This window comes from Protomyctophum parallelum (genome assembly GCF_964188405.1).
Source record: "Protomyctophum parallelum genome assembly, chromosome: 15".
Lineage (NCBI taxonomy): Eukaryota > Metazoa > Chordata > Actinopteri > Myctophiformes > Myctophidae > Protomyctophum > Protomyctophum parallelum.
The window spans coordinates 15,105,350-15,177,438 of NC_139710.1; the positions used below are offsets into that span (position 1 = coordinate 15,105,350).

At 39.5% G+C, this 72,089-nt stretch overlaps 2 protein-coding genes across 3 annotated transcripts; both read right to left on the reverse strand.

Moving 5' to 3' along the window:
• Positions 1 to 23,378: 23,378 nt before the first annotated feature.
• LOC310871588 (zinc phosphodiesterase ELAC protein 1-like) lies at positions 23,379 to 28,157 on the reverse strand. 2 transcript variants are annotated; one of them, XM_083783198.1, is made up of 5 exons: positions 27,931 to 28,157; positions 27,621 to 27,827; positions 27,182 to 27,240; positions 25,453 to 25,663; positions 23,379 to 25,062 (listed from the first exon to the last, which is right to left on the reverse strand). In XM_083783198.1, the coding sequence occupies exons 1-5, from the start codon at positions 28,085 to 28,087 to the stop codon at positions 24,584 to 24,586; spliced, it is 1,113 nt and encodes a 370-aa protein (XP_083639324.1). In that variant the 5' UTR covers positions 28,088 to 28,157; the 3' UTR covers positions 23,379 to 24,583. The 2 variants fall into 2 exon arrangements, with proteins under 2 accessions (XP_083639324.1, XP_083639323.1); XM_083783197.1 differs by having other exon boundaries at positions 27,919 to 28,157.
• Positions 28,158 to 30,152: 1,995 nt separating this feature from the next.
• mier3b (mesoderm induction early response 1, family member 3 b) lies at positions 30,153 to 51,307 on the reverse strand. Its single transcript, XM_083783792.1, has 13 exons — positions 51,300 to 51,307; positions 50,468 to 50,492; positions 50,017 to 50,162; positions 49,497 to 49,619; positions 46,207 to 46,330; positions 45,949 to 46,022; positions 45,374 to 45,446; positions 40,306 to 40,454; positions 39,904 to 39,985; positions 36,884 to 36,978; positions 36,654 to 36,781; positions 35,086 to 35,240; positions 30,153 to 33,149 (listed from the first exon to the last, which is right to left on the reverse strand). Exons 3-13 carry the CDS (start codon positions 50,113 to 50,115, stop codon positions 32,674 to 32,676), a joined length of 1,578 nt encoding a protein of 525 aa, XP_083639918.1. The 5' UTR covers positions 50,116 to 50,162; positions 50,468 to 50,492; positions 51,300 to 51,307; the 3' UTR covers positions 30,153 to 32,673.
• Positions 51,308 to 72,089: the final 20,782 nt, after the last annotated feature.

Here is a 72,089-nt window from a genome sequence, read left to right on the forward strand (position 1 = left end):
TTTTTTAATTTTGAAAAAAATAAATAACCTTGTTTTTCATCATTTTTGAACATGGGCTATAGCCATATCGTACGGCATACTATAGCACGCCGTTTTTTCATCATTTTTGAGGATTGAAAAAAATGAAAAAAAAAAAAAACATGGGTTATAGCCATCGTTTTTTGAAATTTTGAAAAAAAAAATAACCTCGTTTTTCATCATTTTTTAACATGGGCTATATAGCCCATACCGTATGGCATACTATAGCACGCCGTTTTTCATCATTTTTGAGGATTTGAAAAAAATGAAAAAAAAAAAAAAACATGGGTTATAGCCCATCGTTTTTGAAATTTTGAAAAAAAAATAACCTCATTTTTCATCATTTTTGAACATGGGCTATATAGCCCATACCGTATGGCATACTATAGCACGCCGTTTTTCATCATTTTTGAGGATTTGAAAAAAATGAAAAAAAAAAAAAACATGGGTTATAGCCCATCGTTTTTTGAATTTTGAAAAAAAAATAACCTCATTTTTCATCATTTTTGAACATGGGCTATATAGCCCATACCGTATGGCATACTATAGCAAGCCGTTTTTCATCATTTTGAGGATTTGAAAAAAATGAAAAAAAAAAAAAAACATGGGTTATAGCCCATCGTTTTTAGAAATTTTGAAAAAAAAAATAACCTCGTTTTCATCATTTTTGAACATGGGGCTATAGCCCATATCCCCATATCGTACGGCATACTATAGCACGCCGTTTTTCATCATTTTTGAGGATTTAAAAAAAATGAAAAAAAAAAAAAAACATGGGTTATAGCCCATCGTTTTTTGAAATTTTGGAAAAAAAAATAACCTCGTTTTTCATCATTTTTGAACATGGGCTATAGCCCATATCGTACAGCGTACTATAGCACACCGTTTTTCATCATTTTTGAGGATTTGAAAAAAAAAAAAAAAAAAAAAACATGGGTTATAGCCCATCGTTTTTTGAAATTTTGAAAAAAAAATTTTACCTTGTTTTTCATCATTTTTGAACATGGGCTATAGACCATGCTGTACGGCATACTATAGCAAGCCGTTTTTCATCATTTTTGAGGATTTGAAAAAAAAAAAAAAAAAAAAACATGGGTTATAGCCCATCGTTTTTTGAAATTTTGAAAAAAAAAATAACCTTGTTTTTCATCATTTTTGAACATGGGCTATAGACCATGCTGTACGGCATACTATAGCAAGCCGTTTTTCATCATTTTTGAGGATTTGAAAAAAAAAAAAAAAAAAAAAAACGATGGGCTATAACCCATCGTTTTTTTTTCCATTTTTTTCCAATCCTCAAAAATGATGAAAAACGGCGTGCTATAGTATGCCGTACAGTATGGGCTATTATACGAGCGTCTAAAAATGGGATAAAAATGTCTAAAAATAGACGTCTAAAACACGTCTAAAAATAGACGTGTTTTAGACGTCTATTTTTAGACGTTTTTTCTCCCATTTTTGACCATGGGCTATAGCCCATACCGTACGGCATACTATAGCACGCCGTTTATCATCATTTTTGAGGATTTGAAAAAAAAAACAAAAAAAAACATGGGTTATAGCCCATCGTTTTTTTTAATTTTGAAAAAAATAAATAACCTTGTTTTTCATCATTTTTGAACATGGGCTATAGCCCATATCGTACGGCATACTATAGCACGCCGTTTTTCATCATTTTTGAGGATTTGAAAAAAATGGAAAAAAAAAACGATGGGTTATAGGCCATCGTTTTTTGAAATTTTGAAAAAAAAAATAACCTCGTTTTTCATCATTTTTGAACATGGGCTATATAGCCCATACCGTATGGCATACTATAGCACGCCGTTTTTCATCATTTTTGAGGATTTGAAAAAAATGAAAAAAAAAAAAAAACATGGGTTATAGCCCATCGTTTTTTGAAATTTTGAAAAAAAAAATAACCTTGTTTTTCATCATTTTTGAACATGGGCTATAGCCCATACGGTACGGCGTACTATAGCACGCCGTTTTTCATCATTTTTGAGGATTTGAAAAAAAAAAAAAAAAAAATACATGGGTTATAGCCCATCGTTTTTTGAAATTTTGAAAAAAAAAAATAACCTTGTTTTTCATCATTTTTGAACACATGGGCTATAGACCATGCTGTACGGCATACTATAGCAAGCCGTTTTTCATCATTTTTAAAGATTTGAAAAAAAAAAAAAAAAAAAAAAACGATGGGCTATAACCCATCGTTTTTTTTTTTCCATTTTTTCCAAATCCTCAAAAATGATGAAAAACGGCGTGCTATAGTATGCCGTACAGTATGGGCTATTAGACGAGCGTCTAAAAATGGGATAAAAATGTCTAAAAATAGACGTCTAAAACACGTCTAAAAATAGACGTGTTTTAGACGTCTATTTTTAGACGTTTTTTATCCCATTTTTGACCATGGGCTATAGCCCATACCGTACGGCATACTATAGCACGCCGTTTTTCATCATTTTTGAGGATTTGAAAAAAAAAAAAAAAAAAAAACATGGGTTATAGCCCATCGTTTTTTTTTATTTTGAAAAAAAAAAATAACCTTGTTTTTCATCATTTTTGAACATGGGCTATAGCCCATATCGTACGGCATACTATAGCACGCCGTTTTTCATCATTTTTGAGGATTTGAAAAAAAAAACAAAAAAAAACATGGGTTATAGCCCATCGTTTTTTGAAATTTTGAAAAAAAAAAATAACCTTGTTTTTCATCATTTTTGAACATGGGCTATAGACCATGCTGTACGGCATACTATAGCAAGCCGTTTTTCATCATTTTTGAGGATTTGAAAAAAAAAAAAAAAAAAAAAAACGATGGGCTATAACCCATCGTTTTTTTTTTCCATTTTTTTCAAATCCTCAAAAATGATGAAAAACGGCGTGCTATAGTATGCCGTACAGTATGGGCTATTATACGAGCGTCTAAAAATGGGATAAAAATGTCTAAAAATAGACGTCTAAAACACGTCTAAAAATAGACGTGTTTTAGACGTCTATTTTTAGACGTTTTTTCTCCCATTTTTGACCATGGGCTATAGCCCATACCGTACGGCATACTATAGCACGCCGTTTATCATCATTTTTGAGGATTTGAAAAAAAAAACAAAAAAAAAACATGGGTTATAGCCCATCGTTTTTTTTAATTTTGAAAAAAATAAATAACCTTGTTTTTCATCATTTTTGAACATGGGCTATAGCCCATATCGTACGGCATACTATAGCACGCCGTTTTTCATCATTTTTGAGGATTTGAAAAAAATGGGAAAAAAAAACGATGGGTTATAGCCCATCGTTTTTTGAAATTTTGAAAAAAAAAATAACCTCGTTTTTCATCATTTTTGAACATGGGCTATATAGCCCATACCGTATGGCATACTATAGCACGCCGTTTTTCATCATTTTTGAGGATTTGAAAAAAATGAAAAAAAAAAAAAAACATGGGTTATAGCCCATCGTTTTTTGAAATTTTGAAAAAAAAAATAACCTTGTTTTTCATCATTTTTGAACATGGGCTATAGCCCATACGGTACGGCGTACTATAGCACGCCGTTTTTCATCATTTTTGAGGATTTGAAAAAAAAATAAAAAAAAATACATGGGTTATAGCCCATCGTTTTTTGAAATTTTGAAAAAAAAAAATAACCTTGTTTTTCATCATTTTTGAACATGGGCTATAGACCATGCTGTACGGCATACTATAGCAAGCCGTTTTTCATCATTTTTGAGGATTTGAAAAAAAAAAAAAAAAAAAAAAACGATGGGCTATAACCCATCGTTTTTTTTTTCCATTTTTTCCAAATCCTCAAAAATGATGAAAAACGGCGTGCTATAGTATGCCGTACAGTATGGGCTATTAGACGAGCGTCTAAAAATGGGATAAAAATGTCTAAAAATAGACGTCTAAAACACGTCTAAAAATAGACGTGTTTTAGACGTCTATTTTTAGACGTTTTTTATCCCATTTTTGACCATGGGCTATAGCCCATACCGTACGGCATACTATAGCACGCCGTTTTTCATCATTTTTGAGGATTTGAAAAAAAAAAACAAAAAAAAACATGGGTTATAGCCCATCGTTTTTTTTTATTTTGAAAAAAAAAAATAACCTTGTTTTTCATCATTTTTGAACATGGGCTATAGCCCATATCGTACGGCATACTATAGCACGCCGTTTTTCATCATTTTTGAGGATTTGAAAAAAATGAAAAAAAAAAAAAAACATGGGTTATAGCCCATCGTTTTTTGAAATTTTGGAAAAAAAAATAACCTCGTTTTTCATCATTTTTGAACATGGGCTATAGCCCATATCGTACGGCATACTATAGCACGCCGTTTTTCATCATTTTTGAGGATTTGAAAAAAAGGAAAAAAAAAAAAAAACATGGGTTATAGCCCATCGTTTTTTGAAATTTTGGAAAAAAAATAACCTCGTTTTTCATCATTTTTGAACATGGGCTATAGCCCATATCGTACAGCATACTATAGCACACCGTTTTTCATCATTTTTGAGGATTTAAAAAAAAAAAAAAAAAAAAAACATGGGTTATAGCCCATCGTTTTTTGAAATTTTGAAAAAAAAAAAATAACCTTGTTTTTCATCATTTTTGAACATGGGCTATAGACCATGCTGTACGGCATACTATAGCAAGCCGTTTTTCATCATTTTTGAGGATTAAAAAAAAAAAAAAAAAAAAAACATGGGTTATAGCCCATCGTTTTTTGAAATTTTGAAAAAATAAATAACCTTGTTTTTCATCATTTTTGAACATGGGCTATAGACCATGCTGTACGGCATACTATAGCAAGCCGTTTTTCATCATTTTTGAGGATTTGAAAAAAAACAAAAAAAAAAAAAACGATGGGCTATAACCCATCGTTTTTTTTTCCATTTTTTTCAAATCCTCAAAAATGATGAAAAACGGCGTGCTATAGTATGCCGTACAGTATGGGCTATTATACGAGCGTCTAAAAATGGGATAAAAATGTCTAAAAATAGACGTCTAAAACACGTCTAAAAATAGACGTGTTTTAGACGTCTATTTTTAGACGTTTTTTCTCCCATTTTTGACCATGGGCTATAGCCCATACCGTACGGCATACTATAGCACGCCGTTTATCATCATTTTTGAGGATTTGAAAAAAAAAACAAAAAAAAAACATGGGTTATAGCCCATCGTTTTTTTTAATTTTGAAAAAAAAAATAACCTTGTTTTTCATCATTTTTGAACATGGGCTATAGCCCATATCGTACGGCATACTATAGCACGCCGTTTTTCATCATTTTTGAGGATTTGAAAAAAATGAAAAAAAAAAAAAAACATGGGTTATAGCCCATCGTTTTTTGAAATTTTGAAAAAAAAAATAACCTCGTTTTTCATCATTTTTGAACATGGGCTATATAGCCCATACCGTATGGCATACTATAGCACGCCGTTTTTCATCATTTTTGAGGATTTGAAAAAAATGAAAAAAAAAAAAAAAAACATGGGTTATAGCCCATCGTTTTTTGAAATTTTGAAAAAAAAAATAACCTCGTTTTTCATCATTTTTGAACATGGGCTATAGACCATGCTGTACGGCATACTATAGCAAGCAGTTTTTCATCATTTTTGAGGATTTGAAAAAAAAAAAAAAACGATGGGCTATAACCCATCGTTTTTTTTTTCCATTTTTTCCAAATCCTCAAAAATGATGAAAAACGGCGTGCTATAGTATGCCGTACAGTATGGGCTATTAGACGAGCGTCTAAAAATGGGATAAAAATGTCTAAAAATAGACGTCTAAAACACGTCTAAAAATAGACGTGTTTTAGACGTCTATTTTTAGACGTTTTTTATCCCATTTTTGACCATGGGCTATAGCCCATACCGTACGGCATACTATAGCACGCCGTTTTTCATCATTTTTGAGGATTTGAAAAAAAAAAAAAAAAAAAAACATGGGTTATAGCCCATCGTTTTTTTTAATTTTGAAAAAAAAAAATAACCTTGTTTTTCATCATTTTTGAACATGGGCTATAGCCCATATCGTACGGCATACTATAGCACGCCGTTTTTCATCATTTTTGAGGATTTGAAAAAAATGAAAAAAAAAAAAAAACATGGGTTATAGCCCATCGTTTTTTGAAATTTTGGAAAAAAAAATAACCTCGTTTTTCATCATTTTTGAACATGGGCTATAGCCCATATCGTACAGCATACTATAGCACACCGTTTTTCATCATTTTTGAGGATTTGAAAAAAAAACAAAAAAAAAAAACATGGGTTATAGCCCATCGTTTTTTGAAATTTTGAAAAAAAAGAATAACCTTGTTTTTCATCATTTTTGAACATGGGCTATAGACCATGCTGTACGGCATACTATAGCAAGCCGTTTTTCATCATTTTTGAGGATTTGAAAAAAAAAAAAAAAAAAAAAACATGGGTTATAGCCCATCGTTTTTTGAAATTTTGAAAAAAAAAAAATAACCTTGTTTTTCATCATTTTTGAACATGGGCTATAGACCATGCTGTACGGCATACTATAGCAAGCCGTTTTTCATCATTTTTGAGGATTAAAAAAAAAAAAAAAAAAAAAACATGGGTTATAGCCCATCGTTTTTTGAAATTTTGAAAAAATAAATAACCTTGTTTTTCATCATTTTTGAACATGGGCTATAGACCATGCTGTACGGCATACTATAGCAAGCCGTTTTTCATCATTTTTGAGGATTTGAAAAAAAACAAAAAAAAAAAAAACGATGGGCTATAACCCATCGTTTTTTTTTCCATTTTTTTCAAATCCTCAAAAATGATGAAAAACGGCGTGCTATAGTATGCCGTACAGTATGGGCTATTATACGAGCGTCTAAAAATGGGATAAAAATGTCTAAAAATAGACGTCTAAAACACGTCTAAAAATAGACGTGTTTTAGACGTCTATTTTTAGACGTTTTTTCTCCCATTTTTGACCATGGGCTATAGCCCATACCGTACGGCATACTATAGCACGCCGTTTATCATCATTTTTGAGGATTTGAAAAAAAAAACAAAAAAAAAACATGGGTTATAGCCCATCGTTTTTTTTAATTTTGAAAAAAAAAATAACCTTGTTTTTCATCATTTTTGAACATGGGCTATAGCCCATATCGTACGGCATACTATAGCACGCCGTTTTTCATCATTTTTGAGGATTTGAAAAAAATGAAAAAAAAAAAAAAACATGGGTTATAGCCCATCGTTTTTTGAAATTTTGAAAAAAAAAATAACCTCGTTTTTCATCATTTTTGAACATGGGCTATATAGCCCATACCGTATGGCATACTATAGCACGCCGTTTTTCATCATTTTTGAGGATTTGAAAAAAATGAAAAAAAAAAAAAAAAACATGGGTTATAGCCCATCGTTTTTTGAAATTTTGAAAAAAAAAATAACCTCGTTTTTCATCATTTTTGAACATGGGCTATAGACCATGCTGTACGGCATACTATAGCAAGCAGTTTTTCATCATTTTTGAGGATTTGAAAAAAAAAAAAAAACGATGGGCTATAACCCATCGTTTTTTTTTTCCATTTTTTCCAAATCCTCAAAAATGATGAAAAACGGCGTGCTATAGTATGCCGTACAGTATGGGCTATTAGACGAGCGTCTAAAAATGGGATAAAAATGTCTAAAAATAGACGTCTAAAACACGTCTAAAAATAGACGTGTTTTAGACGTCTATTTTTAGACGTTTTTTATCCCATTTTTGACCATGGGCTATAGCCCATACCGTACGGCATACTATAGCACGCCGTTTTTCATCATTTTTGAGGATTTGAAAAAAAAAAACAAAAAAAAACATGGGTTATAGCCCATCGTTTTTTTTAATTTTGAAAAAAAAAAATAACCTTGTTTTTCATCATTTTTGAACATGGGCTATAGCCCATATCGTACGGCATACTATAGCACGCCGTTTTTCATCATTTTTGAGGATTTGAAAAAAATGAAAAAAAAAAAAAAACATGGGTTATAGCCCATCGTTTTTTGAAATTTTGGAAAAAAAAATAACCTCGTTTTTCATCATTTTTGAACATGGGCTATAGCCCATATCGTACAGCATACTATAGCACACCGTTTTTCATCATTTTTGAGGATTTGAAAAAAAAAACAAAAAAAAAAAACATGGGTTATAGCCCATCGTTTTTTGAAATTTTGAAAAAAAAGAATAACCTTGTTTTTCATCATTTTTGAACATGGGCTATAGACCATGCTGTACGGCATACTATAGCAAGCCGTTTTTCATCATTTTTGAGGATTTGAAAAAAAAAAAAAAAAAAAAACATGGGTTATAGCCCATCGTTTTTTGAAATTTTGAAAAAATAAATAACCTTGTTTTTCATCATTTTTGAACATGGGCTATAGACCATGCTGTACGGCATACTATAGCAAGCCGTTTTTCATCATTTTTGAGGATTTAAAAAAAAAAAAAAAAAAAAAAACGATGGGCTATAACCCATCGTTTTTTTTTTTCCATTTTTTTCAAATCCTCAAAAATGATGAAAAACGGCGTGCTATAGTATGCCGTACAGTATGGGCTATTATACGAGCGTCTAAAAATGGGATAAAAATGTCTAAAAATAGACGTCTAAAACATGTCTAAAAATAGACGTGTTTTAGACGTCTATTTTTAGACGTTTTTTCTCCCATTTTTGACCATGGGCTATAGCCCATACCGTACGGCATACTATAGCACGCCGTTTATCATCATTTTTGAGGATTTGAAAAAAAAAACAAAAAAAAAACATGGGTTATAGCCCATCGTTTTTTTAAATTTTGAAAAAAAAAATAACCTTGTTTTTCATCATTTTTGAACATGGGCTATAGCCCATATCGTACGGCATACTATAGCACGCCGTTTTTCATCATTTTTGAGGATTTGAAAAAAAAAAAAAAAAAAAAAAACATGGGTTATAGCCCATCGTTTTTTGAAATTTTGAAAAAAAAAATAACCTCGTTTTTCATCATTTTTGAACATGGGCTATATAGCCCATACCGTATGGCATACTATAGCACGCCGTTTTTCATCATTTTTGAGGATTTGAAAAAAATGAAAAAAAAAAAAAAAACATGGGTTATAGCCCATCGTTTTTTGAAATTTTGAAAAAAAATATAACCTCGTTTTTCATCATTTTTGAACATGGGCTATAGCCCATATCGTACGGCATACTATAGCACGCCGTTTTTCATCATTTTTGAGGATTTGAAAAAAATGAAAAAAAAAAAAAAAACATGTGTTATAGCCCATCGTTTTTTGAAATTTTGGAAAAAAAATAACCTCGTTTTTCATCATTTTTGAACATGGGCTATAGCCCATATCGTACAGCATACTATAGCACACCGTTTTTCATCATTTTTGAGGATTTGAAAAAAAAAAACAAAAAAAAACATGGGTTATAGCCCATCGTTTTTTGAAAAAAAAAAAATAATAAATAACCTTGTTTTTCATCATTTTTGAACATGGGCTATAGACCATGCTGTACGGCATACTATAGCAAGCCGTTTTTCATCATTTTTGAGGATTTGAAAAAAAAAAAAAAAAAAAAAAACGATGGGCTATAACCCATCGTTTTTTTTTTCCATTTTTTTCAAATCCTCAAAAATGATGAAAAACGGCGTGCTATAGTATGCCGTACAGTATGGGCTATTAGACGAGCGTCTAAAAATGGGATAAAAATGTCTAAAAATAGACGTCTAAAACACGTCTAAAAATAGACGTGTTTTAGACGTCTATTTTTAGACGTTTTTTATCCCATTTTTGACCATGGGCTATAGCCCATACCGTACGGCATACTATAGCACGCCGTTTTTCATCATTTTTGAGGATTTGAAAAAAAAACAAAAAAAAAAAACATGGGTTATAGCCCATCGTTTTTTTAAATTTTGAAAAAAAAAAATAACCTTGTTTTTCATCATTTTTGAACATGGGCTATAGCCCATATCGTACGGCATACTATAGCACGCCGTTTTTCATCATTTTTGAGGATTTGAAAAAAATGAAAAAAAAAAAAAAACATGGGTTATAGCCCATCGTTTTTTGAAATTTTGGAAAAAAAAATAACCTCGTTTTTCATCATTTTTGAACATGGGCTATAGCCCATATCGTACAGCATACTATAGCACACCGTTTTTCATCATTTTTGAGGATTTGAAAAAAAAAAAAAAAAAAAAAACATGGGTTATAGCCCATCGTTTTTTGAAATTTTGAAAAAAAAAAATAACCTTGTTTTTCATCATTTTTGAACATGGGCTATAGACCATGCTGTACGGCATACTATAGCAAGCCGTTTTTCATAATTTTTGAGGATTTGAAAAAAAAAAAAACGATGGGCTATAACCCATCGTTTTTTTTTTCCATTTTTTTCAAATCCTCAAAAATGATGAAAAACGGCGTGCTATAGTATGCCGTACAGTATGGGCTATTAGACGAGCGTCTAAAAATGGGATAAAAATGTCTAAAAATAGACGTCTAAAACACGTCTAAAAATAGACGTGTTTTAGACGTCTATTTTTAGACGTTTTTTATCCCATTTTTGACCATGGGCTATAGCCCATACCGTACGGCATACTATAGCACGCCGTTTTTCATCATTTTTGAGGATTTGAAAAAAAAAAAGAAAAAAAAAAACATGGGTTATAGCCCATCGTTCTTTTAAATTTTGAAAAAAAAAAATAACCTTGTTTTTCATCATTTTTGAACATGGGCTATAGCCCATATCGTACGGCATACTATAGCACGCCGTTTTTCATCATTTTTGAGGATTTGAAAAAAATGAAAAAAAAAAAAAACATGGGTTATAGCCCATCGTTTTTTTAAATTTTGAAAAAAAAAATAACCTCGTTTTTCATCATTTTTGAACATGGGCTATAGCCCATATCGTACGGCATACTATAGCACGCCGTTTTTCATCATTTTTGAGGATTTGAAAAAAATGAAAAAAAAAAAAAAACATGGGCTATAACCCATCGTTTTTTTTTTCCATTTTTTTCAAATCCTCAAAAATGATGAAAAACGGCGTGCTATAGTATGCCGTACAGTATGGGCTATTAGACGAGCGTCTAAAAATGGGATAAAAATGTCTAAAAATAGACGTCTAAAACACGTCTAAAAATAGACGTGTTTTAGACGTCTATTTTTAGACGTTTTTTATCCCATTTTTGACCATGGGCTATAGCCCATACCGTACGGCATACTATAGCACGCCGTTTTTCATCATTTTTGAGGATTAAAAAAAAAAAAAAAAAAAAAAAACATGGGTTATAGCCCATCGTTTTTTTAAATTTTGAAAAAAAAAATAACCTTGTTTTTCATCATTTTTGAACATGGGCTATAGCCCATATCGTACGGCATACTATAGCACGCCGTTTTTCATCATTTTTGAGGATTTGAAAAAAATGAAAAAAAAAAAAAAACATGGGTTATAGCCCATCGTTTTTTGAAATTTTGGAAAAAAAAATAACCTCGTTTTTCATCATTTTTGAACATGGGCTATAGCCCATATCGTACGGCATACTATAGCACGCCGTTTTTCATCATTTTTGAGGATTTGAAAAAAAAAAAAAAAAAAAAAAAACATGGGTTATAGCCCATCGTTTTTTGAAATTTTGAAAAAAAAAAATAACCTTGTTTTTCATCATTTTTGAACATGGGCTATAGACCATGCTGTACGGCATACTATAGCAAGCCGTTTTTCATAATTTTTGAGGATTTGAAAAAAAAAAAAACGATGGGCTATAACCCATCGTTTTTTTTTTCCATTTTTTTCAAATCCTCAAAAATGATGAAAAACGGCGTGCTATAGTATGCCGTACAGTATGGGCTATTAGACGAGCGTCTAAAAATGGGATAAAAATGTCTAAAAATAGACGTCTAAAACACGTCTAAAAATAGACGTGTTTTAGACGTCTATTTTTAGACGTTTTTTATCCCATTTTTGACCATGGGCTATAGCCCATACCGTACGGCATACTATAGCACGCCGTTTTTCATCATTTTTGAGGATTTGAAAAAAAAAAAGAAAAAAAAAAACATGGGTTATAGCCCATCGTTCTTTTAAATTTTGAAAAAAAAAAATAACCTTGTTTTTCATCATTTTTGAACATGGGCTATAGCCCATATCGTACGGCATACTATAGCACGCCGTTTTTCATCATTTTTGAGGATTTGAAAAAAATGAAAAAAAAAAAAAACATGGGTTATAGCCCATCGTTTTTTTAAATTTTGAAAAAAAAAATAACCTCGTTTTTCATCATTTTTGAACATGGGCTATAGCCCATATCGTACGGCATACTATAGCACGCCGTTTTTCATCATTTTTGAGGATTTGAAAAAAATGAAAAAAAAAAAAAAACATGGGCTATAACCCATCGTTTTTTTTTTCCATTTTTTTCAAATCCTCAAAAATGATGAAAAACGGCGTGCTATAGTATGCCGTACAGTATGGGCTATTAGACGAGCGTCTAAAAATGGGATAAAAATGTCTAAAAATAGACGTCTAAAACACGTCTAAAAATAGACGTGTTTTAGACGTCTATTTTTAGACGTTTTTTATCCCATTTTTGACCATGGGCTATAGCCCATACCGTACGGCATACTATAGCACGCCGTTTTTCATCATTTTTGAGGATTAAAAAAAAAAAAAAAAAAAAAAAACATGGGTTATAGCCCATCGTTTTTTTTAATTTTGAAAAAAAAAATAACCTTGTTTTTCATCATTTTTGAACATGGGCTATAGCCCATATCGTACGGCATACTATAGCACGCCGTTTTTCATCATTTTTGAGGATTTGAAAAAAATGAAAAAAAAAAAAAAACATGGGTTATAGCCCATCGTTTTTTGAAATTTTGGAAAAAAAAATAACCTCGTTTTTCATCATTTTTGAACATGGGCTATAGCCCATATCGTACGGCATACTATAGCACGCCGTTTTTCATCATTTTTGAGGATTTGAAAAAAAAAAAAAAAAAAAAAAACATGGGTTATAGCCCATCGTTTTTTGAAATTTTGAAAAAAAAAATAACCTCGTTTTTCATCATTTTTGAACATGGGCTATAGCCCATACGGTACGGCATACTATAGCACGCCGTTTTTCATCATTTTTGAGGATTTGAAAAAAATGAAAAAAAAAAAAAACATGGGTTATAGCCCATCGTTTTTTGAAATTTTGAAAAAAAAAAAAATAATCGTTTTTCATCATTTTTGAACATGGGCTATAGACCATGCTGTACGGCATACTATAGCAAGCCGTTTTTCATCATTTTTGAGGATTTGAAAAAAAAACAAAAAAAAACAAAACATGGGTTATAGCCCATCGTTTTTTGATTTTTTTTATTGTATAGCAGTGGCTCACAGCCTCAGCCTGATGACCTCAAAAGTCTCATATCTCCCCTGAGCCATAGGCAGTTGCTTTGGCTTAGTGGTTAAGATGTTGTCCTTCAGTGCAGGTGACCTGTGTTCGATTCCTGGGTGTTACACTCTGATGAACGTGATTCTATGTTCAACTCTTGATTCTTTCAACTTTACTATCTGAAGGCTAACATACAAAAGATCGCTTCAACAGTACAAAGAGGCAGATGTTACTGAGTGATGGTGTAGTAGGGGTTATTCCGCACAGAGAGTTCATTTTCAAATCCCACTCTTCCTAAAGTTTAATGCTAGTTATTGAGCTTCATTTACTGCTATTCTAGCAGTGGCTCACAGCCTCAGCCTGATTACCTCAAAACTCTAATTGTCGTAGTGGTTAAGATGTTGGCTTTCCACGTGGGAGACCAGGGTTCGATTCCCGGCTGTTACACTATCATATAAAAGAAGACCTCAACAGCGCTAAGAAACATCTGATTAATATGATTCTGTGTTATTTAAACTTTACTAACTGAAGGCTAACGAACAAAAGATCACTTCAAAATGACCAGGAGACTTTGCCTGAGAGTGTCTGACTGATGGTGCAATGGTCTAATCATCAGGCTTTCAGTACAGACATTCCATGTTCAAGTCCTGTTCCTCCTACAGCTCAATGCTGCAGTAATTTGAACTTTTCAAGGCTTGAATGAAAAAAAAAAACTCAAAAGCACCAGGAGACATCTGCTGAATGCCCAAAGGTGCCTTGGCGTAATGGTGTGGAGCGCTTGACCCGTTGCCTCTGCTACAGGCAGTTGGCAGGTTCAAGTCCCATGTCATGACATCAAGGTGCTGGAGGACCATCGGGAGAGGGTGCTCTCTCCCCCTGTTTCCTGAGATGTAACGGTTGGGGCTTATGTCTGAAAGAACCCTGTCCAGCTAACCTTTTACCATGAAAATGTCCAATTTAACATACTCTTACCACCTCTCAGTTTGCCCTTTTCCAACTGGCCTGGAAGCCAGACATAAAAGAGGGACTTTCCAACCAAGTTTTGGCCCAGTATGCAAATACACAGACTATTCTTTCTGTCAGATGATGGGCCAAATTGCTATTTTATTTTTAAATGTTTGACCTCATTCTTATCTGTAAAATTTTAGGTGGACAGGGTTCTTTCAAACATAACCCCCAACTGCTACTTTTCAGGAAACAGGGGGAGAGAGCACCGTCTCCCGATGGTCCTCACTAGCAACCTTGCATGGGACTTGAACCTGCAGGCAGGTGGTAGCAGAGGCTACCGATCAAGCACACCACACCATTGAGCTAAGGCACCTTGGGGCAATCAGCACACGTCTATTTTTAGACGTGTTTTAGACGTCTATTTTTTGACGTTTTTTATCCCATTTTTAGACGCTCGTCTAATAGCCCATATCGTACGGCATAGCCTACTGTAGCACGCCGTTTTCATCATTTTTGAGACGTTTTTTTTTAAAACGCCGGTTTCATCATTTTTGAGACGTTTTTGAGACATCGTTTTTTTAATGTTTTAATTTTTTCTTTAACCTCGTTTTTCATCATTTTTGAACATGGGCTATAGCCCCTACCGTACGGCATACTATAGCACGCTGTTTTTCATCATGTTTTAGGATTTAAAAAAAATAAAAAAATAAAAAACATGGGTTATAGGCTATAGCCCATTGTTTTTTGAATTTTTGAATTTTCTTTTTAACCTCGTTTTTTGAATTTTTTAACATGGGCTATAGCCCCTACCATACGGCATACTATAGCACGCTGTTTTTCATCATTTTTGAGGATTTAAAAAATATAAAAAACATGGGTTATAGCCCATCGTTTTTTTAATTTAAAAAAAATTAACCTCGTTTTTCATCATTTTTGAAAATGAGAAGGAAGGGAAGTGGTCACGTGACTGGGCTGCGCCATGACACTTTCATGGACACTTTCATGGGAGCCAAACTCACACCGGAAGTGCAATGAATACATGGCAGTGAATGGATTCGGCTGGACCAGCTCATAACAAACATTATTTATGAACAATAGAGCACCGAAGTCTGATGTCACTTTCAGTAGAGGGCGCCAGTACACAGGTTCATGTATTTTTTTAGTTGCATTGAAATCCCCCATAGGGGTATTTTAGATCGCTTCATAAAAGAACTGTGTTTGAAAAATAAACCGATCATCTCGGCCTTTCTGTCAGGGGGGTGGCTGTGTGTCCACTAATGTGTCCATTAATATTTGATACAGCCAGTTTCTGGAGAAAATGGAATTAATGTGGCCGCAAAAGCCTTGAAACTACATATGAAGGCAATGTCGCTGCAATGTCACGCCCAGCTGTCAACACATTGCGTTCCTGAGATTCCTCATTGACTTAAGCTCAGCTGGTGGTGACTCGACTCGTACTAACCACGAAACATTAAATATCAATAAAATAAAAATAAACGTAATTAACATTCAGTTTCTGTTGTGCGACGGGCAGATGCAGCCACCCGCCTATCCGGAAATGTAGTCTCTGGGTTGTTTGACTCATTTCTAACGCTTATTTTGTTACTCTTTGGGTATATGTGTACATTTCCACCTTCAGTCGATGCTTCATATCCATATGAGTGAAAAGGCCGCGGTGATCTCATTGACTCCAGTGGATTCTGCCAAACTTCCGGGTAGTTTGGCTCCCATGAAAGTGTCAATGAAAGTGTCATGGCGCAGCCCAGTCACGTGACCACTTCACTTCCTTATCAGAGCTTCCTTGGGCCCAATCCCAATTGCCTCCCTCAAGCCCTGAGCCCTGGACCCTCATTGACAAAAAGATGATGGGCTATAACCCATAACCCGCCGAAAAACGGCGCGCTAACCCTAACCCACTGAGCAATAGCCGGCTATTAGACGACGACGTGCGTCTAAAAATGGGATAAAAATGTCTAAAAAATAAAGTTTTTTAGACGTCTATTCTTAGATGAATATTAGACGTCTATTAGCCTAAAAAACGATGGGCTAAAGAACAAATGGCTATAGCACAATTGGCTATAGCACAAAAGGCTATAGCACAATTGGCTATAGCACAATTGGCTATAGCACAAATGGCTATAGCACAAATGGCTATAGCACAAATGGCTATAGAACAAATGGCTATAGCACAAATGGCTATGGAACAAATGGCTATAGCACAAATGGCTATAGAACAAATGGCTATAGCACAAATGGCTATAGAACAAATGTCTATAGTTTTCGTTGCGCTATGGAGAAAGCGCGAGTTTTCGTTGCGATATGGAGAAAGCGCGAGTTTTCGTCGCGCTATGGAGAAAGCGCGAGTTTTCGTTGCGCTATGGAGAAAGCGCGAGTTTTCGTCGCGCTATGGAGAAAGCGCGAGTTTTCTCGCGCTATGGAGAAAGCACGAGTTTTCGTCGCGCTATGGAGAAAGCGCGAGTTTTCGTCACGCTATGGAGAAAGCGCGAGTTTTCGACGCGCTATGGAGAAAGCGCGAGTTTTCGTCGCGCTATGGAAAAAGCGCGAGTTTTTGTCGCGCTATGGAGATAGCGCGCGTTTTCGTCGCGCTATGGAGAAAGCGCGAGTTTTCGTCGCGCTATGGAGAAAGCGCGCGTTTTCATCGCGCGTTTTCATCGCGCTATGGATAAATCGTTTTTATCGTTTTTTTTCCATTTTTTTCAAATCCTCAAAAATGATGAAAAACGGCATGCTATAGTATGCCGTATGGTATGGGCTATAGCCCATGGTCAAAAATGATGAAAAACGAGGATACAATTCAAAAATCGGGCCATCGTTTTATTTTATTTTTATGGGCTATTAGACGAGCGTCTAAAAATGGGATAAAAAACGTCAAAAAATAGACGTCTAAAACACATCTAAAAATAGACGTGTTTTCGACGTCTATTTTTCTACGTTTTTCGACGTCTATTTTTCTACGTTTTTTATCCCATTTTTAGATGCACGTCTAATAGCCGGCTATTGCTCAGTGAGATGGTCAAAAATGATGAAAAACGAGGATTCAAAAAAATTCAAAATATCAAAAAACGATGGGCTATAACCCATCGTTTTTTTCTTTTTTTTCATTCTTTTCAAATCCTCAAAAATACAGTATGCCGTACGATATGGGCTATTAGACGAGCGTCTAAAAATGGGATAAAAAACGTCTAAAAATAGTCGTTTAAAAATACCATGTTTTCTACGTCTATTTTTTTAAGTTTTTTATAGGACTTCACTATAGTGTAGGAAAAAAATCGCTATAACATATTTAGCCCCATACAGTTCGAATGGCCCCCGCTAAAACGAAAGAAAGCAGCAAATGAAAGAAAATGTATGCTCATCTTTTACTTTCTCTAATAACCTAAAACATGAACATTGGTTGAAAAAATTAGTCCAGAATTGTAAATGTACTTAAGCAAAAGTACGAAATAATTGGTTTTAAAAATGTACATAATGTACCAAAAGTAGAAATTCTACAGAATGTCCCATTACAAGTTTTCAAATGTGAGCTTGTAGATCGGCTACTTTTGTATACATGTATACAGGACTGAAGTGGTTAATGCATGTTTTGTAATAAATATATTTTTTAAATCTGCGAGGTAACTAGTAACAAATGTTTTCAAATAAATGCAGTGGAGGTAAAGGTATAATATTTGGATCCGAGATGTAGTTGTAGAGAAAAATGTGGGGGCGCTCATCGTACATCATCATCAAGAATGGTGGTCTCGAGTGTTCCCTGCAAAGACATCTGATTGGTTAGCGGATTCGCTAGTCTATATATGACGTAAATTTTCCCTTCATTGTCAATGGCCTTTAATGTTTTGATGTTTAATTTACGTCCTATTTGGCGGAATTTTTACCTGATTTCTCGTTTCATTGTCAATGGCAAATATTGATACGTGTGGGGACAAGATTTAGCGCTCATTTGACCTGAATTCCCCTTTCATTGTCAATGAAATGAGACGTGTGAGGACAAAAGCTGTATAATAAAAAAGAATCACTGGTGTGAAGTGAGCGGTGCTCTTGTCTTATCATCGTACATCATCATGACGTAACGTATGTCGATTTGCTCAGATACACATGACGTAAATTCAACATTCATTGTCAATTGGAACAGGAGGCCCGTCAAAAATAAACCAAACAAGAAATGGTTTCTTTTTTACTTTTGAAGTGTTTGAAATTATTTTGACCAAAATTGGGCATAGCTTCACGTCCAGAAAAAAACGTGACATTACTCCTTTAAAAGCAGGGGTATACCATTCTGGCACGATAGTTACACAAACGTTTGTTATATAGGAAAAACATTTACAGTACAACTGTAAAAAAATAATAATCTGTATTGTACTTGAGTATTTCAAATTCCAGTACTTTTACTTCACTTTTACAACTACATCTCAGAGGCAAATATTGTACTTTTACTCCACTACGTTAATTTGAAAACTTCCGTCATTAGTTAGTTTGTACATTTAGATCAGTGGTTTTCAACCGTTTTCATATCACAGCCAATTATTTATTGGGCATTTGAGCCACGGAACCATCGTTTGATGACATTTAGCCTCTCAGACCCATTTGAGCCACGGAACCACCATTTGATGACATTTAGCCTCTCAGACCGATTTGAGCCACGAAAAATTATGGGAATTGTAGTCCAGGAAGGAAGTGAGCCCGGTGTCGATGCCATCAAAGACACTGGGCCCACTGCTCAAATATTAAAACCACATATTACACACATAAAGACCGCAAGGAAAGTGTTCTAAATCTTCTAATCGTCATTAACATATATTTAGTGTCCCTTTAATATTCACCAAAACCAGAGCAGAACTCCCACCACGAGACTCTGGCAATCAATCAATACAGCTGCAACAACTATTAATGGCAAGTATTTCATACAGCTCAAGTTAAGACATTGTGAACTATCCGTTTCATCAATGCTTCCATGTCGAAATAATAAAATATGTCAAAATGTACTTGATTAATACATGTTATTTATTATGAGCTACTTTCTGGCAAGAAATTCTGTGCAGGTAGCCTCATTTAAGTCACTGAACGGCCCTGCATACCACCTGTATATCTGTATATCTAAAAAAAGACGTCTAAAACACGTCTATTTTTAGACGTGTTTTAGACGTCTATTTCTAGACGTTTTTTTTATCCTAGTTTTTCATAATTTTTGACCATGGGCTATAGCCATCCCACTGGGCAATAGCCGGCTGTCTAAAAATGGGATAAAAAACGTCTAAAAATAGACGTCTAAAACACGTCTATTTTTAGACGTGTTTTAGACGTCTATTTTTAGACGTTTTTTTATCCTCGTTTTTCATAATTTTTTACCATGGGCTATAGCCCATACCGTATACGGCATACTATAGCACGCCGTTTTGCATCATTTTTGAGGATTTGAAAAGAAAAAAAACGATGGGTTATAGCCCATCGTTTTTTGATTTTTTTTTAATCCTCGTTTTTCATCATGTTTGACCATCCCACTGAGCAATAGCCGGCTATTAGACGTGCGTCTAAAAATGGGATAAAAAACGTCTAAAAATAGACGTCTAAAACACTAAAACACGTGAAAAACGGCGTGCTATAGTATGCCGTACGATATGGGCTATAGCCCATGGTCCAAAATGATGAAAAACGAGGATAAAAAAGATTTCAAAAATTCAAAAAACCATGGGCCCATCGTTTTTTTTCAAAACCTCAGAAATGATGAAAAACGGCGTGCTATAGTATGCCGTACGACATGGGCTATAGCCCATGGTCCAAAATGATGAAAAACGAGGCTAAAAAAAAATGAAAAAATGAAAAAAACGATGGGCCCATCGTTTTTTTTCAAAACCTCAGAAATGATGAAAAACGGCGTGCTATAGTATGCCGTACGACATGGGCTATAGCCCATGGTCAAAAATGATGAAAAACGAGGATAAAAATAAATAAATAAATTCAAAAAACGATGGGCTAAACCCATCGTTTTTTTTAATTTTTTTCAAATCCTCAGAAATGATGAAAAACGGCGTGCTATAGTATGCCGTACGATATGGGCTATAGCCCATGGTCCAAAATGATGAAAAACGAGGATAAAAAAAACTTTACTTTGAAATATTTTATAGTTTCTGAGTTAAGTCTTAAACGCCCAATGCATTCTCTATGGCAATAGCACAAACGTTGGCATGCTGCTAGTCCTACATACTTACACCTAGCAACCCCATTCTAGCCTACTTAGGTTCATCTTACGGTGCACATGTTTGCCTGAAAAGGAATCTTTGAAATGTTTCATAGTTTTAGAAATATAGTGCTTTCAAATTTACAATGGGGCTCAATGGCAGACATTGCCACGTCAAAAATCACTTTCACCTAGAAACTCCATTCACACTTTTTATTATTCAGCTTACTGTGGAGACACATGCTGGAACTTTTTACTTTGAAATGTTTTATAGTTTCTGAGTTATTTAACTTAAACGCCCAATGCATTCTCTAAGGCTTAGAGTCTAAGGCAATAGCACAAACTTTGTCATGCTACTAGTCCTACATACAAAATTATGAAAAACGAGGATTAAAAAAAAATCAAAAAACGATGGGCTATAACCCATCGTTTTTTCAAAACCTCAGAAATTATGAAAAACGGCGTGCTATAGTATGCCGTACGACATGGGCTATAGCCCATGGTCAAAAATGATGAAAAACGAGGATAAAAATAAATAAATAAATTCAAAAAACGATGGGCTAAACCCATCGTTTTTTTTTTTTTTTTTCAAATCCTCAAAAATGATGAAAAACGGCGTGCTATAGTATGCCGTACGATATGGGCTATAGCCCATGGTCCAAAATGATGAAAAACGAGGATAAAAAAAACTTTACTTTGAAATATTTTATAGTTTCTGAGTTAAGTCTTAAACGCCCAATGCATTCTCTATGGCAATAGCACAAACGTTGGCATGCTGCTAGTCCTACATACTTACACCTAGCAACCCCATTCTAGCCTACTTAGGTTCATCTTACGGTGCACATGTTTGCCTGAAAAGGAATCTTTGAAATGTTTCATAGTTTTAGAAATATAGTGCTTTCAAATTTACAATGGGGCTCAATGGCAGACATTGCCACGTCAAAAATCACTTTCACCTAGAAACTCCATTCACACTTTTTATTATTCAGCTTACTGTGGAGACACATGCTGGAACTTTTTACTTTGAAATGTTTTATAGTTTCTGAGTTATTTAACTTAAACGCCCAATGCATTCTCTAAGGCTTAGAGTCTAAGGCAATAGCACAAACTTTGTCATGCTACTAGTCCTACATACAAAATTATGAAAAACGAGGATTAAAAATAAATAAAAAAACGATGGGCTATAACCCATCGTTTTTTCAAAACCTCAGAAATTATGAAAAACGGCGTGCTATAGTATGCCGTACGATATGGGCTATAGCCCATGGTGCAAAATGATGGAAAACGAGGATAATTCTTTTTTCAAAAATTCAAAAAACGATGGGCTTTCCCATCGTTTTTTTCACTTTTTTTTCAAATCCTCAAAAATAATGAAAAACGGCGTGCTATAGTATGCCGTACGATATGGGCTATAGCCCATGGTCAAAAATGATGAAAAACGAGGATTTTCATTTTTTCAAAAATTCTAAAAACGATGGGCTATATAACCCATGGTTATTTTCATTTTTTTCAAATCCTCAAAAATGATGAAAAGCGGCGTGCTATAGTATGCCGTACGATATGAGACACACACATGGAGAGCAAGCACGATAAGTAGAGGCTGGTGAGCATATGGTACACCTTCAGTGTTGACAGTGGATAATATGGCAGACATCACTATGAGTATGACTTGAAGCATACCGATATTGAATGTAGTTGCATTGCATGTTACACTCATTATTATAGTTATTATGAATACCAGTTATTGTGACATTGTTAAGTTTTCACAAAAATAAATCACGAATACACTGAACCATGAATGTTTGTCAAGTTGTTTCCATTTTTGTTCTTCCAGAGGTCAAATATAAAATTGACCTGACCTTTAACCCATTCTGACCTGAGATTCTAAAAATGTCTTCTACATCCTGACAGTTTTCTGAAAAAGCTGTTTCTATGGCAGTCGTTCTTAGATTTTTCAAAAATAGCAGACCTACAAGCTATGAGCTTGCAGATCTGCTATTTTTCAATAGCTAAAGCATAATGCTAACACCAAAAGGGGTTCCCGCCCAGAATGGATTAATATGTGATGATTGAGCAGATTATACTAAGATACCGTCAATACCGTCAAAAAGGACATACTAAATGTGTCACATTGCAACGCATTGTCAGCTTATAGATCTATTTTCAAATAGCTGAAATATATAGTGCTGAAGTGGTGTTTTCAAGTGTGTTGTAATACTAATCAGAATCTACAAAGTAACTCAAGTTTTAAAAAAAAACTGTAGTGGAGTAAAAGTACAATATTTGGCTAAGAGATGTAGTGGACTAAAAGTATTGAAAATTAGAAATAGTCAAATAAAGTACAAATACCTCTAAATTATACTTAAGTACAGTACATAAGTAAATGTAATTAGTTACTTACTTTACAAGTTTACATCACTGCACATAGGTAAAATGGTAAATGGTGCATTTATATAGCGCCTTTATCCAAAGCGCTTTACAGAGATTGTGCATTACATTCACCCATTCATACACCCATGGCAGCGGAAACCATGCAAGGCACCAACTAGCACATCGGGAGCAATTAGGGGTTCAGTGTCTTGCTCAAGGACACTTCGACAGTAACTCTGGGGGAGCCCAGGTTCGAACTGGCAACCTTACGGTTACCATCCAGGCACTCTACCCCTGAGCCACCGCCGCCCCTCTAGGTCTAATTGTTAGGTTGTGGTGATAATGATAGATTTTTTTTACCCCAACTACACAGGACAGTTTAGCTCCTTGGATATTTCTAATTGTGTTGTGACATTATTTCAATGAAGTACATTTACTTGAGTACTGTACACTAGCAAGACGCCTGGGGGCTGTCGCGTGCAAGCATCCGCCTCGTTGACGGCAGACTGCTGGGAGAGCGCTGGCGCTTTGGCATAGGGGGGGTCAGATCAACATGGAATTAATTCTGTACTTCCCATATAAGGAGTATGTCTTGAGTGTACAGGGTTTGATGAGGTCAGATCAACATATGGAATGTCAGAACAGGTCAGCTCCATACAGTATATGGAAAGCTAAGGGTGGTAGCGGGGACAAGGTTTGATGAGGGCCCAGGTAGGGCTGGGCCCCTGTTTTAAACATTTCGGGCCTGTTGAGAACTGAATGGACAAAAAGGGAGACATTGAAGAGGAATGATGGATGGGGAAGGATCAACAGATGGAACAGGTTCTGACATATATCCATATATGGGGATCTAAGGGTTTGAGGTAAGATGAGTTGCTGGCCAATATTGATGACACATTTACCATATATCTATCCCTGATGATGTCACGTGATGTCACAATGACCTGGGCACCTGGGGTGACCAGGGGGCTGATGTCACGTGATGTCACGGTGACCTGGGCAGCTGGGTGACCAGGGGGCTGATGTCACGATGACCTGGGGGCTTGCCTGGGGTGAGTGACGGGGATTGTGGGTTAGGTGTAAAAAATGCAAGGTTTCATAGACAATATATTTGACAATATTTCTAGGTAGTGAACACTTATTGTCTGTAGTCAAGATTGTCTGTACCTGGAGGTTTGTCATCAGATAGATGTAATGGCATTCTTTCTATACAGTATTTTCTTCCACAACCTGATTAATTCCAAATATGCACTCCTTTCCCCTCATACCATCTTTAATGATGTTATGTGACACATTAATATTCATTGTACACACATGTCGTTCCTCAACTTATCCACCTTATTTATAAAAAAAGAAAAATAATAATTATAATAATAATTAGCAATGATATGGCTTTGTGATAAATGAACCTTGTGTCTCTATGAAGGAGGTATGAATGTTTGGATCCCTCCCCATTATGCTACTATAAGTCATTATCTATTGGCTATTAACTGCTATTAACGGTTATTAACTGCTACTTATGATCACTCAATACCAAACCATGTTGAATACTCAATACCAAACAAACCTGATGGGAGTGCTCCAATGTTTTTTAATCTTTTTTAAGTTTTTGATAGTGATTGGATTCTGTTCATTTTCAGGGCAATTTATTCATATCAGTATAAATAATACAAAATCTAGAGCATTACTGTGACCTTTTGAGTGGAATTGGCAGAGTGAGAAAGTCCTCAGCCAGAGTCACTTCTATACCACTCCCTTGTAGCGCATCCTCAGCCTGTATCCTGAGTTCTGTAATGTCATCTTCATCCCCCTCCTTACGCAACGCGCATGGCTTGTACCGCTGACTAAAGTGGTACAGTACCAATCTCCGTGCACAGCATGCCCGGGCCACTGCCGCAGCCATTTTAGGTGTACTGTGACCATGCTCCACTGCTTTCTCATGGTGCTCATCTCCCAGGGTAGCCTCGTGAACCAAAATGTCTGCTTTGTTGCACATGCGCAATGGTCCTTCTCCAGTGACTGAGCTACAATCCCCTAGAATGCAGACTTTCCTCCCGGGTATGGCCTCTTCCAATACCTCACTAGAAGACACCATACGTCCACTCTCTAGTGTTACTGATTCACCTGCTTTCAGGCGCCCATAAAGTGGTCCTGGCTTCAGACCTATGGGGCATAAAAAAATGGGATCAGGCAAACCATCCATGTACTGTGACTGCTCTTAGAATTTGGCTGGCTTTAAAAGGTGCAACATTTTCAAAACACTAGATTGTGCATTTCTATAGCTAACTACCACCATGTATAAGCTGCACGTTAGCATTATTCCACAATATCTAGTTATAATTCCTAAATTGCTTTTTGAATTACATTTTTGAGGGCACTGATTTTTTGAATCGGACAACCACTGGTGATGTAGCCTGGTTTGCATTTGATTTGTGGGAGGAGGGATGCTACAAACAAATGACTGTCATAAGGCCATGGACTTGTCTTGGGCAAAACTAAACACTTTGTACTGACTGACTAACTAGTAAAAATAAATACTGGAAGTCATTATACCCAACTCCCGAAGCAGTGCAGTGTTGAGTCTCCCAGGCCGATCGTGCTCTTGAATGGAGAAGCCAAATGATGGGATACGGTGGTACAACCTGAAGGCCTTGACCACAAATCTCTTGTCCTCTAGGAGGTGGTAGCAGTCAGTGGAGGCATCGAGTGAAATGGTCCTCCCAGGACGCTCCTGAGGGTGAAGAGGACCATGTTCTGCTGTCATCTAAAGAAAAACAAGGAAGGAGACCAGATTAAAAACAATTAAGAACTGAGGCCAATTCTACAAATGCCTTCTAAATCAGTAGTTCTCACACTTTCAAGATATTTCAAAATTAGCAGATGTATAAGCTCACAGTGTGCAATGCTGAAATCTAAAATGACACAGATGCCTTTCCCCGTCTCAATGGGTTAAATAAATCAACATAATAAACAGAAGACAAACACATGGAAAAACAACGTGGTATTCCATCACAATGCACGGAAAATATGTCCAAGCTGTGTAGCTGTTGTATTGTTGTTGTGAATTGTTGATTTTGTTGGTGTGTAGTGTTCATTTTATATTGGTTTTCTGTAGCTGTGTTGGTATTGTGTATTGATGTTATGTTGTTGTGTAGTTGTGGTGATAGTATAGTACCTGTGTGCCTTTCATTGGTCACATTGCGTATCGATTCATTTGTGGGCAACTTTCCATGTAGTTGTGGCGCACACCGGTGTTACAACCCAGCCTAGGGGTCACCAGGTGTAACACAAAAATCACACACGTGTGAACTGAGTGGTGCAATTCCCCCCTCTTTGGATGAATTGCATTTTTAGAGCGCTTTTCCAAGTGCTCAAAGCGCTTTACAATGGTTCATTCATTCATACATTGGGAGGTGAAGCGGCGAACAGTTGTCGCCAGCGACCTAACTTCCCACATTCACACACCAATGGTGGCAAGCTCACACCGACCAACTCATTGGAGGAAATGTGGGGTTCAGTGTCCAAGGACATGTGGACATGTGGACAGGAGGAGCCGGGATTCTAACCGCCGACCCACAGATCATTGGACGACCTGCTCTACATCCTGACCTGAACCACAGCCGCCCACCATGGATGGTTCTTGACATAAGCGATGACGACAGATATCATATACCGTTACCGTATATTATATACATATGCACAGTTGCAGTGCACACACAGAGTTGTGGAATTTATAGCTAGGGTAACAGGACAACTCACCCTCCCGGAATTTTCAGGATAAAGGAAACATTCAGTCTAAATGTCCAGTTTGCTAATTCACAACAACTTTGGTGTTGAAACTTTCACGACAGTAGACAGTGTTCGTTCACGGAAGTTGTTGTAGGCTATGTGGGGATTATCTGACAACATTTGAGTGTGCAAAACCTTACATAATACTAAATTATCAATATAAGTAAAATAATATAGCCTTTCCATAGGAGAATCTTTTTTCCAAAAAGAATACAAACAGCCAATTGCATATAAGTTATGAATCTTGAACCTAAGGTAACTAAAGGTTGTTTATGTAAGCATTGTAAGGCAGTGTGTAAACTGTGTTTGAATCTGCATACATTACAGGGCACTCGCCTAAGTTGCCCCCCTGCTCCTAGCCCCTCCCACCCCTCTCTGGGGAAACCTCTGGGAGGAAAAACGGGCAAGCCCCTTTTCTACCAGGGTGAGTTATCCAGTATTTGTAGCTAGATGTGAATAATAATAATTATTATATAATTAATCAAATACATACTTCAAGGCTGAGTTGCCCTTCTGGTGGACTCTGGTCTGGAGTCGGTTCCAGTTCATGCACTAAATTGTATACAAGTAAAATAGAGTTTTAAAAATAGAGAGTGGAGAGGAATGGAGCAGATCAGAGAAACAGAACATGAGACAGTTAAATAAATGTAATTAGAAAAATAAAATCCAACACTGAATGCCCAAACCCAGACTACACATCTGACACATTTGCAGACTTGGGAGTAAATTAGATGATTTAGTCATTTTAGTGCACATTCAGTTTGGAGTAGTTGCACTTTGCTTTCTATATCAACATTACATCAGTCAGCCTTCCAGCTAGCACTCCTGGAAAGGGCAACGCCTTGTTTTTAGCATATCCAACTGGGTTAAAAAAATTAAAACTAAACGTATGTAATGTATGTTGGAATTCAGCTTGAATATAAATGACCTGCCTGCATAAGGGAAGAGAAGTTGTGAACCCGTCAGACCAAGAGTCACCCTGAGGAAGTGCCTAAGGCCCCGGGGCCCATAAATATCCACACAGGGTAAAGACTCGGAGAGGCTTGGGTTCGTGTTGAGACTCACAGTACACAGGAGTCCAGGCAGGCCAAACAGGTGATCCCCATGCAAGTGGGAGATGAAAACTTTAGTGATTCGACCTGTATATAATTGTAAAAACATGAAAAATATTGCAGTAGTCAATACAGACAGTCTTTGACATAATCAAATGATTGTTTGAGAACCACGTACACGTAGACTCACCAGCTCGCAGCTGGCTCTTCATGATCTGAGTCTGGGTTCCCTCGCCGCAGTCGAACAGCCAACATTCTCCCTCGGTCCTCAGAACCAGCGCGGAAGCGCCGCGGTGCGGGGCCGGATAGGCAGACCCAGTCCCCAGAAAAGTCAGATCCATTGTCATTTTATCCTGAAAAATAAATAAAATAATATGTTTATAAAACAACTCTTGACATGAACTGACCGAGGCCACGTTCCAGTTCCAGCAGTTCCAGTTGTAATGTAAACACAGGCTCACGATGATGACGCGCAACACAAGCGACGTATCGTATGTTTACTTATTTTTCTAATATTCCTTTAATCGTATAATAATAATGTAATGGCAGATATACATTAGTACACACAACAGGAGAAATATGACACCACGTGGCACGCGCCTCATAGACACATTGTTTATTATCCTGCTTTTGCTAAAATTCTGTTTTAACCTGGGAGTGGCTTTATAAGTTATAACAGCATTAACCGTCACAATCCCCCCCTCCATCTATCTGGAAAGTATTAAACAGTTGATATTCATTGTGTTCAAGGCCCCAAATAATACCCCAGAAAGCATGAGTGTCTATTTCAAACACTGTGTTTTAACCTGGGAGACAGTAGCCTCGGAAACCCAGACGTTTTTATTTAACCTGGGTGACCACTAAAGCCTTAGCTTAGTATACTAGAGCAGGGGTTCCCAAACTTTTTTGGACCAGGTACCCCTTTTGGGGTAGATATTTTTCCAGGTACCCCCTCATCCTCGCAACACAGATAACAATATATTTACAACCACAAGCAGTGTTTCCTGCAGGAAAAAGCTTTGGCATGGTGCTGGGCGCAGGGGGGCCTTCTTGCGTCGAACATTTTGATTAATTAATTAATTTGATTCAATAATTAATTAATAAGATTAATAAATTAAGATTAATTAGTATTATTGCTCTTGTATTGATATTGGAGACACTGGGGGACACTGGGCAGGCACTGGGAGACACTGGGGAGGCACTGAGGGGACACTGGGGAGGCACTGGGAAGGCACTGAGGGGACACTGGGGAGGCACTGGGAAGGCACTGAGGGGACACTGGCGGGACACTGGGGAGGCACTGGGGAGACACTGGGGAGCATGGGGAGGCACTCAGGGGGACACTGGGGAGGCACTCAGGGGGACACTGGGGAGGCACTCGGCTGGGTACTGGGGAGGCACTCAGGGGGACACTGGGGAGGCACTGGGAAGGCACTGAGGGGACACTGGGGAGGCACTGGGAAGGCACTGAGGGGACACTGGGAAGGCACTGAGGGGACACTGGGGAGGCACTGGGAAGGCACTGAGGGGACACTGGGGAGGCACTGGGAAGGCACTGAGGGGACACTGGGGAGGCACTGGGAAGGCACTGAGGACACACTGGGGAGACACTGGGGGGAGGCACTGGGGAGGCACTCAGGGGGACACTGGGGAGGCACTCGGGAGGCACTCAGGGGGACACTGGGGAGGCACTGGGGAAGCACTGAGGGGACACTGGGGAGGCACTGGGGAGAAACTGCAGCCACTGGGGAGACATTGGGGAGGCACTGGGGAGACACTGGGGAGGCACTCAGGGGACACTGGGGAGGTACTGGGGAGCCACTGGGGAGGCACCATGGCGGACACTGGGGAGGCACTGGGCAGACACTGCAGGGCAGACACTGGGGTGGCACTTGGGGAGGTACTGGACATTTCATATCACACACACACCATGATTCACTAGCCCCCTCAAAAAAAAAAATATATATATATATTTTTTTTTTTTTCTTTGTTGAGGGGGCTTGGGTACCCCCTGGCTATGCGTCGCGTACCCCACTTTGGGAACCGCTGTACTAGAGGCTCTGGGAGTGACTGACATCCATGCAGCATCAGCATGTCATAGCATGTAATTGAAAACCATAAAATAATGAATGTAAACACTATCAATCATGGTCAGTATGACAGTAATGACATGCCTCCATACAGGAGCGAGGAGCCGTCCATGGTGCTTTGAACTTATCGAACCACAGTGATTAGTTAATTCCAATATGCATTTGCTTTGGTAAGCCTGTTCCAATTCATTAAGCGCCCAACGTCATCTAGAAGAAACAAATCTGGTATATTTGCTATACATGAATATAAGTAGGCTATCTATGGTAAATAAGTAAGGGTCATGGTTATCTTTTCCAGAGCTTTATTTCTGGATCTGTACACAAGGTATTAAAGTACAACAGAAAATACAAAATAATGTTTAACAAAGGGGGAAAAAAACAACTCAATATTTATGTACAATTCTTATAAACAATAAAGATAGCTTCTTGAACATTTCTGATAGTGAATGTCTTGATTGTCTACATTTCTGGATATACATTTTTACGTTTTGTAGTTTTTTATTCACAAAGCCATTTTCTTTTTCGTCAAAGGACTTGAGTTTAGTCTTAAAACCACAACTTCTATAATTTTTTCTTCCTTTTTTTAAACTTCAAAACACAATACAAAATATAAAATAAAATTTGTTTAGTGCTTGCTTACACACACACAAGTCTCATACCAGAGATATCAATAAAATATCACATTTTTGAGAGTTCACAGGGTGGTGAAAAACCTACTTCTACTACTTAGTCAATGGCCTTTACATTCTGACAGTTTTGCTGAGTCTTTGTACAAACCACAGGTGAAATAAATATCACTGCACTGCTAAAGCTAGAAGAGCTCAGAGGACCTACTGCACAATGCGCATCGCATTTGGAAGAGAATCTAGCTCTCCACATACTTAAGAGCAGCAGCCATCCCTTTACCATCAAGACAAACAATATAGACGAGATTGTGTAAAAGCTTTTACACATACAACTTTAGCTTTTTTGGAGAAAAAAAAGAAAATAGGCATCTTTTACACATTACTGCAAGATTCGAATGCAAAATGCAACATTGAGTAATATTGATACGTCTTCGGTAAAGCCGTTTTTCAGTGGTACTTTTAATGAACAAATACAGCTGGCATGCGTGGTTCAGCCGTCCACTGGTGTCGGGGTATGTGACGTCTTTCCAAAAGAAAAAGATAAAATAAGATCACAAAAGTCAAATCGGTAAAATGCTAAATGTAATGTCTGTACATATCTACAAATTATTGCCTTTTGACAAGGAATCAAATTAAATCCTTTGTATCAACATAGATTCACAAGTGTAAGAGGTCAGTTGATAGACTTTTTAAAGGCTATTTGCTAAGTATTTACAAGAAACGCAGAAGTGTCTCCTCTGATGATGGCCTTATAAATTGAACAGACTAGCAATGGTTCATAATGAAATAATCTGTATACACAATTGTGGATTACTGGATCTATGGACATGACAGTCATTCATTACAATGTACCCCTGAAAAAAAACAAAAACTACGTATTCATATCACAATGCATAGATAAATTAAGTAAACACGACTACTGCATCCATTCAACTGACAATCTGCCAAACACTTTACAGCTCACAATTATGTAATTCAGTCAAGAAAACAGCTCAATTTCAGCTACTAAACCCCAACTGGACATGAAATTCTGAACCAGATACAAGGCATAATCTTATCAGTACAAACATTAAAACAAAGCAAACAGAGTGGCTTTAAATAAAGAAATAATACTGCTAGCAGGTTTAGGCAAGTTTTTTTTTAAGTGGTCTGAAAATGCTGCTACTTGTTTGGGGACACAATGTTTTAACTCCCAAATCTGTGGGCCAAACCAAGTTTTTACATTGCAATCTAATATAAGAAAGGACAAGTGGATGAACTAAATAGTGTAACTAAATAGTGTTTCCTTTTCTGCACAATTGTGAATTTTATGTTAGTGTCTTATAAGCCCATGTGGCCTTATAAAACACTATAATAGAATCAATGTTTTGCAGTTCAATATTGCAGGTTCACTACTAGTCTGTAAAGTGATTCTGAACCATCAACCATGATTAGTTTCAAAGTGTGACAGAAACAGACTGTATAGAGGATTATAATCAGGAGTGATTTAAGTATTCTCAGACATTTAAATAATACCTTTTGGCCACTTTGGACTGTTAAGTAAACATGGGGAATAACACCAAATAAGGTTCCACAGGAGAGAACAAAACCAAAAGAAACATCAACGACTCAAACAAACACCCATAGCCATCTACTGTAAGTGCTGCTTGCCTCGACGTTCCTCGTCTCCATGCTAGTGAGTGTTGACTTTCACACAATATCTAGTCAGGCCTGTTGTGGGACATTTTTAACCATCTGCTCCAGCCCATGAAGTACCTGTAAACCAAAGACCGATTCAGATTTTTTTTTTTAAGTACCAAAAAAATAAAAATAAAAATAAAAACGCAACTACATACAAACAATAGAGGCAGACAATGAAGCTGTTTTGGCAGCTGAACAGAATGGCAGGATAGCTCTGAAGATGTTGTGCAGATGTGAGGAAAGAAGGAAGATACACAACTCTTCTACTGCAGCCTCTGGGCTCCACTGTACAAGGACTTAAACATCTCAACACCACAAAAACAAAAAGTCAAATGGCTATATAAACTCTTGAGAGAAATCAAGATTTTAGTTCTATATGATAGACATCACTGATGTCATATTACACATAAAATGAAAACAAAAACAAACAATATAATAGAATTAAAGAAATCAGATTCTCCAGTGAGTCTTATGTACAAGCAGGATGGGGGTGGGTATTTAAAAGAGGGAGGGGGAAAAAAGAAAAAAAAAAGAGGATCACTCTGACTGGAGTGCTGCGGTGTGCTGTGTGTGGTGCCGTGCATGTGCACCCAGAAACCCATTGGGCTCACCGCTACCAGCCAAGCTCCCAAAGTCTGTGACGGACACGGCCATTTTGGCACCAGTGATTCGGTGGTGGTGAGGCCCGGTCCGCCGCCCTTCAAAGTCCACACCAATGTTGCCTACAGAGACATCGCTAATAAAGGAGTCGGGGAGTGCCATCTTGAGTCTCTTAGAAGGACGCTCGCAGTCTTTACTGACACACACCCCTCCAAGCTGGCCCAGGTCCGAGTGGTAGAAGCCGGCGTCGAGCATGTTGAGGCAGTCAGGATCCCCTCCGTTGGTGGGGAAGCCCAAGGGCTCTTCGTGGTTCAATGGTCCGCGGTGGAGGCTCTCCAGAGGTGGGAAGCTGTAGGAATCCAAACAACCGACTTCTGCAGGGCTGCACACTGTGGCCACACTGTTACTCAAAGCTGTATGGAGAAAGGATAAACAAATGAATACTGGGCTTTCAGGAGATTTACACAGAAGTGGCCATGCCGTCTATGACAGGGGGTGTATCTGTCTGTAGCTAATCTCATGAACCACTGGACAGGTAAGCACCAAACCTTTATACACACTCTGTAGGCCACATGTGTAACTACACTAATTATTTGTCACATGGATTTAGCTTTTTTAATTAACACAATGAGTGCCACCTGGTGGACAAAAGAGGTGGCACTTGGGTGCCACCGGATTAGAGTCTGTTTTAGTATGGCACTTCAGGTTTGCCGCCATCTTGGATGCTAATAGCAATAGTGCCAATGCTAGCGAGCTGAGGTGAGGCCCATCCTTGCTCCAGAAAACACCAATATTCCAATCGCGATCACTGGAAAATCTGAAATGACCTTCGAACATCGGCAGAGAAAAGAGCGTGGAAAGGCTGTGGCTAATGGAGTTGGTCGAGCAGACGCAGTGCAGGCGAGGCCCTAGCAACCGTGCCCAGCAACCGGAGCGATTCCAAAAATGGAGACTAGTGAGGCCTTCTTATATCGATATTAAACGCCTTAAGACGAGTATACTCGTCCTCAGCACCTTGCGTATTCATTTAATAGCATCAAATGCGTTTTTATATTTAACTTTATAATGGAAGTCAATGTGGCTGTGATTAACCTTGCTCACATTCGGATTCAATCGTCAAAGCCAGACAGAGACAATGGCTGTGGATATAAAGCTAAATAACATATTTTAGTTTCGGACAACCAGCAAAAGGTCTGGGCCACAAAATGTCATGTCAGATATGTCCAAGATTTACATTGGCGCCACACTGTTTCTATGTAGTTTCCGAGGACCACTACATAATTATATGAATGTGGATAGGATGACCAAAATGTGTTACTCAAACTGCTCAGAGAACATTCTAATAACTTCAGATAATTTGATCACTTTACTTTAGTAATGCAGAAAAGACAATAATCTGTACCACAATACAGCAACACAGTCATGTGACGAAGTATAAATCCGGGCTTCATACACAACAGCAGTCACAGAGACATGTTACACCGGTTGCTGCTAGGATACCTGCATTTACCTCAGAAGAGGGTCTTAGATATTACCTGTAGCTCCTTTGTAGCTGATGTAAATATAATTGCACACCGTGCAAATGCATAGTGTGGAAGCATTGAGGGGCGAAGACACGGGCAATCTTTGATATCTTTGGAGAAATTTCTTTTTGTTGACAGGAGGAGTACTCTCACCCCTGTGCGTGTCGTCTTTGTCTGACATTCTTTTTGCCTTTTCTACTATGCAACATGCCGAGGCTTGCTGAAATAATATAACTATTTGCTACGTTAGTTGTTTATCGCACACCAAAGCAGGTCAGATCAAGAGACCAATCAAACAATGCACAAAAACTAGTACAAAACATTACTGAAGATATTTAGCAATGTTTTATAACATCACGGTCACATTTTAAGAAGATACTTTGTACAGTCATTACTCTCCTGTATTCCATTTACTTCTGCAGTCAGTGCACCACGGTGGATGCTTTTCACGGTCTGCGTTTTAGACTGTTTCTGCTCACACAGCTGCGTTTAATTTGAGGATATTTTAGTCAGGGAGGGGTAGGTAGGCACTCTTCCACCAGCTCTCATCTGAACTCCTGAGGCCAAAAGTTGGGTTTAGTAGGAGTGGTAAATAAATACAGAATCTTTTTGGTTGAATTGTTATACCGTGCCAATCCCCAAAATTGCACAATTTCAGCGGGCATTTCGTATCGGCCTACCGAAACCTAGAATTGCGTAGTTAGTATGCAAAATGAATGCAGGTTGGTAGGTATGCATTTCCTGCAACATGATACGAAGCATAATGTGAAAATGTATGTGATTTCTTCATATTCCACAAAAGCAGTACGACATCAATGATACCGACCTGTGAGGTCACTGGCTGTAATGGAATTGAGCAGACTGAGCTGCTGGTCTGTGGTGGGCTCCATCCTCCCTCCTCCACCTCCTCCTGAGCACACAGATGAGGTGCTGTCCACTGCCAGTCCCTCAGCCTCATCCACCAGCCTGTCCATCAGGTCACTTGGGTAACAGGGAGAGAAAAAAAATACATTACTTGACAAAATTCCTGAATTACTTAATAAGGTATTCATGAATAACACAGGCCTATATGTATAAGCCAGTGCACATGCGTCGTCAAAATTCATTCTGCGCTGTCAATGAAGCGCCGGGAAGTGCTTCTGCGTACCAACCAACAGCTGGGGCCGCCCAGAATGATTATTATGGACAGAATACTAGTAAATTCTGTGGCGAGAGCATTTCCCACTGACTGCCACTCAAAGTAGCTACTACTGGCCAATCACAGCACGTCTTGCACAAGTGCACTGGCCATTGTGGCTAATCACAGCGCGTCCTTACTCAAACGAGGGAGGATTCCATGCTGCTCTCTGCTGGGAGGAGGGCGGTGCCGCGGTTGACAGGAGGATAGGAGTTTACTACTGAGAAAACCTGACACAAATGGTTCGGCTTCTCCGTTTCAGATGTGGAGCAAACTAAAAAGTAAAAGTTGTAAAAGGGCATGCTTTGGATGCTTTGCACTCTTCCCATTTGCCGCTGTGCTTGTGTTTGTTTTCCGGGTGCTGGAGCAAGTTGCTCGTGTGCGATGCAGTCTCTCACAGCCTACCGACTTTTTACGGGTACAGGTCAGGGAAACCTGACGTATGCTTCGCCGTACGACGTGTCGTATGTTAAACAAATAGCTGATCTGCAAGCTCCGCAACACATTGTGAGCTAGTAGATCGGCTATTTAAAATAAAAAAGTATCTAAATATTGCTTTGATGCTCATATCATCCTTAGAAAGTATTAAGAAGTTTGTATTAGAATATGCATATAGGGTTGGACTACACAGCTATAACTGCAATTTGCAACTCTAGATTTCTTTTAATAATGGGATGAATCTAGAGTTGCAATACTCTCCATTGACTCCCCAGTCCCCACTTATCCAATAAATATCGTTTTGCTATAAGTTATTCATGCATCCCTCTCTTATCCATCCGGCGAGACGGGTCGCCGCATTTTGGGAGCACCAAGTAACTTCTTACTGGGTTTAAACCCTCACCAGGCGCACCTCTTCTACTATAGTGAACGGCAGAGTGACTGATGTTTAGTCTGCCTCAAACGTTACTCTTTTACCTCCTTTTTACTAACACTAACATTATAAATATACCCAGAACATCGTGATGAACCTGTGTAGTTTATGGCTGCTCCAACAGTAGTGGCAACATAAAAAAGAAAAAGAAAACGGAATGTCAAAATATCCACCACGGTAGCTGAGACCAGAGCCATTGAGACGAAGCAGTGAAAGGTCCTGAAAGATACATAACATCAGTCTTACCCAATACCCAATCTTTCTGTTTTATGAACACAAGGCTGCTGTACTTTATACCTCATACTTTAAATGCTTAATATTAGACATTCCCCTTTCCCTCACTTACGTTACGCCAGGATAGCTGCTGTACTTCTTCTTCCCAAAACGATTCTGCTGAACAAAGAAGTCAAAGCGCTCCGACTTTTTCCACATGTAGTAAAAAGCCACACATTCTGCTACTGTCCGTGTTGTAACCTGACAAAGGAGGCGATTAATTAATAGACTTTCCTGGGTAAAGACAACATTGCGTTCATCATACATCCGCATTGCATCAAAAAAATAAAAAATAAGCCTCACCTTGTGTTTCTGTATGAGGTGGAAATTCTTGTCATACATCTGTAGTGCATGCTCAAAGTTCCTACATTCATCTTCTGACCATGGAGGCGATTCTTCTGTAATGAAAGATTCAGAATTTCCTTATGGATCATGTATCAATATAAAAGACATGCAAACAGGCCCAGGGTGAAAAAGGTGACATTGTGCAGGGTTCAAACGCTGTGCCGCGGGCAAAGGTACTCTGAAAATACCAGAGTGGACCCCGAAATCCGCTCGGGTCGGAGGCGTGTTTTATCGTATCACTCGGGCAGGGTCGGAATCGGACATATCCCCTGTGGATCTTGGGTCCGTCAATTATGTGTAATGTCCGAGTGGATCCGAGAAGAACCGTAGGCTACTGTGTGTGACTTGTGTGTGTACTGTCTGTGCTTTTTTTGTTGTTGCAAATGTTAAAATCAAGCGGTCAAATCAAATTAATATAAGAAGGTTAACACAACCATGACAACTCTCCTGTGTATCCCCACACATGGATTTAAGAAGAGAACAAAGTAGGTGCTGGTTATAAGTGCATTGAGTGTCGTGCCTTGTTAATATTCCATTCAGCCAAGACCGGTACACGCATCTGCTAAAACTCTGGTGATTGTGTGTAAAAAGCAAATGATCCTTTTGGTTAATTTTAAATGCACGCACGCTGAGGAGAAGAGACGAGACGAGAGAAGTCTCTCATCCCACCCTCCGCTGCAGCCTGCAGCGAACCTCTCTCTCTCCCCCTTTAAACACATTTAGTGCCGGAAGTGCATCAAAATAGAAGCTCCGGGGTGCCAGAGTTGTCTGATCGCTCTTACTCCTAAAAAAGTTGACTTTACTAAGTGACCTCACATCCCCGATCATCTTCATTTTTCTTTTTACGCTCCAAAAAGCGTTCACATTTCGCGGGAGAGACGGATGAGGAGCAGAAATGAAGCGCTAGCATATCGATCCATTCATCACCACGGAGAGCGCCTTGGATTAGGAGATACGAGTCATTCTTTCCGCCGCGCTAACATGGGAGTCAATGACAAGCTAATTATTGCACTGAGCATACGGAAAGTGAAATGCCAAAAAAAACAAATAGGAAAAATTCTGAATATTCTTATCTCGCCCCACGTCGCTGGGACGTCCACAGACGTCGTAGGCACTAATACTTCGGGATCCTTATGACGGTCTCACACGTCGTACGAACTGAAACGGTTAATCATAAAATGGTAATTGGTCAATATGTCCACTATATTATTTAATAAAGTCCATATTTATGTCTGCCTGGATGGGTCGGGTCTCTCGGAAATAATCGGATCTCGGTCGGGCCCAGCGCCGCCATTTGAAAGAAATCTCGGAACAGGTCGGAATCGTCGCATTTGTTTTTGCATAAATCGGATTTGCATAAATCACACAGGTGCCATATTTGGAATAAAAACTGCGATTTTCGCCCAAAAGCTACACTTTTGCATGTAGTGACTTAGTAAGGCAACGAGTCACCAGAACAGTTTCGATGTGCGAGGAGGGGACATTCCTTTATATATTGCTTAATCAAACTCTGGCGAGCCTCAGCAGATATGTTGTCTGTTTAGGAGGACTAGATGAGGTTTTGATTGCTGTCATTTTCATATTGGGTTATCATCATCCTCATCAAGTGCCTCAAATTATCTCAGGACAATTGCCTGCACAGAGCCACAGACCACATCACTGTCATGGTCAAGCAGTAAGGCCTGTACAGCTCTTAGTGCATTTTAGTAAAGCATGACTCAACTGACCAGTGACCATATCACCTTTTCCACATCAGTAGACTATCACTGATATTTTTTGCACCAGTGAACTCTCAAATTTTGCATTAGCATAAAACGTGTAGACAATAAATAATCCATTTGGTAGTTCAATATAACAGGTAGCATAAAAGTGTGTCAACAGTATTCAGAAGCTTAGCCTTGATGTTGCCGTACAGGACGTCTGTTGTGATGCAATTGTCTCAGCAGTCAGTAGTTGACAGTGTTTTTTGAGTGGTGCAACCACTCCTATAGACAGCTATGTGAGTGGGGCTGTCCCTGTGTCCGAGCACGAAAATAGCGTTTGTTCACCACCAAGTGTCACTGTTGCACAGTCCAACACACAGACACACACAGGCCAGGGAGGAGGGCTTGTACAGTACACTTCAGATGGGTCTGATTTTTAAATCACCTTTTGGTATCGCTTGGGAACTCAATAGAAGCGCTATCAAAAATGTACCAGTTACTTTTAGACCAATGGAAAACCAAAATAGGTGATGGGTGGTATGTGTGATAATATAAACAATGACATAGCCCAAAAGGGTCGGAAATGTGTGTTTAGGAAATGTTTCTATTGTAACAAATTACGGTATTCACCTTTAACCCATACAATATTATACCTTATTTTTTTTCTTTATTCCATAAAATGTATTTTAGGATTTAAAAGCCGTTTATAAGCGTTTTTAGAACAGCTGTCTAAAACGGGTTCAAACGGTGGGCCATTGGTAAGGAATATGCATTTGTGGGATACGCAACACAGCCGAGTATGTGTGTTGCGCCCATGAAAAATGCTTTTGTCCCAGCCTGCCCAGGTACCCGGGGTGCAACGATTTTCCCCCCATATGATCCCACGCTAACAGACCATTTATCATTATGGGGCTGTTCCACTAATCATATCCCAGGGACAAGGCTTAATTCTCCCATACAACTACACGCCAAATGATTTGCCAAATTCTTCTCTTCGTGTGGGCAACCCACAGACTCAGCAGTGCTGCTATTCCCACACATCCATGTTCCTTAGGAATGGTGCACCATTTAAAAGGACAATGAAGTCTGTCCAACGGGAGGGGGGGGGGGGGGTGGATGTGTGTATGTGTATATATATATATATATATATATATATATATATATACACACACACACACACACACACAGCTGTATTACTTCATTAACACCTGCATGACCGTGATACAACTAAGAAACTTGTTTTCGCAATAGTGTAATGTAACCATTTCAAATTACCTTTTGAGGACTTTGCATGATTGCAGTATCTCTCCAGAGCTTCACGAATGTTGTAGTTGCACTTCAACAGCTCATACAAAGCCTATTAGCATTTAGACAAGTAAATTGGTCAGAAATGCAGGCACATAAAAATGTCTTGCAAGCAATTAAAGTTCAGAGCATGAAAGGGACTGAAAGCAATTAGTGCAAAGAACAGTTTTCATGTAATTTACTCATCTATTTACATCATGACAATATATATTTTTTGCAACAAGAGTCCAAATCTATCCTCTGCTATCAAAAGAAAAGCTTGCATATGCGACCAATTTGCCCACATTATTGAGCAGTGCTATGAGAATTAGGAAAAGAAGGATTACATCTATTAAAGTTACTTGTTCATGGATGATTTAATTTATGACTGACCTGTTCGTTGTCTCTGACGTGCGAACCTGCTTTGTCACATGCTGTCTTCTCATCCGTGGTCCGCGACAAGACATCAGACAGGAAACCCCTAACTTTGTTTTCTGGCAACACGCCGGGGGTCCATAGTAACTGGTCATCATCTTCATATACTGCACAACAACAATCACACAGTTCATATTTCTCATCTCTATGTCTTGGTGACAGCCTTGCCAGGTGCAGGACCGCTCGTTCAAGAATACATTTTAGTTTAGTTTATTTTGAACCCTTCACATGTATAACAATACATTGAGTGGCCCGAAAAGGTGTAGGCTGAAGCTAGACGCTTATAATTGCCTACCCTATTGGTTTACAGAACCAAAAGAGATAATAACTAGAAAAAGTGCCCTTCCGGGCACAGGTCTCCACCAGGTTATCCACAGATCCGTGCAGTTAGAGGTAAAAACACTTTTCGGCCAGTTATAGCGCCACCTTGAGGCTGAGTTGAAATTGTTCATGTGGCATTTCGTCCTCGGCCTAGTGGGAATGTGGGTGTACAATTTCACGGAAATCACGCGATGTGTTCATGATTTGCAGCATTTTGTTTGTAACTGAGCACTCCTGTGAACTTTGGAAGCCAATCTTAACCAATCAGGATGGAGTCTGATAAATCTGAAAGAGCCGTTTCGTTGAATGGCTCTAGAGAGACTGTGTACCAATTTGCGTGATGTTTGGACAAAATCTGTAGGTGTACTGTGCAAAAACTTGTTTTGCACAAAGCGGCCTCCTGGTGGCGCTATAACAGGCCGTTCTGGAAAGTTTGGGGCAGAGGTTCATGGTTGGCATCCAGGGAGTGTGTGTGCAAAATATGGCATCGACCGGGTTAACGGTGGCCGAGATTAGCTGTTCACGGACACACGGACGGACACACGGACGGACACGCGGACGGACGGAGTGCAAAACATACTCTCCCCACATGCCTTCGGCCTGGTGGAGACAATAATAATAATATTAGAGCTGACAAAACTGTCAGACAGTAAACTAAATAACATGATGATAATAATAATAAAACTAGAAAAAGTGCCCTTCTGGGCACAGGTCTCCACCAGGATAGGAATGTAGAACATTGCAGCTTTCCTTCATCTGGTGGTTGGATAAAAGGTCAACAAAAGTAAATAATAATAGAAATTTGTTTTACATATGTCGGCCTCCTGGTGGTGCTATAAAGAGCAGATGTGAAAAATTCCAGGCAAAGGTTTTTCCTTGGCCTCTAGGGAGTTGGCATACAAAGTTATCCACAGATCCGTGCAGTTTGAGGTAAAAATACTTTTCGGCCAGTTATAGCGCCACCTTGAGGCTGAGTTGAAATTGTTCATGTGGCATTTCGTCCTCGGCCTAGTGGGAATGTGGGTGCACAATTTCACGGAAATCACGCGATGTGTTCATGATTTGCAGCATTTTTTTTAAACTGAGCACTCCTGTGAACTTTGGAAGCCAATCTTAACCAATAACCAAAAACTTGTTTTGCACAAAGCGGCCTCCTGGTGGCGCTATAACAGGCCGTTCTGGAAAGTTTGGGTTCACCGTTGGCATCCAGGGAGTGTGTGTGCAAAATTTGGCATCGACCGGGTTAACGGTGGCAGAGATTAGCTGCTCACGGACACACACACACACACACACACACACACACACGGACGGACGGACGGACACACGGACGGACGGAAGGACGGAGTGCAAAACATACTCTCCCCCCATGCCTTCGGCCTGGTGGAGACAATTAGTACAGTGGTTTCATACAATGTACGGCAGCTTTTTACCGGTGCATCAGATTGAAAAGATAATGTGACATGCATACGGAAAATTACGGATGCAGCAGGGGAAAAGTTCCTTTCAAACCACTGTGGATTGAATCCTCTGTGGAGCATCCGTCTTGGCCCTGCTTGAGGGTGGGAAGCTGGAAAGGCGATCTCTGGCTCTGCTCTAGTGACAATGATCGCAGCGAATACAAGAAGACTCGCCCCGTTTCTGTTTTCCTCCCAGAATTTCCCCCAGTGAACTTTGAGTTTCTCTAACTGTAAACTTTCATGACAGCATTATAAATATTAATATAATTTATGAAAAGCTATTACAGTGAAGTCTGTTCGCAGAAGTTGTTGTAGGATATGTGGGGATTATCTGACGAGGTACCATTTGAGGGGGCAAAACCTTACATAATTATACTAAATAATACTAAATAATTTATAGGGTCAATATAAGTAATATAATATACTGTAGCCTTTCCACTGGAGTATCTTTTTATATTTTTCCAAAAAGAATACAAACAGACAATAGCATATTACAAAGTTATCCCCCTCACTGGGGAAAATTCCGGGAGGAAAAACAGGCACGCACCGGGGTGAGTCTTCTTGTTACCATCGCAGCTTGGCCTGTTCAGCAGAGCTAGGTAGGATAGCGCGTTCCACCACAACTCTGCTCTGTCAGTTGAAAAGAAGCGTCTGGCGACTTCATGTGTACCAGAGAAGATGCATATAGTCTACTCTACTTGTCTTCACCATCCCGCATGACCAATTGTAGGGGTTAGCAGTGACAGGGACAGGGACTACACGTGTGGGAACTGGCAACGGTAAAAAGGAAAAAAGTGATAAAAATCTGTGAAACAGATAACATTGAGTGCACCCACTGGACTTCCCACAGGTGCAACCACTAAGTGGATATAAATCAGTTATACAAACTGAAGAGTGTTTCTGTTCAATAAAAGAACACTATTATGTCCCTTGTGGTGTCTCACTATGCTATATTTGCAGTATTTCTGAAATTACCATATGTTACGCATTGATCACCACTGCTCTGCTGCTACATGGTGCATGTGTGTGCACGCGCACATGCACACACGCACACGTTTGATGTCTAAAGCTTCCACACAGTAGGAAGCTTTGGATCTGGGGATGTTTTTTGCAAAACAGAACAACAGCACTGGCTGGCAGCGGCAAATAGATGTCACTTTCTCTCGCCTGCTCGGCAACAACAGAGGCAGAAGCTACCAGGCAGAGATTTATGAGGTACAATGGCGTTTATCTGAGATATCGGTGGAGCGGGCTGTGGAATAATGCAAGCGGGCTGGCCGACTATCAGCTTGCTCCCAATGTATGAAAGGATGGAGATAGTGAGCTAAAGACACAGGAAGTGATAGGGGACAGGTGCGTGGGGTCGAGGTGGATAACGCGCATGAGGAGGATGCAGCACGCACTGTGTAAATTTAGATGGGGGCTTTAACAGGGCAAGTCAAGCACTGAGCTTTTGTTTTCTAGTTGGCCCTTAGGAAAACAGGGTGACTAGTCAAAAGCACCCCTGTCCTAGTTGTTTGTCCCAGATCTGCTGATGCGGTCATTAATTTATTTTCTTCACAGCTCTGGGCATTTATTATTCAAGCCTTTCCTTTTGAATCCCCCTGCTCTTTGTGTTTTGCATGAAGATTAGAAATGCCATTTTTCCTGAGCAATATTCAAATACTTGGATAACATTCAGGATGGAATTTGTTAAATTTTGCCAGTGCATGTATCACAATTCTGAACTGCGGGGCATATAATCTTGATGATGTGATAATTCACAGTGCTGCCAAGTGGATCATGGCTTCCTCAGAAAAGTAAGAGCTGCTCCCTCTGGCAGAATTAATTCCAAATCAACTGCATTCCACATTCGATATTTGCTTTTAGCCCAAACATTTAAATAGATTACTGTCAGCTACTGTACGAAATAGGCCTGCCCTGTACTAAGAATACACAGAAGGACAGATAAAATGTATTCTAGCGACACAAGAATATTTTCATCACATTCCTCACTGTTGGTTCTTACTGCCGTTGGTGGCCGAAGAACTACGGTCACACACACACACACACACACACACGATAGATATTTTTTTATAAACAGTGATATGTATCCATCACATTTCTAACTAGAAAAAGTGCCCTTCTGGGCACAGGTCTCCACCAGGTTATCCACAGATCCGTGCAGTTAGAGGTAAAAACACTTTTCGGCCAGTTATAGCGCCACCTTGAGGCTGAGTTGAAATTGTTCATGTGGCATTTCGTCCTCGGCCTAGTGGGAATGTGCGTGCACAATTTCACGGAAATCACGCGATGTGTTCATGATTTGCAGCATTTTGTTTGAAACTGAGCACTCCTGTGAACTTTGGAAGCCAATCTTAACCAATCAGGATGGAGTCTGAGAAATCTGAAAGACCCGTTTCGTTGAATGGCTCTAGAGAGACTGTGTACTAATTTGCGTGATGTTTGGTCAAAATCTGTAGGTGTACTGTGCAAAAACTTGTTTTGCACAAAGCGGCCTCCTGGTGGCGCTATAACAGGCCGTTCTGAAAAGTTTGGGGCAGAGGTTCATCGTTGGCATCCAGGGAGTGTGTGTGCAAAATTTGGCATCGACCGGGTTAACGGTGGCCGAGATTAGCTGTTCACGGACACACGGACACACGGACACACGGACACACGGACACACGGACGGACACACGGACGGACGAAGTGCAAAACATACTCTCCCCACATGCCTTCGGCCTGGTGGAGACAATAAGAGTAACAGAAAACTCAAACCCCATACATTATTGGTTGTCAATATGGTCCATTGCAGCGTGACAATATGGAAGTATTGCCATCAAGCTGCACCAAACCACACCACACTAGGTACACCACTAGGTGGAGAATCGATAAATCATACATACAGTTTGCACATTGAGTTTGTGTATGGAATGATAAGACTCAGACCCTCTATATACTGCTTCTTTGTAATATTTATAAGTTACTTACTAATAATTGCATTTGTATATATTTAAATGTATTTATTTATTTGGTTTTAATATTTACTAGTACTTATTTATTACCTTGGATTTAAACATTTGTTTGAGTTTGTTGACTGATGAGCACATTTTCAGATCCTTATCCAGGCTGTTCCATAGACAGTTTACCACAAACCCCTCTTACGGATAAGCGTTTATCTTTGGTGTTGGTTCTTGCATAATTTCTCTTAAACATTTGCATACAAACAAAATACATTTTCATTATGGTCTTTAAAATGTGGCATTTACCCTTCTCTCCATCTTTGTAGTGACAAATGCAAGTTGGGACCTCTGCTTGATACTGTGCCCCCACCATTATTTCCTGTGTTAAACACAACAACAATAACAGTGTAAGAAAGTAGCCACATTTATTCATCAAGTGTATTCACGCCAGCTATAGTGTTACTGATGTAACCCATCAATGATACATTTGTTTGGCTATACTCTACATAGTTTTCTCCAGCTAGTCCAAAACACAAGACTTTCAACAGGTACCAGGAAACGTGAACACATCACCCCCATCTTGGCCTCCCACCACTGGCTCTTAGGATCCATTTTAAGATTGTTATTTATCCAGATGGTCCCTATTTTCCTCTCAAGTAAGGTGGTTAAGATTATTGAGGCCTGGCTAAGATCGTTTATCTGGAGCAAGAGAAGGCCCAGGTTGAAACTAGCAATATTACAACTGTCCGTCTCTGAAGGAGGGCTGGACCTCCCCAATATAAAATGGTATCAGACTGCTGCATAATATGTGCAGAACTTCGGTCTACTGTTGTAGACTGAAATGTGCTCTACAAATAAAGTTGGATTGGATAGTTTTGTACCTTTCTCGAATCCTCTGGGCTCGGTCCATCATCATCACACTCTGACTCCTTATCGCCATCAGAAATATGGTTGGCTGAAAAGGGAATGGAAAACAAGCATTTTGAAACCCTTGATTACAATGACACTTCCTGACTCAATTTATTATGTCATGACTCCTTGGAGAGCATCAACCAACCCATCCACACAATCCAGTGTTAACCAAAAAGGAGATTTTTTTGTAAGCTAGCTTGTTATCTATCGAACTTGCCGCTACTTACATCTAAGAGTTCTGGGGAAGAAGTCGGTGGCCTCATGGGACGTCACTGATGGGGTCAAATCATCAGCCGAGGACTGGGTCTCCTCCTCATAGTCCCCAGACAGTAGGTCCTTAGCGATCTCCTCCTAGGGAACAAAATCAGAATTATACAACTTTAAACAGTGGAGAAAGTTGAAAATGTACAAACCAGGGATGTGCACAGCCAAATATTAACAAGTTCCAAATGCATTGCCCCAAATTCATATTTAGTAAACATTCTTATCCAGAGTGACACACAAGTGCAAAATCAAAGTAAATGGCATGAACACAGGGAATACAGTTACACTAGGTTTGGGCCACTACGCAGCGCTCACATCTAGAGTTCGGAGATCCGATATTGCAGAGTCAGTGTCCAACTGTCCGGGGCTTTATCAGAGTAGTCTGTCTATGTCCCCTTTGTGCTCATATGCAAAATAATGTATGTGTCTGTCTACCTGTGTCCCCTATGCCCATACATTATATGGAGATTTCTGTATCTGTCAGTCCATGTCCCCGTTATGCCCATGATGTATATTATTGGCACATCTATGAGCAATGAGCATAGTGGTCTGTGGCTCTGGACAATCTCCCATATATGCCAATTATATAAAGGGTTTTCTTATGGTTATGTTTGAGTGATAGAGACATGCCTATATATGGGTGTATTAGGTTTGGTCCAATCTGGGAACCCATTGGCAAAAAAAAGAAAAAACAGCTTCTTCTGTTTGTTTCCTTTGAATTTCGGTAGCGCAGCACAGAACCTGTTCTTGAGAGATTAGGTTATGTCTGAGTCAGATTGATGTGACTGTGGTCCTGCCTGTATATATTATATGGGCGTATTGCCTGTGTAGTGACTTTCTAGGGAAATAATTCACCCTAAGAGAGTGGGCGGGGGTTTCGTGGTAAACAAGGAAGTGGGGGTGTGTGTGTTGTGTTGTTAGTATGAGTGAAGAGTGTGAAATAAACAGACGTGCCGTTCTGCACATTCTGATTCAAAGAGAAATAGCAATTCGTCTTACTTTGCTATTCCTACAGTATCAGGTTTGTTTATGGTTATGTCGGGGTGACGCGGCCGAGGTTCGCTGGCCACCATATTAGCCAATTTTAATATATAGGACAAGTAGAGTGGAAAGGAAATTTTTGCCTATTTTAAGTCTCATTTAAGATTAAATTTCACTTTTTAATCAAGCTTATAGTTAGAAATGGCTAAGCCTTGCCTTGGACCAGCCTTTAAAGGACCTATAAAAAAATTCAACTTTTTCAATTTATTTTGTGTTTTTGGGGCTCCAATGTGTGTTTTCTATCCCCACAAATAACCAATTTTGAACAATCAGGCTTTCATATCATATGGGTGTTTTAATGGAAATTGCTCTCAGAAACAGCTCGACTGATTTTGGTCTCATCGTGATGTCATCAATGTCACCCTACTTTGTATAGATCCTCCTTTTCTTCAGTCTTCAGTTGCAAATTTGCATTTCCACTTTGTTTACAATGTCCACCATTGTTGATTTTCCAAGCTGGCATGGAATGGAAACAAGCCTGGTTTTATCTAGCATGAGTATTATAATGACTCAAATATTAAATAATCTGCATATCAGCACCCTCTCCACCTCAGGACAGTGTGGTACTGCAGCTTAAACTGCTTTCAAAGTCCAGAAAGAATTGACAAGGCCTGGTTATATCAGAGTGGTGATTGAGGCTCAAACCATTAGAAATAACTTTGAGGGACATAAACATTATGATTATTAAATATTAAAAGCAGTTTTAAAATGCATGTTATTTGCGCTTTAAGTTATACTGCTATATACTGACAGAGGATTCCCATGATTCAATGAGCTCCTCTACATCTGTAGATGCATTCATTTTCCATTGATGCATGTCATTAGCTTCACTTCCACAGTTTTTGTGCTCTCTCATCTCTCAGACTTTCTCTCAAAGAGACTGTACCAAGCCCCCAGCCAGCGGATCTAGGGTTTACGTAGTTATTATTGTTGCTGCTGTGCGTCCGTCTCTTTCCCTCTCTATATTTATTTATTTATATAACCGTCAAGGGGAATGGCTGCTCACCTACAGCAAAGTTCTGCTTGATGGTTCTCCAGCTAAACAGTCGTTTTACCTTGCCACACCATGGTGGAATCGTAGGGTCTCTAAATTATAGATTATATGGTCTTGGTCTGCTGTGTCATGAGATGACTTTTACTATGATTTGGCACTATAAAGACAATACTATATCAATTTCCACCAAAAAGGGTCAACTATAGTCACATTAGAGGGCTATGTTTCCACACCTCAAAGTTGTCATTTGTGCAAGATGATGTAAACAAATTTCCACTTGTGGGCAAATTAGGGACGGGGGTTAGCAGCTTGGAACATGCATCCTGATCCAGCGGAATTGAGAGAAATCCAAACACCCAAGTTGCAGCAGACCAGTAAAATTCACTCAAAGCCATAGAAGGTTGTGCAATATAGATTCTCATATTCAATTTTTCACAACAGAACATGTATAAAGTGAGGTAAGAAACCCTAGGGGGGGCCCAGGCCGTAGCGTAACGGTCTGGGCACCGGACTGGTGATCCAGTCACGGTGTGCCGCGGGTTCGACTCCCGGACCCGACACGGCCTTTACTGCATGTCATCCCCCCATCTCTCTCCCGTTTCCTGTCAGCCTACTTTCTATCCCTTAAAAAAATCAATAAAGGCGTAAGCCGCAAAAAAAAAACCCTAGGGGGACTTATACAAGAATCTCACAGTTTAGATTACATGCGATAAGATTTGTTTTTTATATAGACTGCATTAAGATCAAAAGCAGACACAGGTGTCTAAAGGACACTTGTTGATTAAAATATGCTTTTATTATTGTACTATGTTGCCGTTTCTGCTGTTACAGTATTATTGTCATAAATATGGATATATTTATGACAATACTGTACTGTATTTTAGTGAACACAGTCCAAGTGCAAAGAACAAGTCGCATATTTCGGTAGTATACCTGCTCTGGTACTCCTTTCCTAATCCCAGTCCAGTTCTACCTTTTTGTATCCATCATTATTAGTATTCGTTATACCCATAGCTGTATCTCAATTGTCTGTATTTGACCCGTTTCTTTACTTCTGTACTGCCATTGACAACTGAATTTTCCCTACAGGACCAATACAAATCCATCTAATTTATGCATTTTTAAAAGTATGTTTTTTTGTTGTAGACAGGCTATGTTTAAATTAAACTACAAATGTGTCTGCCTGTGTGTGCGTGCATGTGTGTGCGCAAAATGTACCTTGTCCAGGGTCATGTCTGGCAGTTCGTCAGTCAGATCTCCAGAGGAGCTATCTATACTGGAACCTGCTGAGGCCTCATATCGATAGATGGCCAACAGCTCCTCCAGAGGCATATTTCCCTCCTGGTCAAATAGAGGAAGAAGGGAAAATTAATACCGCATGTACATGGGAGTCATTTTATTGACTTCTGGATTATTAACCCATTTAGACCAGAGTACGAAACTGTTACTTTTCAGGATTCGAAATCACAAAAAGCTCAACACAACACGTTTTGAGCTTTAGGGCATTAATTTACGAAAAGAAAAAAAAAAGTTTGAATATGGAGATAAGAGGTTGCTTATCATTTTATGATCTCTTGATATAACAATCAAGACATCAAATTATGATCCATTTCACCACAAATACCAACTCATATCTCCACAATGTCATGTATTTATTTAGCATTAATTGGGTTTCAAAATGTCTTGCTTTGTAAAACAAATGGAAACACTCTTCTCTCAGGAGGATGTATTGGTTTACCTTTTCCAGATCAGCTATTTCAGATCTGAAATTCCTCTCTCCCTCCAAAGACTCTTCCTCCTCCAATGTCCTCTCGTCGTCGTACTCATGTACTAACATTTCTGCTGTTGGGTCAAAGTCATGGTCCTCCGACGATAAAGAGCCAACTGAGGAATTAGGAAATAATTATTTTCCCAATGTTTTAATATTGCTGGCCTGGTTTGAAGGACAAATTAAGTTTCACACTGGCATCCTACATCATCTCACATAGATGGTGTCTTTGAAAGCGTATTTTAAATATAAATACATGCAACAGCACAAATGGCATTTTCTTTCATCATCATCATCACCTCCAGTGGAGATAATGTGCAATTATGATTGTTAATCTATAGCAAAATTAAGATACAAATGTTAAATTAGAACAAATAAAAATGAGATGACATAAAACAAGGTCCAACAAATAGGTCCATACCTGGACTCGAACTCCCTAAGGAAGCCTGCAGAAAAAACGACACCACAACACAGATGGGTTTATGAGAAGGATTTGACAAGCTGTTATCAGGACTCTTAAAACTTATAGTAAATCAATAATACAGTATACTGTCCCTATGATGCCTGCCGGGAACAGTTACGCACAGACACTGCAGTTACCGCTAACGTTACCTGCAATAGGTAGCTAGAAAAGCCTGTAGACTGTAGCTACTGGAGAGTGCAGTTTCGGCATTAACAGGTTATCGTAATTCAAGGAAAACTATCATATGACTGTCGCTTGAATTCCTGGGGCTTGTGTAGACCAAAAGCAAGATATGTTCTATCGGCTTTTCATGAATTAGCAAGCGGTCAGGCTAATGTTCTCCAGACAGAGCCTGCCGATATGCTTCGAGAAAAATGTAAACACTCCGTTTCGTTGGCGCAGAACTTTTAGCGTTAGCATTCATCGAGTTTAGCGATTCCCGCTAAATGAAATGACTCTAAATAGGAAATTGCAATTCCCATTCATTGCAAATATGATACGCTCTGATTTGCTTTAAGCAGCCAGCTAAATTGACGTATCAATTTACACGGCCGCTTTACCCAAAGCAGCTGAGAGAGCGAAGGCGCAGCGGCCTTGTAGTGAAGGATCAATCTGAACATTCAAACATATTTTAGACCTCTAAACGCCACTATTTGTAACATAGAGCACACGATATATAAGTAAAAAACCAACATGTATCCAATCGATAGCATAGAAAGCAAAAAATAACGCTAAAATCGTGAAAATATCGATTTAAAAAGGGACGCTTCTTCCCTGTTTTCCCTCTTACCTCCGCCATATTGGTACCTATAGCTAATGGGCTGGTTGGAGCGCAGTACCCGGATGAGCTCTGTCAGCCAATCACAGCTCCAGGTAACACGGATGAACTCTCCCAGCCAATCACAGCAGCAGGTAACAGGCTCTGGTCGTGACGGCTTTCAAAGTGAGTGCAGCTAAAGTGTCATTTAGCCAGAAGGGACCTAATTTATATTTATGACAGTTCCTCAAAATTTTACCAAACATGTGGTATAGAGTGTCTAGTTTTCATATGTTCTTTACACTCATTTCGATATTTCTATATAAAATGACAATCCATCCGAGACAAATGTGCTGGAGGGTTTAACTTTACACTAGACCAGTGTAGGTACAGTATGGTATAGCCTACTACAAAAATAATAAATGTCATATTAAGGTTTTAGTTTTACTCACCGCAGCCATTGCAAAAATAAAGTAGGCTATAGTATATGGCCAGTAGAGGGCAAACAATCCCCAACAATACTGACCTGTCTCTCCCTGAGGAGTCCTCTCAAAAGGAGAATCGAGTCATACTCATATAGCCTACTGCATGCCTATCAATCACAAGTTCAATCTCATTAGTATGTGAGCAGAGACAAAAATGCATCAGGATGGATGTGTCTGTCTTTGCCCCTTCCCTCTGTGTCCCCTTTCTCTCTCTTTCACTTGATGATGCTTGCCTTGGACCTAAGCTAAGGCACCCGTCCCCAACATTTTCTGGGATATTGCGACGGTATGTAGGTCACAGATTACTATGAAAACCTGCAAAACCTGTCAGTCCGTCACACCACCATATATGGCTGTCCGTCCGTCACGCCTCGTGACACGTCAGGCTGTCAGTCCGGCCCATGGGCATGCCTCGTGACACGCTCCATACTGTATGGCCGTCTCCATATATGAAGATCACAACACTGACCTCATCAAACCCTGGATAGCCATACATGGAAAGACTGGATCATCACGTAGATCTGCATATATGGAGCTGGCCAGCAACTCTGTATCTGACCTCAAACATCAAACCCTTAGATCTCTATACATGGACCTGACCTGTTCTGACCTTCCATATGTTGATCCATCCTCACCGGTCCTTCCTCTTCAATGTCTTCCTTTTGACTGATACCTGTCCATTCAAACTCTAGACCTCGCCCTTTAGAGCGAGGTCGCTTCTTGCCCTCAGGGCATCTTACTGGTTATATCTATAGGTCTGTCGGATAGCCGGTTGTCCAGAACCACCGCAAAAGCCTCTACCCGGGCTCTGGACCTGCATGGACACCCCCATAGTGCAGGCTATTGCACAGGGTGTACTGTATACTGTCATATACTATTGTTGTTCAAAGTGCTTTCTGTTTGTTTATCGTGCTGCATCTTATAGTAGTTCGCATACTCTGTATCTGTATCTTAACGGCTGTCGCCCGCAGGATCAATAAAGGTGTCTCTCTCTCCCTCTCTCTCTCTCACACACACACACACACACACACACACAAAGACACACACACACACACACACACACACACACACACACACACACACACACACACACACACACACACACACACACACACACACACACACACACACACACACACACACACAGTCAGCAGTCACAAACTGGTAACTATAATCTCAATATGGACCAAGTGGATACTGTGCAACACACACAGTGGGTGTAGTCCAATTGAAAAGCATGATGCAACCACCACAGTAGTACAGCTGCCTGTGACTAACCATCTACAAACTGAGCAACACCTGTGAAGATCATAGAATGGCTGAAATCATCAGCTTTAGCTAATGAATAGTTTCATGGTGTGATTATAATATTTTCAAGTGAGATAATATATAATAAATCATTATTATTGAAGGGAACAAGTGGCTTTTAGTAATCTATTGTGATTCCAAGCAGTGAGCATGGCTTCAGCAGTCTTATTAAGTTATGATTGAAGTGCCAGCACCTCGGATGTACTACATGAGGTAAGGCATTCTTTTTAGGAGACTCCCTATTTCTAGTGCTAATAACTGCCCGATATTCAGAAAATAATATGTCAGGCCTATCATCATTTTCAATTATGCCAGTATTTCGCACAGTAAACTGCAGCTCAACACTGAGATTGATGATGTTAGTGTAAACATCCAAAAAGCATTCTTCCTATTTCCTATTAAGGACTTGTAGACTAACACAGGATGATTTAAAAAAAAAAAAAACGAATATTTAACCGAATCATAGGGCTCAACAAAATATCAGAGGAAACTTTTTTAAAGATACTACTGGTGATGATTTATGTTGCCTTTATCAATTGCATTGATTTATTATTATTAATAATAATAAACTGAATCTGTGTCATTTTGTCAGAACCATAACTAGATTCTTACAGATTTGCACTAGCAGTTCCAATTAAAATGTATGAACCACCAGGTGGCAGTGTATAACAGCAATTCATTCTCTATGACAGTGGTTCCCAAAGTGGGGTCCGGGGACCCCCAGGGGTCCTTGAGTTCCAGGGGGTCCCCAGCTAAATCATAGTAAGGAACCAAATGGACCCTTAAGGGTCTGTAACTCTGAGAGTGTACAAATGGAACCAAACTCTCAGAGTTAAATTAACTGTTTTTACAATATAAATCGGGGTCGCAGATATAAAAATGCCATTAAATGGGGATCTGTAGCCTAATGCATGTAACACTGGCTGTCCTTAAAATTAAAATGGTTGAGAATCACTGCTTAAGAGTCATAAAAATCTTCTCTTATGCATGGGGGTCCCTGGAACATCTTTTCAAATCAAATGGGGGTCCATGGGCTAATTAGTGTCAATTTGGGGGTCCTTGACATGAAAAAGTTTGGGAACCACTGCTCTATGACTTATTCACATTCAGTAGCCTGTTCTTTTATACTCCTTTCCATCTCAATTTGCCTTTTGTAAAAACTGTAAACTGTCCCCAGCTATAGGATATGATGTCTGCTTGAAAAGTGCCGTCCTGTGTTGATATTCTAGAGTAAATCACGTTATGGTCTAACTTGAATAACATAGTGTGTGCTTACAAGTTGATTACTGATGCACACATTTACGCACATGAGCTAAACAGACAGCAAGGTCAGCAGCTGTAGAACAGGTGCTCTTTTGTCAACAAAACATTGCAATGACGATGTTTTTCTGAGTTGACATTGTCATGGTTGAGCAACACCAACAAGCTTCTTTACCGTATATTGGCTGATGACATTTGTGGTAAATGCTGGAGATATGCTGAAATGCATCCAAATATTTGTTTATTTTTCCCAGTAAAACGACCAGGGAGAACACAGTGGCTGTGCAATAAGCCTGAATGATTGAAATTCAGGTCTGGCTCCTACAGTAGGCCTACATGTAACAGTCAGATGATAATCCAAAATGACTATTATTACAGGTCCATTTGGTTACATTTTTGTACCCTCCGATTAAATGAACACTGTGGCTTGGAAGATAGACCACCAAAAGCTCACTTCAAGCAGCAGCAATTATGAGTGGGCGCAGGCACAGCCATTTCCGCTTTTTCTTCAGCAGAAGCAGTTTCTCCTTGTGTGGGTGTCTAACCTGCGTCATACTAGACACAGACTGAACTTTGGATGTGGTATAACTTACGGTATTAATGACACTTTTCCATGTGCAGCAGTAAAACAAAACCCTACAAATTAGACAGATTATGGAAGCCATATATTCCACTACAAAACGATATAAATCTGCTCACTATTAGTTCTATTGTGAATACATGCTCTTGAACTAAATCAGTAGACGATTGATGTGAGGCTTCATCTCTTGTTTCCACTCCACCTTTTTACCATGTAAACCTGTAATGTGACAATAAAGCAAATTCAGATTCTGATTGTTTTCTTGTTTTCTTGTCAGGGTAATCACTCGTCTTTTGGACAGTGGTATAATCAATAACCAGGTATAACTTCAACACTTTGCATTTCAACAAAGGAGTGATGGAATCTAAATGTTATTAGATTAGATGCTTATGGCAGTTTAGATATGGTATTAAATTCAAGTTCAATATTTAAGTATTGAACAGATGTCACTGTATGTTTCTGTATAGTGCAAAACGCGTTGAAACTGGACATTTTGACTCAATCCTAGATTCTTTAATTTGAAATACATAACTACAATTACAATTTACAATTTAGGCATTTAGCAGACGCTCCTAATCCAGAGCGATTTAAATAAGCAAGAAAAAAAAGCATGGCAATACATCACATACATAAAAAGTGTACTTTCTATGCAAAAAACTCTTAGTCTTAACCTAAACCTAAACCTAAACCAAAACCTTGAGTGCTTTGCAGAAACATTTTGGCGATTGGGTTGGATGGGATGAAAAAAAAATGTGAGCATCAGAAATACTGTATAAAGAAATCGAACTATGATGTAACAGACAATAATCTAATTATTTTCTAACCTGTTAAATGTGAACTGATGTTCATTCAATATGTTGTTTCACAAGTACATTTTCCACTTGAACATATGGCTTTCTCATATGTTGTCCAATTTGTATGGTATGTACAGTATGTTAATATAACTTATACAATTGCATTTTGTTTCCCTGCTCTTCTATTGAGACATTTAGATCGTGTCGCCTAAACACAGGATCTGACACAAATTGTGACTTGTCAAGATTCAATGTATCCCGTGAGCAAGCAGGCTGGCTCTATTAGACCAATGGTAAACATTTCAGCACTTAAAGGACCACTTAGCCACTTTTCAACCTATCTTCATATAATAGGTCCTCACTAATAATCATGATACATTTGCACGATTTTCTTCTACTCAGTCTGTGTCTCATAGGAAGGCTGTGGGCAGTTTAGAAACCGTCTTCCAGTGACATCATCATTAGGCATTTTTATTTACAATTATTTTAGATTTGCATTATCGTGAGAACGATGGCTTCCATTTTCGCATTTCAACTTTTCAGGACTAGAAAACCTGCAGTTTCTATTACCTTGTATTCCCCATCGATGATGTCACTGGAAGACGGTTTCTGAACTGCCCACAGCCCTCCTATGAGACAGACCGAGTAGAAAAAAATTGCGCCATTTTTTCATGATTATTAGTGAGGACCTATTATATGAACATAGGTTGAAAAGTGGTGAAGTGGTCCTTTAAGCAGGAAACCAGGTTCAATTCCGGGGTAGAGGAAAGTTTATAGTGCTGCTTTAATCAAGTGTGTAGATCTTTAAACTTAATCTATGCGTCATTAACATTATTTATTCAAATAGCTGTAATAGCTGTCAAATGAATCGCAACTTGAGTACAGAAGGTGAGGAAGGGATCACTTGTTAAAGTGCCTGATTGACATATTATAGCCTGCGTGTTACATGTCTAAGCAACTCTGGCTTACAAAACTATTGTGCAAAAGACCGCTCTTACCACTTGTAAATTAACTGACACATAATACATTATGAATCACTACAATATGTAACATTACCAGTTCAGTTCTGATTGAGTTGGCATTTGGCTGATGAAAACATACTAGTTAACAAAATACCCCATGATGTGAAAAAGTCCTCTATACCCATTTGCACAAGAAAAGAAAAGGTCACAAGGTTAGGTGTGACCACAGGCTCCTTAAAGCCCATGGATTTTCAGTCAAGTTATATACTGTTGTTTTGACAGCGACCGCTTTGCAAGTGATTGTCTATCATGTGCAGGTGCGGAACACGTTGATCTTCACTGATAAATGTATGCAATGTAAATGCAAATGTATAATTATGGCAGAGACTAAACCCAATTGCTCTTCCAAGATTGTCTTGGATGATCTAATGTGCAGTCCCTTAAAGAGACGGGATGGATAGGTTTTCTGTCCATCTGCTGCTCTGAAAGGAAAACCTATTGTGTGAATTAACACAGGCTTCAAACAGTGAACATATCAAACTGTGCCACACTTCAACCCCCTATCTGCTGTATTGTCTATCTGATTTTCCATCCCTTTCCAAGTGCATTCACCCGCACCCTGCCCAACTACCTGCACTTATACTTTTGTAGCACCTGCATTTTAGGATGGAGCCTCTCAAGTGGTTGCATACTGTGTATATTCAATCACAGTTCCACATTCCCAGGCTTTATTTTAGCCTGGCTGTTGTTGATTACAGGATTTTGATGGGAAGAAACATTGAATCATTTGCATACAAATGTCTGTGTGGGCGAAATGAAAAGCTGTCAAATAAGCCTGATGGAAATTAATGTCAGCTAAAAAACTGCAGCAGGAGCAAGCTTCACAGTAGAAAAAATAAAGTGCCCATCGGCACAGGTCTCCACCAGGGCAGGTCAGGTTGTGGCCTCCTGGTGGCGCTATAATAGGCCAATGTGAAAAGGGTGCCATTTCTCGAATGCTGCACTGTTAGCCCATGAATTGATGCATAGCTGGTACATGCAAAAACAGCAGTTTGGCATGGTTTGCAGAGAGGGCTGGAAACTTCGACTTCGGCTCAACAAGTGTAGCTGTGGTGGCCGGACTTGCATGGGTAGATCGGCTGTGGCTTGTGCTACAAAATGGCATTTGCAAGTACTAGGGGAAGCATCTCACCCATTCAGTTCATCTCTCCAGTGCTGTCATTGCTGGTGCTACGATGCCCTCATCAGTACACGTATAGGTGGTGATAGTCGAATGTGAGGTCAGCTGTCTCACAAGTCAGCCACCATGTGGAGTAGATGTGCATTATGAAGTTGGCAAAAGCTTGAATCTTGGGCACCTGCTGCCATGTGGTGATGGTGCCCTGGGGAAGCAAGGCGATATGCTGCGTGAAAGTCAGCTTGATAGTGTAGAGAAGGCTGACCAATGACCATTCATCACCAATCACAACGTATTGCAAACAAATGTTGCATGTGTTGGAACAGTCACCCAGACAGATCAGTAGGCTACAAATGTATATCTACTATTAAGTGCAATATTTATTATTTTATAATATTCCTACTGTTTGAAAATGATGGATTACATCGCTGGAACCAATAGCCTATGTGAAAATTAAACACCAGCAGTATGCTTCATAGACCAAAAAAAAGAAGAAAAACTCCGGTAGAGCCTACTTGGTCTTGATGAGGAACCTGTGATTATGGGTTGATTGATAGCATTCGAAGCGGGTGTAGCAGGCCTTCAGTATGTTGTTTTAGAGCACTCCCACAGAGTTTTCCAACCCTGCCTCTAATAGTTGGCTAAGTCCCACCTATTCTGAGACCTTTATCAGGATGTGGTGGGTGTGCAGCTTGGAAATGGAAAACAACTGAATGAAATCCCTGGGGAGTAGTACTGTACATTGGGTACATTACGTAATTGTTCCATTTTTTGGGGTTCACTAATGCTGGATGTCCAGTTTGTCCACAGTCAAGTCCCCATACCGCACCACCTACTTGTGCCGTCGTTTCCGAAATACAAGGACCAGGGCCAAAGTGGGCACAGTGGGGGCGAAGAGGGCAGACATTTGTAATGCTACTTGATACTGATTAGCCATGGTCATGATGCTTCTGTAGACTAAAGACTGCATTTGCTCTCCCCCAGGACATGTATAAAGTTTTCTGAGATTTTAATTTTATTTGTATAAAAGGTATATATTTTGCACTGGATTTTCTGTGATTTCATTTGCACTCAATTTGTTGTGATTTGCACTGGTTTTGCGGTTTGCTTTGCAACGTCCATTTAGAATCATTTTTACTTTACAGACCTAGAAGGGTCCATTTGGTTCTTACTGGTAGCTAGAGTACTGTTGGACAGTTGGTCACTTGTTAGGGAAGAAATTTGACCTCCACCAATGTACTGATATTACAAATGAGTGTCAATGACCAGAGTCTGCTACGCATATCTGTGGATCTGAGAGATACTGTGCTATAGAAACAGGAGATATTTTGGTTCCTGGGCAGAGTGAGGCTATGCAAGGACATAGGGGTGGGGAGGTGCATGTGGCACTGGGCTGCTATGTGGAAACCTAACTAGGCTTTCCGGCTAATGCTTCATTTATATGCCATGCGACATTGTTGCTTGCCAACAAGAACTGATTTACAAGCTAACAGTTTGCAACGCAATGGTTCGGTTTTCTATGGGAGTCCACTAACTAGGCCTACATAATTCCTCCTTTATACATTGTAGTATGACAGTCTCATTTTCAGACAAGAACTGATTAGCTAACAACACATTGTTGTTGTAAATTACCTCTTGTCGGAAAGCGACACCATTGTGCTTAAGTATAAATTTAATTAAGCTAAATGTTTCCATTTTATAGTCAGGATTCTCTACTGCCTCCGTCCCTTCATCAGACTTAGCCCAAACATTTAGATTCTCGTAGAGGTTTTTTTCGATTCTGACGAATCTCTCTATGAGTCTAAACGTTTTACCCCCCCCATAACGTCGCGGAGAGCAACGTTTGTGCCAAACATGCTTATTTTTCAATAAAAAAGGTATTTTAATCCACTCTGTTTCGGAATCCTCCATTGTAAATGCGCAACAGAACATTGCCCGCGCCCCTAGCGGCCAGGGTTCTCTTGCACAATGGAGAGAAAACCAAGATGGCCGCCAGATTCCGAGACAGAGTGGATTAAAATACCTTTTTTATTGAAAAATAAGCATGTTCGGTGTTTAATATGGTGACGCACACCTCACAAGTGGGGCAAAATTTAAAGCAGCTTAAATTTTGCATTTGTACAAGGTAAGAGTGATTCTGAGGCACAAACGTTGCTCTCCGCGACGTTATGGGGGGGTAAAACGTTTAGACTCTCGTAGAGAGATTCGTCAGAATCGAAAAAAACCTCTACAAGAATCTAAATGTTTGGGCTACATCAGACTATGCTGTAGGCCTACCAAAAGATGGAAACATTGAATTAACCTCTGCACACAAGTGTACAAATTCCACTCGTCACCTTACAGTATTATGCGAGACTGAGGATCTGATTAGACAAAAATGGTAGGTGGAGCACTGATCAATTCTTTTTTTATTTTTTTGATCAGTACTTTATTTTAGATTTTTTACAAACACATAAAACAGAAAACCTACAATACAAACACAAGCAACAACGGCAGAGTATATGTATTCATGGATAGACAAGATAGATAAGATAAACAAATAAAAATAAAGGAGAAAATAAAGGAAAAATCTAATGTGAAAATAGTTTACATTATTTACACAACCAAACGCAGCATCATCAACCGTATCATAATGTGTAGTAATACAATAAACAATCAAGAGGGCATTGCCTGACCATGGATCACACCAAGGGACCTGCAACATGACTGAGGAACACGTCCCACTTCAGATCATATTTATCCAACTGATTATTCATCTTAAAGGATAACCTCTCCAAAGCAGCCACAGTACCGAGCTGAGTGAACCATACATGTGCTGGAGGTAAAACCTCAGACTTCCATTCCTTAACAATGATCTTCCTGCCCACCATTAATGCTGTTTGAATCCAGTCAGCTAGAGGTGCAGGGAGGTGTTTTAGTGGCGATGGATCACCCAGAATAAAGAGAGCCGGTGTATAAGGAATATCCTGGTTTGCGATTTGCATTATATTCTCATGAATAGCACACCATAGCGTCTGTACCCTAGGGCACTCCCATAATACATGAATAAGTGTACCGAGGTCCTCATCACACCTCCAGCAAACCGGACTATCTCTGAGCTTAGCCTTGAACAATCTTCTCGGAGTCCAGTAGACTCTATTCATTATTTTAAATTGAACTAATCTGGTTCTAAGTTCACGGGACATCTTCTTTGAGTTCCGTAGAATCATCTTCCATTCACCGTCAGTAAAGGATTGATTTAAATCAACCTCCCAAACACTCTTTACGCTTGAGGGCTGACCTTGGTGTGCTATCATAATTGAATAATATGTTGACGCCTCATGCCCAGTTCCAAATATTGCTAACACTGTTTTCAAAAGGTCAAACTCTGTCGGCATATTGGGGTGAGCTCTTACATTTGTCAATAGTAAATGCCGAATTTGAAGATATTTCCAGAAGTGATTATGTGGAAGACCATATTGATCAGCAAGTTCTGTGAAACTTTTAAATGTATCTCCCTCATACAAATCTAGCACTGATCAATTCTGATTAAATGGAAGTGGATATGACTCATAAAGTTGTTTGTTTGTATTTCTCTCCCTCTCTCTTCTTGTGTGAGAATGTGAGTGCAATGCATGTGTGAGTCGAGAAAGACACAAACCAAGCTCAGAACCAAACAGGTCATGAGGACAACACAGACTGTTGTATTGTAACTGTGTTGGACTAAATATAGACAGAGCATCCTACAAACAAGGAAGGATCTGTATCTACTTCCACCATCGCTGCTATTCTAATCAGTGAATGGAGTTTTGCAACGTGAGAATGCTCATGATGACAAAAGTCTCTTTGGAACAGGACTTGTATTCCAAATATTGTTTGAAAAAAAAATGTTCAGACCTTCAAGGAATGAGTAGACAATACATGTATATATAGTGTGTGACGTCCCACACCTGTGGCCCATCAACCATCAGTCCCAATCACTGTCACCGACCAGGTGACATTGACACAAGTGATATGTACAAAGTCTCGAAGTATATCCATTGTATAAGATTGATTGGCTAAGATTGACATCTAAAGTTTGCAGGAGTGGCCTTTTTTTTAACAAAATTATGGAAATCATGAACGCAGCATCTGATTGCGGTGGAACTTTGCAAGCATATTCACACTACATTGAGGAAAAAATGCCACCATTTTAACATTCTCCCATTATAGCGCCACCAGGAGGATGTTTTTTGCTTCTTTTTAAATATATTCTACAATTTCTGTCCAAACACCACGCAAATTGTAACGCATTATCTCTATAGTCTATATATACTCATGTCAAGTGATCAAGTCTGATACACCCGATTCTTTAAATTCCATCCTGATTGGTGAATTCCGAACATTGCTGGGCCACAATAACCTACCTGACCTAATGGAGACCTGTGCTGAAACAGACAAAAGTTGTACTGAATAGGAGCTGCAATCTCAGCTAGCATTGCAATCACCTTGATTAGGCCTGCCTAATTTCAGGTTAATGTGTGATTCATCAGTTTGCGCTTTCATGGATACCAGCCATGAAATGATCACATGCTGGAATGTTCTGAACACAAGCACAAAGGCTAAAGGTGTTCCAATATGCGGTTCTTATGGCAATGGTGGGACGTGCTTGGCTCAGCGCTCTCCCCTTAATTCACAAGCACCTCTCCCCCTGACCTGGGTGGTGGCCCATTTTCACAGCATTGTTCCAGACCTCCCTACCTCGCCATTTTGTTTCCTGTGCAGAGCAGGAAGTCCTGCCTGAAGCTGTTCCCAGCGCTGTAGGCCCCTGACCGCACGCGCACGCGCACACGCACACGCACACGCACACGCACACGCACACGCACACGCACACGCACACGCACACGCACACGCACACGCACACACACACACACACACACACACACACACACACACACACACACACACACACACACACACACCCTCTCAGCTCAGTTCAGGATCCCTCCCTCTCTGGAGATGAGCCCCAGGGGTGATGCGATGAAGGCCGAAGCACGTCTGCTTACCTCTGAAGGATAGATCACCTCCCTGAATGCCAATCGCTGTAGGGCAGGGAGTAGTAGTTTTTTTTCTCTTTTTTTTAAAAGAATGTCCGTCAAGAAATAAGCTAAATAATGTTATGCCAACATAATGGCAAAGGCAAAAAGATATGAAATGGAAATACCAAAACAATGATCACATTAAAACCAGACCAATGCCATGTTTGTGAAGTCATTGCATTGTCTTTGTCAAATAGCCTGTTTTTCAGATTCCTCATATTTATATCATGCATCACTGCTGCAGGTTTTTGACCTCTTGTCGTTCCCATGCTGGCGTAATGTGAAAGGCTAAACCAGGCATCCCCTGCTATTACCAAACAAAGGCTAGGTGATAAAGCAGTATCAGCCCACTGCATGTGGTAACAATAGCCGTTTAAAAAAAAGGATGGATGCATGAACAGTCCACTACTTCTAGACGTGGGAAACCTAATGACTGGCCCCTTACTGTGGCTCTGATGCCCCGATGTCTGCCTTCGTAAAAGCTCCTCAGAATTAGTGTTGATATTACTGTAGTTGGTTAAGCAAGTCAAAGAGTCACCATACTATGGTTTCAAAGAAGCAATCCAATGATAGTGATACCCCCTGGAAAATGTTCTTGAATTCTAGAAATGGCCTATACCCTATACCAACTGTGAGCCATTTTTAAGCATTAGATTCTAATGCATAATGCATAAACTGCCCATCTTCTTCTAATGATTAGAAGAAGATGGGCAGTTTATGTATGTCACATACTCTGCCGATGAATGAATGGATCCTATATTAGTCTATTACATCAAACCAGGCCATTACAAATTCCCATACCAACGATCCGTAGCAACATCACCCATTGTGTCTCATTGCAGAGAAGTTGAAACCGTAAATAATGCATATGAAATGTAAGTGTATAGGTTATTTGTTGGGAATGACCATTATTGTCTCCACCTGGCCGAAGGCATGTGGGGAGAGTATGTTTTGCACTCCGTCCGTCCGTGTGTCCGTCCGTGTGTGTGTGTGTGTGTGTGTGTGTGTGTGTGTGTGTGTGTGTGTGTGTGTCCGTCCGTCCGTTAGTAGCTAATCTCGGCCACCGTTAACCCGGTCGATGCCAAATTTTGCACACACACTCCCTGGATGCCAACGATGAACCTCTGCCCCAAACTTTCCAGAACGGCCTGTTATAGCGCCACCAGGAGGCAACTTTTTGCACAGTACACCTACAGATTTTGTCCAAACATCACGCAAATTGGTACACAGTCTCTCTACAGCCATTCAACGAAACCGGTCTTTCAGATTTCTCAGACTCCATCCTGATTGGTTAAGATTGGCTTCCAAAGTTCACAGGAGTGATCAGTTTCAAACAAAATGCTGCAAATCATGAACACATCGCGTGGTTTCCTTGAAATTGTGCACCCACATTCCCACTAGGCCGAGGACGAAAGGCCACATGAACAATTTCAACTCAGCCTCAAGGTGGCGCTATAACTGGCCGAAAAGTGTTTTACCTCTAACTGCACAAATCTGTGGATCACTTTGTATGCCAACTCCCTAGAGGCCAAGGAAAAACCTTTGTCTGGAATTTTTCACATCTGCTCTTTATAGCGCCACCAGGAGGCCCACATATGTAAAACACATTTTCTATTATTACTCCTTCAGATTTTATCCAAATTTCACGCAAATCGGTACACATGATCTCCATAGTCATGTGATCAACACAGGTTTGTTTGATTTCTCATATTCCATCCTGATTGGCCACGATTGGCTCCTACAGTTTTCAGGAGTAGCAAATGGCCACAACTCGGCAGCGTCCGATTGCGATGAAACTGTGCACGCATATTCCCACTAGGCTGAGGAAGAATCCTGGTGGAGACCTGTGCCGATTGGCACTTTATCTAGTTTCTCCATGCAGAGCAATGGGCAACACATTATGGGACGGGACTGTTATCTCTAATGGCTTTGTTTTCCAAACGCTCTCAAAATATATCCCTGATTAAAATAGAAAGCAACACAGAAGGAAAAAGCAGTGTCTCATTATCTTGTTCCCTGGTTCCTTCAGATTACGTATCTAAACAATAACAAAGCTATACTTTGCTGAGCAGTAGATGAAAAAGGTCGAAGAAGGAAAGAAAGAAAATGTGAGTCACTCAATGTAGGCGAGCACAATGATCATGAATTTAGTTTTTTGATTGATTGTTTTTTCTTTATTCAAGTGTCATCCTTCCAAGGATATGACTTCCCATATGGACTTACAGGATTTTACATGAACAATGACAATCAAACAAACAATGTGATAATTTGATCACCTTGCTTTTCTGATTGATTGATTGATTGATTGATTGATTGGAAAAACTGTTTGCAGAATAAGCACAGGAAAGTCCAATACAAGGTCTGCTAAGAGGATTACAAATCCAAGAAGGCATTAATGACTGTTTCTATTGGGGTCCTCCATTTTCAATTCATCCGAACATATATAATGATATACAAATATACAGTACTATGCAAAGAAAACAATTAGAAATAAAAAATATGTACAGTAAAGGGAGGGGGGGACTTTGACTTTTTTACTGGGTCCAGTTTCGAATTGTAGCCACCCGTAAGTGCTCTTTGAGAGCGGTGTTGAAGGAGAGTAGGGAATAGGGATTCACATTCCTTTACTGTTGGTATGGCGTTCTACATTTTTGTGGCATAGGAGCAAAATGTATTTAACCCCTTGTTTAAGGCAATGGGTGTCTTTGTGGTGTAGCATATCTTGTAGACCAGGCCCATTGCAAGTTGCTGTACTATGTGATCTCTCGTCTACCCTAAGCCATCCCAATTAACCTATCAAAATGAGCAGGGCCAAGCATTAGCCTTGTTTGTTTAGGAATGTCTGGAGCCTTGTTTTAGGGCCTTTGTGGTGCAATGGTACCATTAGGTGCATGCATAGTCGAGGAAACCTTGAATAAGTCTTCAAAGTATTGACCAGTGAGTACAAAAATCTTGTTCTCTTTGGTCGACTCGACCGTTACACCTAATGTAACAGAAGAAAATAAAAATACAATTAAATGGAACAATTGAATACATCAAACATACCATCCAAGACATGCTACAATTAAGGACATGTCTAGTACAAATGCCAAAAGTGTTGTCTCCAAAAGACGCTCATTTACCCCAGGACATGAATCGATCACGCACAAGACTGGAAAGGTTCAATTAAACTTCCTTTCCAGATCCCTTGCTTCGTACTCTGGAGGAGATCTGATTTCCTCTCTCCCTTCGTCCATATGCTTCCTTTAAGGAAGGATGCCTTCACACCTCCTCCACATGTTGTAGATGGTTCCACCCTTTCCTTATACTTTAGACCTGACCCAGTAAAGTTCAGCACAGCAGCGATATCCGGACGGGACGGGTGTGTGGTACTAAAGGGCTGGGTGGATGCATAGCCCTGCAACATGACACGAGTACAGTGGTGCGTGTGTGCATGCATGTGTGAGTTGTGGCGGTTTCTGTGTGGCAGCATGTATCATGTGTAAATGAAACCAAGCTCACTGACCATTAGACTGATGAAGTTAAATTATGTTGGGAACTGTGTCCCCAACATAATAATGTGAATTTCCCCAGTGAACATATAATAAAGTATAATTCTTTCAGTTTGAGGATGCACTGTTTATAAACCAAACCCTTAATACTTGAAGAGAACAGGACATTGTGCAAGAGGAAACAATGGCGTATCGAGGTCGGTGAATCTGGGGAATAAATGTGTAATAATTTCAATTCCAACTCTAAACTGCCAGAAAAAACATCATCCTGTGTTGACTGCTGCCACAGGAACTGATCGCATCAATACAAAGTTCAAATAGCTGTGGGGGAGCTTCCTCTTTTGATATTAGGCGCTACAGGAGGCTGGATCGACACCTCACAGTTGCAGTAGTGACAGTTGAGCATAGGGGGCACTCTCCGCCCACACGGGCCAGCTATATCTGTGTATGTGTTTATGACTCAGCGTGAAGACGGCTCTGTGAGTAAGAGTAGGAGGAGGAGTGTGAAATGTCGTTTGGCCCGATTGGAGTACATCACTTGCTCAAGAGCAGACGAGCTCCATGAATCATTGCTGGGATCCCGCGAACACACCACCGATTGGCAAAGAACTCCCCCTTCACAGCCCTGGAGGAAGGAAGTACTCCTACAGGGTAGAGAGGTGACAGCCAGGGAGGGAGCCTCTTCCTGCAGGGAATACTCACCAGCACCATAAGAAATTATTCATAAGCCAGTAAAGCATGATGGTTTCAAGCCAGCTAGAGTTTGATTCTGCTTGAGTGTAGGGGCTAACATTGGAAATTTGGAACCATCTCTGAAAGGGCAAACATGGGCAATACCCAAGGGCCAGACCCAGCCCAAGGGGCCAGTTTAGTTCCGCCCCCTGCTGGACCATCTCAAACGAGCCCACCGGGAGTCCCGCCCAATATGCTGACAGGTGCCACCCCAGCGCATATGAATGAGCACATACAGTACAGTGACATGCAGACCACCCTCCTGCACCCAGCATCCCTCTCCCGAACATTGGCCAATTGTGTTCGTATAGATGCTCGTCAATTCCACAACCGCTGCAGTGTGGGCAGGCACTTTACCACCACGCCACCCGAGTGCCCTATAGGCCATAAGGTTCCATAAGTTATGGAATAAGATTTCCAGGTGTCACTCAGGTTATATATGCTGAAAAGAATTATTCAGCATATAACCTGAGTGACACTGAACCCTGAAGTACGTTGTTAAAGGTTTTGATCAGGACCATGTTGGACACACGTGCACTGCTCAAAGTCACATCATTCAAGATGGTGAACATAGCTGTGGTGGCTGAAATACAAATCGCTCTGTCACATTCACTTGTGATATGGCTGCAAGCCAGTATGCAAGCCACTGTCGTAAATGCATTACACAAACAGAAGGGCCAACAATTCCTCATTATGACATCAGGTTATGGGCTTTTCATGAACACTACTGTGACAATTAAAAATGTTTGCACACCGTGTCTAAAAACTTTGGGGATGTGCATATCTTATTCCCTTTTTTCATTAAATTAAGCATGCAAACATCTAAATCAGATGTTAGTCAAAATTGGGCTGGCTAATCGTTATGCAATTCACAATAATTTACCTTTTACCTCCTTTTTTACCTCCTTTTTTGTATCTATAACATAATAAGCACAATCTCAGTTAAGATAGTTTTCATAAACTGACGAGATGAATATAATGCATGGGCCTATTGATAATTTGCCAGGGCAGGGTATTTATTGTGATCTCATTCCAACAAATAAAAACAGTTTTTCTCTCTTTTTACAGCTGTCAATATTTGACTGTGTATATATTATGACTGTTAGGGGTGAAAACAATGAATGAGGTAATTCTTCAAGGCTAAAATGTATTTTCTTCTTGGGATGTTTTGAAAATGGAGGAAGGAGAGGGGAGGGGTGTGAGGGCCTCTCAGGCCTTGGTTCCCACTGACTGTGTGCAGCTGGGGAGATAAACAATAATGTGAAGTAAACAAGATCTTTTCCCTGTGAATGGCATACATGACCACTCCCACAGAAAATCATCAACATAGCTGCAAATTAAATCCTCATTTTTCATTCTGCAACATTGTGTGCCGAAAATAGCTGATCTACAAGATGCAAGCGTGCAAATCTGCTATTTTCGGTTGGTATCACCATCGTTTGATAGAGGATAAATTAAGCATAATGTAAAAACTTGGGTTTTTACTGGAACAATTTATGAGTCAAAAACAAAACCAGACATCACAGATCAAATTTTGCTAACTTGAATGGGAAGAACTAGTTCGATGTCAGTTTCAAAATTAGTAGTTGTAAATTAGCAGACTAGCAGAGATTAGTACTGTGAGAACCACAAAGAAACATATTTTTAGGCCTCATGAGTACGTCTACAGATATATAGTATTTGCTTTACAATCACTTACAGATATGATTGTACGGTTGAAATCACTATAGTTTATTATTATTAACAAGAATCTTGTATCAGTTTGGTATAAAACTCTGTTTTACTGTAACAAATAAAAAACTCAGTCAACAATATCACTTGCTGGCCCTAAACATTTTCAACAATGTTTGCACATTGTCTAGCCATTTCTGTTATGGTTCGTTGTTAGATGAAATAAAGACTTGCTTTACAGTTGCTGCTACAGTCAGGGCCGGATCTACCATATGGGCACTTTGGGCACGTGCCCAGGGGCCCTTGGACACCAGGGGCCCCTAAAAAAAATATATATATATATATATATATATATATATATATCTTTTTTTTTAGTTTCACAGAAAATGTCCCTGCTAATCGGAATTAAAAATTAAAAAGATTAGTGTTTTATTGTTGGTGAGAAGGGGAGCTGAAAAGTGCAATTGTGTGTAAAGCAGCAACAATGCGCTAGATTGGCTGTCACTCTGGGGGGGGGGGTAGGCGACCGGAAATAGGCCAATGTAACGGCATAAAACTGCCCCAAAACAGCAAAATTGTTGCGCGAGCGTGAAGGGGGGCCCTTCGAGCTTCAGTGCCCAGGGGCCCTCAGAGGTGTTAATCCGGCCCTGGCTACAGTCCAAGGAAACTTTTAACGGATTCTTTGTAACTATAAAGAACAATTACACAACAGGTTTCAACTCAAGAGAGTACAGAACGGATAGCACCAATCAAATATGGTTGGAAAATTGCCAGGGGTTGAGGTTAACTGCCTCTGCAGATTCAACAATGTTACTCAGTTAAGCTTCCGGTGGCCCCGACTCATCCGGGATGGTTAAATCATAATCAGACTGAGACAACTGATTGGTCATAGAGAGAAAAAGGATTATGTTCTTGGTAACCAGCATTGTACAGTAGCTATATTTGTTTAATTGCTCAATTCAGTCTACCATATCAGTAAGATGCCTGAATGTGAGGTCGCGTGCACGCATCCGCCTGGGTGACAGCAGACTGCTGGGCGAGCGCTGGCGCTTTGGAATGAGGGGTCAGATCAACATATCCGCCTGGGTGACAGCAGACTGCTGGGTGAGTGCTGGTGCTTTGGCATGGGGGGTAAGATCTTAATTTTCCTGTTGTAGAGTTGCTGACCAATATTGATGACATCAGGGATCTCCATATATGGGCTTAATATTGCTGGCCAATATTCATGACATCAGGGATCTCCATCCCTGATGATGTCACGTGCTCTATCCCTGATGAAAGAAACAATGCCAACAGAAGGCCACCAGTCATAGTTCCAAGAGGGATCACATCACACTTTATGCACGGAACTGAGATGGGGCCTGCTTGTTCATAAGTCCTATACTTATAGGAACAAACGATCTTGAGGCCCTAGCCTGCAGAGAAGGTACCATGTACCATGTACCGTCGCCCTGATGGTAAAAGATGGTATTGGCCGTGTAACGGGTGTGTATTGTCTCTAGTAATATCTTTCCCCTTCCTGAGTACCCAGGTCTCATACATTGAGGTCATACTCTCAAATCGTACCCCAGCTATTTTACTGGACACATTGATGATTTAATGGAGTTTGTTCTTATTAACCAATGACAATGAGCCATACCAGGAAACAAAACAAAATGTCAATGCACTCTCCACAAAGGATCGATGGAAAAGTGCCATAACATTTTTTTTCACGTTATAGGCCTACTGTCTCAGTCTGCGAATAAAATCATTAAAATGCAGCCTCTGCTGACCTTTCTTATAGATGGAATGAGTGTTGGAATTCCATGTCAGCTTGGAATCAATCGTTGTACCAAAGTACTTGTATTCCTCCACAATCACTACCCGATCCCCACCAATGCTATTTCCTGGTGTGCATGAGCACCAGTCCTAAAGTAAAATATGACCTCCTTAGTTTTTGTATATTCAACCCAGATTTGGCTCAAACAAGGGGTTAAATTAATTTAGCTGCTATACTACCAAAATGTGGAACGCCCTACGAACAGCTGTTAAGAAATCTGACTCCCTAGACTCCTTCAAAAGTGCTCTCAAAGAGCACTTACAGACTGCTTAAATTCAAAACTGGCCCCTGTAAAGTCCCCCTCTTTTTTATACTGTACATGTTTTCCCTTTTTTATAACCATGTATATGATGATTTATTTTTGCATAGAAGTGTATACAGTATTTGGATGTCTTTAAATGTTTTGATGAATTGAAAATGGAGGACCCTTATGCAAACAAGTCTTAGTGTTTTTTCTGGTTTTATCCTCTTAGCAGATTTTGCATTGACCTGTACTTTCCTTGAACTGTACCCATTCTGCAAACTGTTAATACGATCAATCAATCAATCAAAATGAACTCAGGGATGCCCTGATTGTCACAATATTCAAGAAGGGAGATTAGGTGGACTGTGGCAAAGAGGCTGCATCTCCCTCCTGTTCACAACAAATATACTGGCCCGTATGAGGGAGTCAAGCTCATATACAGAAACAACAACTCTTCAACATTAAGAGGTTTAGGGCAAAAAGCAAGGTGCTCACATCTTCCATCATCAACCTTCAGTATGCAGAAGACGATGCCCAATAGTTGCTCATTCTGAAGAGGACCTCCAGAGCATCTTGAATACCTTTGCCAGGAGCCTACCAGCTCCTGGGACTTCACATAAGTCAAGAAAACTCAGATCTTACACCTACCAGCCCCTTGAACACTCCCCCAATCACCCGCAATTAATGTGGGAGGCAACACATTGAAAAACGTGGATCAATTCGCCTAACCTGGCAGTCTTCTTTCAACAAGAGCCGTCATTGACGCTGAGATTCATTACCCAGGACTCATCATCCACATGCCTATGCAAGTGCTATACCATACAACACAAAAATCATTGGTGTCTACCAGCACTGGTCTATCCAGAAGGACACAAAAAGCTGGAGAAAGTGGAATTTCTGAATTTCAAATGAAACCGCAAATAAAAGAGAATGCATTAATGTTGAATATTATTGTCTCCACCAGGCCGAAGGCATGGGGAGAGAGTGTTGTAGATTCTGTCCAAAAATACCGCAAATCGTTACACACTATCTCTATAGTCAAGTGTTCAAGCCGGATCTGTCTGATATTTCATATTCCATCCTAATTGGCTAACATTGGCTTTCAAAGTTTGCAGGATTGGCCCGTTTTTAACCCATTTAAACCCATTTCATTTTTTTGTGGCTTTCGCCTTTATTTCATATTCTTTATGGAGGGACAGACAGTAGGCTGATAGGAAATGGGGAGAGAGATGGGGGGAAGACA

Coding starts and splice junctions, on each gene's coding strand:
- mier3b (XM_083783792.1), bottom strand. CDS start 50,115: ATGTTAGTACATGAGTACGACGACGAGAGGACATTGGAGGAGGAAGAG. Junction 40,455..45,373: donor CTACAAAGATGGAGAGAAGG/GTAAATGCCACA, acceptor GTTGTTGTGCAG/TATATGAAGATGATGACCAG. Junction 35,241..36,653: donor AGCAGCTATCCTGGCGTAAC/GTAAGTGAGGGA, acceptor CTGTTACCCAAG/TGACCTGATGGACAGGCTGG.
- LOC310871588 (XM_083783197.1), bottom strand. CDS start 28,087: ATGACAATGGATCTGACTTTTCTGGGGACTGGGTCTGCCTATCCGGCC. Junction 27,828..27,918: donor GCGAGCTGGTGAGTCTACGT/GTACGTGGTTCT, acceptor AATTATATACAG/GTCGAATCACTAAAGTTTTC. Junction 25,063..25,452: donor TGCACTGCTTCGGGAGTTGG/GTATAATGACTT, acceptor TATGCCCCATAG/GTCTGAAGCCAGGACCACTT.